General features: G+C 49.6%; 1 protein-coding gene across 6 annotated transcripts; it reads right to left on the bottom strand.

Moving 5' to 3' along the window:
• Positions 1-26508: 26508 nt before the first annotated feature.
• On the bottom strand, positions 26509-51700 carry SLC38A7 (solute carrier family 38 member 7). Of its 6 annotated transcripts, none has more exons than XM_009196569.3 (12): positions 50967-51700; positions 50224-50351; positions 46134-46518; positions 44979-45177; positions 44625-44766; positions 43612-43710; positions 42274-42331; positions 41925-42039; positions 37483-37630; positions 36440-36639; positions 35404-35458; positions 26509-28844 (listed from the first exon to the last, which is right to left on the bottom strand). In XM_009196569.3, the coding sequence occupies exons 3-12, from the start codon at positions 46401-46403 to the stop codon at positions 28742-28744; spliced, it is 1389 nt and encodes a 462-aa protein (XP_009194833.2). In that variant the 5' UTR covers positions 46404-46518; positions 50224-50351; positions 50967-51700; the 3' UTR covers positions 26509-28741. The 6 variants fall into 6 exon arrangements, with proteins under 6 accessions (XP_009194833.2, XP_009194832.2, XP_017808900.2 ...); XM_009196568.3 differs by having other exon boundaries at positions 50224-50614; positions 50967-51041; XM_017953411.3 differs by lacking the exon at positions 50967-51700 and adding an exon at positions 50432-50954.
• Positions 51701-56541: the final 4841 nt, after the last annotated feature.

The following is a 56541-nucleotide window of genomic DNA, read 5'->3' as shown; positions in this document are numbered from 1 at the left end:
TTTTTTTTTTTTTTTTTTTTTTTTTTTGAGACGGAGTCTCGCGCTGTGTCACCCAGGCTGGAGTGCAGTGGCGCGATCTCGGCTCACTGCAAGCTCCGCCTCCCAGGTTCAGGCCATTCTCCTGCCTCAGCCTCCGAGTAGCTGGGACTACAGGCGCCCGCCACCACGCCCGGCTAGTTTTTTGTATTTTTTTTAGTAGAGACGGGGTTTCACCATGTTAGCCAGGATGGTCTCGATCTCCTGACCTCGTGATCCGCCCGCCTCGGCCTCCCAAAGTGCTGGGATTACAGGCTTGAGCCACCGCGCCCGGCCGGTCTCACTATGTTGACTAGGCTGGTCTCGAACTCTTGGCCTCAAGCGATCTTCCCATCTTGGCCTGGCAAAATGTTAGGATTACAGGCGTGAGCCACCATGCCCTGATATTAATGGTTTAATTTGAAAGCAAGGATGATAATAGTCCTCCTTTAAAACTAACCCCCTCTAGGCTGGGCATGGTGGCTCACACCTGTAATCCCAGCACTTTGGGAGGCTGAGGCAGGTGGATCGCCTGAGATCAGGAGTTCGAGACCAGCTTGGCCAACATGGTGAAACCCCGTCTCTACTAAAAATACAAAAATGAGCTGGGCATGACGGTAGATGCCTGTAATCTAAGCTACTTGGGAGCCAGGGGTTGCAGTGAGCAGAGATCACGCAACTGCACTCCAACCTGGGTGACAGAGTGAAACTCCATCTCAAAAAAAAAAGAAAGAAAAGAAAGAAACTTTTTAAATAAAAAATTAGCAATATGTGGTGGTGCACACCTCTAGTCCCAGCTACTTGGGAGGCTGAGGTAGGAAGATGGTTTGAGGCAGTGAGCTGTGATTATGCCATTGCACTTCAGCCTAGACAGAGCAGAACTTTGTCTCAAAAAAAACAAAAAACAAAAAACACACACAAAAAAACACAAAAAGCAAAAAAGGACTAATGAAAGTCCACAAGATTAGGAGTATGGGACGGGCCCGAGTTCTGCTAAATGTAAGCATAGTTTCTATAATCCCTTATGCTCAGCAGTCATGTGGCCAGAGGGCACAGGATTTGTGACTTCCTCTTGCTCCTATAGATAACATTACTTGTGAAATTTAAGATTTGTCTTTTGAGATTTCTTTTTTCTTGAGACGGAGTCTCCCTCTGTCGCCCAGGCTAGAGTGCAGTGGTGCGATCTTGGCTCACTGCAACCTCCACCTCCCAGGTTCAAGAGATTCTCCTGCCTTAGCCTCCTGAGTAGCTGGGATTACAAGAGTGTGCCACCATGCCCAGCTAGTTTTTGTATTTTTAGTAGAGACAGGGTTTCACCATGTTGGTCAGGCTGGTCTCAAACTCCTGACCTCGTGATCCGACCACCTCGGCCTCCCAAAGTGCTGGGATTACAGGCATGAGACATCGTTCTTGGCCCAGATTTTTTTTTTCCCCAGATTTTTTGGCAACTGGCTATCCTGCCCCAACCTGTGACTCATGCCTCAACCAGTCCTGTGGCCCCACCTGGAGGCAGACTCAGTACAGAAGGCCCATTTTCTACACTTCTGTGCTATCTCCAACTGATTCCCTGCCCCCTGCCCACCAACTTGTTCATAAAAAGCCCAGCCTCTGACTTCTCAGAGACACTGATTTGAGTAATAACTCCAACTACTGCACGACCAGCCTTGAGTTAATAAAACTCTCTCCTGCAATATCACAGTCTCAGTGAACTGATTTTGTTTGTGCAACAGGCAGGAAGAACCCATGATGAAGCAATTACACCTTTGCTCATGCCATTCCCATATAGACCAAGTCTTTCTTCCTCTCTAAGTCTCAGAATCTTTCTGTAAAACAGAAGAATTGGCTAGGATGATCTCTAAGTCATTTCCACTTGGAACTGTTCTGAGTCACAGTAGCCCCTCGTCCACACTGTACTCCAAATGAGGGTTCTCAGGGAGAGTAACCCAGGAAAAGTGAGGTGGAAAGAGGAGAGGCAGTAAGGCCCTTCTGCATGCCTTCCTTTCTGCCTCCATTGCCATCCAATGTTCCTAAGAAGTAGGGCCCAGGGTGTACCTGCCCTGGATAGAGGACCCTGGGGAAGTGCTGCCTGTCCCTAATTTCCACCACCTGAGCATCCCACCACCTTGATCCCTTTCAGGTTCAAGACTGTGCTGTCCCCAGTCCAAGATTGCCTCAGCACGGAAAACTGGCCCCAAGGATGCTTCCAGGGAGGCCAGAATGAGGTACCTTGAGTACTACAGTCTGGGCTCAGGAGTCAGACTTCTAATTAGCTGAGCATAGTAGTGTATGCCTCTAGTCCCAGCTACTCGGGAGGCTGGGGCAGAAGGATCCCTTGAGCCCACGAGTTTTGAGGCTGCAGTGAACTGTGATGGCACTACTGCAGTCCAACCTGGGCAACAGAGTGAGATCCTGTCTCTAAAAAAAGTAAAAATAAAAAAAAAGAGGCTGGGTGCAGCATGCAGTAGGTCATGCCTGTGATCCCAGCACCCAGCATTTTTGGAGGCTGAGGCAGGAAGATTGCTTGAGCTCAGGAATTCCAGACCAGCCTGGGCACCAGAGCGAGACTTTGTCTCAAAACGACAACAACAAAATCTTCCTCTACACTAGACATTGGGTATTTTACATACTTTATCTCATTTAACCCTCATGAAGATCCTCTACCCTATGTACTGCTGTCATCCCATTTCACAGATGAAGGCACTGAAGCTCAGAGAGGCGGTGTCGTAGTGCATGGTTACCTAGGGTAAAGCTGGAATATGAACCTCAGGAGTCTGACTCCTTTATTATTTATTAATTTATTTTGAATTTTGCTTTTTTAAAGTTGGGGACTTGCTATGGACCAGGCTGGTCTGGAATTCCTGAGCTTAAGCAATCTTCCTGCCTCAGCCTCCAAAAATGCTGGGTGCTGGGCCAAGATCGTGCCACTGCACTCCAGCCTGGGAGACACAGTGAGACTATGTCTGAAAAAAAAAAATAAATAAAATAATAAATAAATAAATAAATAAAGGCTGCTGCAAGAGGAAAAAGACTATAGGAGAACAAGGATGGAATCAGGAATCTCCAAATTAGAGGTAGATTGTAATGGTCCAGGCAAGAGACGATGGTGGACCGGACTAGTTGTAAAGGTAGAGAGAAGCATTATCTATAATATTTATCTCCAGATTATAGGATACAGGCTCCACCATCCCACATCCCACCTCACCAACCACTTACCCAGGTGACCACATTGAACTGGTATCTTCGGAACAGGTTGCTCGTGACAGTAGTGTAATGCCCCTGGTGCCTTCTACCAGGGTGAGTAGAGGTGGTAAATGTTGAGGCCAATACCCTGAATCATGCCATAAGCTTCTAGGACCTGCAGAGAAGAATCAGTCCAAAGTCTTTCTGGGGTTGAGGGTGAAATACAACTTGCTATACTTCCTGGCCAACACCAATTGACATCAAGGTCCTAATCCCTCTGACATCCCACATGATAGAAGCTACCAGCAGAGCATATGGGACCTGAGCTTGTGCCCTGTGGCTTCCTAGAGGGACGGGCAGTCTTGGAGCTGACTCCAAGAGACACACCCATGCCATACCACAGGGAGCTGGGAGAAGCTGCAGCCCTTTCCCACCCAGGAGAGAGCTACTAAGTATCAACTAGCATCACCAAGGCAGTGGGCTGGATTATGCTGTAGGGGCCAGGGCTCACAATTTTTCTTTTTCTTTTTTTTTTAGAGACAGGGTCTCACTCTGTTGCCCAGGCTGCAGTACAGTTGCACAGTCATAGCTTACTGCTACCTCAAACTCCTGGGCTCAATCGATCCTCCTGCCTCAGCCTCCCAAGCAGCTAGGACTACAGACATGGGCCAACTTGCCCAGCCAATTAAAAAAAATTTTTTTAGAGATAGGATCTTGCTATGTTGCCCAGGCTGGTCTCAAATCCTGGGTTCAAGCGATCTTCCTGCCTCAGCCACCCAAAGTGCTGGGATTATAGGAACAGGCCAATGTGCCTGGCCCCATGATTTTATTTAATTGGCCTATTTAGGTAGAGCCAAAGACTCTATGGTCCTATCATCTCCCCCATTGTCAGTCTTAATAGGGGTAAAACTATCTCCACTTGGGCATACACAGCAGAAAGTCTGCAAGGCTGCATGGCAACCAAACTTCTTGGCAGAAATCTGACTGTGCCCAGTAAACACTCCTCAAATGCTAATTCTATTTGAAAACCAAATTTTGGTGGCCTGTAATAACTCCCCATGCACAATAATCCTTTGTCAAGGGTCAAATGGAAATTGAAGGCACTTGGAATATTCAGATTCCAGCAATGGATAATCAGAACTTGAGGGCCCAGCAGCAGGCAGGGAGCACAGATGAAATCACTGCTCTAGGGCAGTCTTCTCAAAATTGTCACCATTCCTTGTGAGACCTCCTGCTGCTTTATATTTTTTAATTTTTGTTTTTGTTTTTGTTTTTGAGACAGTCTTGCTCTGTTGCCCAGGCTGGAGTGCAATGGCACAATCTTGGCTCACTGCAACCTCTGCCTCTGGGGTTCAAGCAATTTTCTTGCCTTAGCCTTCTAAGTAGCTGGGATTACAGGCGCATGCCACCAAGTCCAGCTAATTTTTGTATTTTCAGTAGAGACGGAGTTTCGCCATGTTGACCAGGCTGGTCTTGAATTGCTGGCCTCAGGTGATCCACCTGCCTCAGCCTCCCAAAGTGCTGGAATTACAGGCATGAGCCACTGTGCCAGCCTATTTATTTTTAAATTTACTATTATTATTTTTTTGAGACAGAGTCTGGCTCTGTTGCCCAGTCTGGAGTGCAGTGGCATGATCTCTGCTCACTGCAACCTCTGCCTCCCAGGTCCCGGTTCAAGCAATTCTCCTGTAGCCTCCAGAGTAGCTGGGATTACAGGCACGTGCCACCACGCCCAGCTAATTTTTTTTTTTTTTTTTTTTTTGTATTTTTAGTAGAGACAGGGTTTCACCATGTTGGCCAGGCTGGTCTTGAACTCCTGACCTCATGATCTGCCCGCCTTGGCCGCCCACAGTGCTGGGATTACAGGTGTGAGCCACTGCGTCCGGCCTATATTTAATTTTTTCGTAGAGACAGAGCCTCACTATGTTGACCAGGTAGTCTGGTGCCACCTCGGCTTCCCAAAGTGTTGGGATTACAGGCATGAGCCACCATGCCTGCCCAGTAAAACAATATTTTATTTTATTTTATTTTATTTTATTTACAGATTTTTGCTCTTGTCGCCCAGGCTGGAGTGCAATAGCATGATCTCGGCTCACTGTAACCTCTGCCTCCTTGGTTCAAGCAATTATTCTGCCTTAGCCTCCTGAGTAGCTGGGATTACAGGCACATGCCACCACGCCCAACTAATTTCTGTATTATTAGTAGAGACGGGGTTGCAACATGTTGACCAGGCTGGTCTTGAACTCCTGACCTCAGGTGATCCACCCGCCTTGGCCTCTCAAAGTGCTGGTATTACAGGCATGAGCCACCATGCCCAGCCCAGGAATATATATATATATTTTTTTCTTTTGAGATGGAGTTTCACTCTTGTTGTCCAGGCTGGAGTGCAATGGTGCGATCTTGGCTCACCACAACCTCCGCCTCCTGGGTTCAAGCAATTCTCCTGCCTCAGCCTCCCGAGTAGCTGGGATTACAGGTGTGTGCCACCACACACGGCTAATTTTGTATTTTTATTTTTATTTATTTTTTTTTATTTTATTTTTTTTTTTTTTTTGAGACGGAGTCTCGCTCTGTCACCCAGGCTGGAGTGCAGTGGCCGGATCTCAGCTCACTGCAAGCTCCGCCTCCCGGGTTCACGCCATTCTCCTGCCTCAGCCTCCCGAGTAGCTGGGACTACAGGCGCCTGCCACCTCGCCCGGCTAAGTTTTTGTATTTTTAGTAGAGACGGGGTTTCACTGTGTTAGCCAGGATGGTCTCGATCTCCTGACCTCGTGATCCGCCCGTCTCGGCCTCCCAAAGTGCTGGGATTACAGGCTTGAGCCACCGCGCCCGGCCTTAATTTTGTATTTTTAGTAGAGACAGGGTTTTACCATGTTGTCCAGGCTGGTTTTGAACTCCTGACCTCAGGTGATCCGCCTGCCTTGGCCTTACAAAGTGCTGGGATTACAGGTGTGAGTCACTGGGCCTGGCCTAGGAGCACAATTTTTTTTTGTTGTTCTTGTTTTTTTTTTTTTTTTTCGAGACAGAGTCTCGCTCTGTCACCCAGGCTGGAGTGCAGGGGTACAATCTCGGCTCACTGCAAGCTCCACCTCCCGGGTTCCCGCTATTCTCCTGCCTCAGCCTCCCGAGTAGCTGGGACTACAGGCATCCGCCACCATGCCCGGCTAATTTTTTTGTATTTTTAGTAGAGACGAGATTTCACCATGTTAGCCAGGATGGTCTCGATCTCCTGACCTTGTGATCTGCCTGCCTCTGTCTCCCAAAGTGCTGGGATTACAGGCGTGAGCCACGGCACCTGGCCGGAACACGATTTTTTAAAACAACACTGTGGGCCCAACCAATCTGCCTGCTTCACAGGGTTGCTGTATGGTGCAAAGGAGGAAATGTCATGCTTTGTAAACTGTGAATTGGAAGAGTGTGTGTGTATTTGTGTGTGTGTGTTTGTGCATGCGTGTGCGCGTGTGTGTGTGTGTACAGCACTATGCACTGGGGTTCTAAGCTCCTCTTTTTGCTCTTCTGACACCTGAGCAGGAAAGAGACATTCTGGCCAGGTGTAATAGCTCATGCGTGTAGTCCCAGCAATTTGGGAGGCCAAAGTGGGAGGATTGCTTGAGCCCAGCAGTTCCAGACCAGCCTGCACAACATAGCAGAGAATCTGTCTCAGTTTAATTTTTTTTTTTTTTTTGAGATGGAGTTTTGCTCTTGTTGCCCAGGCTAGAGTGCAATGGCGCGATCTTGGCTCACAGCAACCTCCGCCTCACGGGTTCAAGCGATTCTCCCGCCTCAGCCTCCTGAGAAGCTGGGATTACAGGCATGTGCCTCCATACCCGGCTAATTTTTTATTTTTAGTAGAGATGGGGTTTCTCCATGTTGGCTATGCTGGTCTTGAACTCCCGACCTCAGGTGACCCGCCCACCTCAGTCCCCCAAAGTGCTGAGATTACAGGCATGAGCCACTGCTCCCGGCCGAGACACCCTCATTCTAACCTTCCTCTAATTCTGAGGAGAAGAGGTGACTCACCACTTTCAGGCAGTGGTTCTCTGTGTTGCTGAAGTTGCAGGTGCCCTCAGAGCAGCAGTAGATGTGAGGAATGGCCACAGGCTATGGACAGAGGTCTGGAAAGTCGGACAGTGACAGCATGGGGCCACTGGACCCACCTCCATTTTCATGGAAGTCACCCCATTTCCTGCCATTTCTAAATTGGTCTGCATGGTGGCATCACCTGTCTCTGACTTAAGGATGGCAGAGAGCCACCTGCCTCACAGGTAGGTGTACCACAAGGTGCCAAAGATAAGGACTGGAAGGAGACAAAACTTACTCTTTGCCAATGAGGCCATTGTAACCAAATTCCGTCAGTGTAATTGGCCTAAAACCAGGAGGGACAAGTAAATGCCTCTACTTGATCATGACAGTGATAATGACACACCTTGACTGAGTACTCGCTGTCTGCCAGACCCTGCCTTGAGTCCTTCATTTTAATTGTCTTTTTTTTTTTTTTTTTTTTTTTTTTGAGACGGAGTCTCGCTCTGTCGCCCAGGCTGGAGTGCAGTGGCCCAATCTCGGCTCACTGCAAGCTCCACCTCCCGGGCTCACGCCATTCTCCCGCCTCAGCCTCCGAGTAGCTGGGACTACAGGCGCCCGCCACCACGCCCGGCTAGGTTTTTGTATTTTTAGTAGAGACGGGGTTTCACCATGTTAGCCAGGTTGGTCTCGATCTCCTGACCTCGTGATCCACCCGCCTCGGCCTCCCAAAGTGCTGGGATTACAGGCTTGAGCCACCGCGCCTGGCCTAATTGTCTTTTTTATTTACCATAACCCTGTGAAGCAGGTACTACTCTGTACATTCCCATTTTTTTTTTTTTTTTGAGACAGAGTCTCACTCCATTGCCTAAGCTGGAGTGCAGTGGCACGATCTCGGTTCACTGCAACCTCAGCCTCCCAGGTTTAAGCGATTCTCCTGTCTCAGCGTCCCAAGTAGCTGGGATTACAGACATGGGTCACCACGACTGGCTAATTTTTGTATTTTTACTAGAGACAGGGTTTCACCGTGTTGGCAGGCTGGTCTCGAGCTCCCGGCCTCAGGTGATCCACTCGCCTTGGCCTCCCAAAGTGCTGGGATTACATGCATGAACCACCGTGCCCGGCCTGTGCATTCCCATTTTGCAGACAAGGAAATTGAGGCAAAGGGATGGTAAAGAGCTTGCTCAAGGCCACAGTCAGTCAGAGGCAGTGCCAGGATTCAAACCCAGATTGGTGTGATGTCCAGATCTACACTTGTAGCCACTTGGCTACATTGCCTCCTGCAGGGTTAACACAGAGCCATACTCAGAACCTCAGAGCAGCTGTCACCTTTCAGATTGCAGTAGAGGGGGACGAGGATCAAGGTCAGAGATCAGTCACTATCCTCTGAATATATCCCAACTCTTCCCATTGATCTCTGTCTCCCATGTTCTCATTCTAGTCCATGTGTCACTGTCATCTCTGCCTGGACCACAGCACGCCCTGATTGGACTCCATCTTTGTACTCTGCCCTGCTCCTCCATAAACTATCCTTCTGCTAAAATCCTTCTAATAGCTCCCTATATAATCTTTACATGGCTTACAAGGCCCCCACCTACCACAAGAGCCTCTTTCTTACTGTCTATCCCTAACACTGAGGTGGGTCTCATTCGGTCACCCAGGCTGGAGGGCAATGGTGCGATCACTCAGCCTCGACCTCCTCAGGCTCAGGTAATCCTCCCCTTCAGCCTCCCGAGTAGCTTGGACTACAAGTGTGCACCACCACACCCGGCTAATTTGTAAAATTTTTTTTATTTTTTGAGATGGAGTCTCACTCTATCACCAAACTGGAGTGCAGTGGCGGGATCTTGGTTCAGTGCAACCTCCGACTCCCTGGTTCAAGCAATTCTGCTGCCTCATCCTCCCGAGTAGCTGATATTACAGCCACGTGCCACCACGCCCAGCTAATTTTTGTATTTTTAGTAGAGATGGGCTTTCACCATGTTGGCCAGGATGATCTCCATCTCCCGACCTCATGATCCACCTCGACCTCCCAAAGTGCTGGGATTACAGGCGTGAGCCACCGCGCTCAGCCAATTTGTTTGTTTGTTTGTTTGTTTTTGTTTTTTGTTTTTCTTGACAGAGTTTTGCTCTGTCGCCCAGGCTGGAGTGCAGTGTTGTGTTCTTGGCTCACTGCAACCTCCATCCGCCCCGGGTTCAAGTGATTCTCCTGCCTCACCCTGTTTAGTAACTGGGATTATAGGTGCCCGCCACCACGCCTGGCTAATTTTTAGTAAAGATGGGATTTCACCATGTTGGTGAGGCTGGTCTCAAACTCCTGACCTCAGGTGATTCACCTGCCTTGGCCTTCCAAAGTGGTAGGATTACAGGCATGAGCCACCACGCCTGGCTAACTTTTTGTATTTTTAGTAGAGACGGACTCTCACTTTGTTGCCCAGTCTGGTCTCTAACTCCTGGGCTCAAGCAATCTGCCCGCCGTGGCCTCCCAAAGTACTGGGATTACAGGCATGAGCCACCGTGCCCAGACACACTCCTTTTCTCTCCTCCTGGACCAATCTTCTCTAGCTGTTCCTCATCCTTCAACTCACCTGTTTCCTTCTCAGGAAGGCTTCCAAGGATGCTAAGGAGGCCCTTCACTGCAGTTAGTGTTCTAAACGACCTTTTTGTATGTGTGTGTTTGTGTTCACTGCCTATTTCCTCCCACCTAGAAGGCAGAGATTGTGTCTGTCTTGGTCACTGCCATATTCCCAGTGCCACATCAGTTCCTGGCACAGATGGGGTGCTCAATACATATTTATAGGATCGAGGAAGCCTTGAAGCAAAGGATAAGGAACTCAAGGTTTTGCTGGTGTTAATTCCTGCTCAGCTGAGGCTTGAGACTTACTTTGAAATTGATGGAAAACAGACCCTTGACAATTTGCACACTCAGGGAGGGCACATAGACACCCCTGTCACATTTTCCAAAAACAGCAGTCACGGCTGGCAAAAGTGGAGAACTTTCCAAAGAAGCTCGCCAGTGCCTGGTAGTTGTCAGCAGCCACCTGAACAGAAAGGAAGCAGAGTCCCAGCAGCTGGTCACGATGGGAAAGACTCTCAAACAGGCTTCCCTGCTCCAGGCAAGGGATGAGACAGGTCATCTACTCATCTGCGTATTTCACTGGTCTCAGTAGAGTTGATCATGACAGCCTGGGCTTCATACCCTTCAAAAGCTTCCTATTATCTTTAACCCTGCTGGGGCTTGAACGACCCTCCATAATTGGACCCTACAGAGCTCCTCAGTTCCTGCCTCTTAAACATCATGCCCCAGCCTTTGCTGTATCGACTTCTTTTTTTTTTTTTTTTTTTTTTTTTGAGACAGAGTCTCGCTCTGTCACCCAGGCTGGAGTGCAGTGGCACAATCTCGGCTCACTGCAACCTCTGCCTCCCAGGTTTAAGCAATTCTCCTGCCTTAGCTTCCCGAGTAGCTGGGACTACAGGTGCCTGCCACCAGCCTGGGCAACAAGAGCGAAACTCCGTCTCAAAAAAAAAAAAAAAAAAATCAACAACCCAAACCTGACTACCCAGCAGAGCACCCTGGCAGGATGCATTTGATAGAGTGGTGTATTCCGTGTTCTGGTGGCCACACCTGCAGTGCACACGCCCTGGGCCAGCCCAGATGCTGAGGACGTTCCAGCACTGAGCTCACTTAATTCACCCGAGAAACCTGTCCGATGTTTATTTTTGTTTTCACCATGTAGATGTAGAAATTCGGACTCAGAGAGGTAAAGTGTCTTTCCTGAGGTTTCTTTTTTTTTTTTTTTTTTTGTTGAGGCGGGGTCCCGCGCTTCCCCCCAGGCGGGAGTGCAGTGGCCGGATCTCAGCTCACTACAAGCTCCGCCTCCCGGGTTCACGCCATTCTCCTGCCTCAGCCTCCCGAGTAGTTGGGACTACAGGCGCCCGCCACCGCGCCCGGCTATTTTTTTGTATTTTTTAGTAGAGACGGGGTTTCACCGTGTTAGCCAGGATGGTCTCGATCTCCTGACCTCGTGATCCGCCCGTCTCGGCCTCCCAAAGTGCTGGGATTACAGGCTTGAGCCACCGCGCCCGGCCTCCTGAGGTTTCTTATGCAATGCTTTTAGAGCTCACTGATCAAATGATAATGCATGGGAAGTGTTATACACAGTGCTAAGTGCATACATAGTAAATGCTTGAGAAAGGTAAGTTATGTAAGATCCTACTGACTGGAAATGGTAAAACCAGGATTCATATTCATATGTATCCAATTCCAACGCTGCTCTATTTCAATTATCAAGACTGTCCCAGTGCCCAAGCCCTGTTCAGTTAAACCTCAGTTAATTTGAACTCAGCTATCCAGAGCTCACAATTAGTTTGATTTTTTCCCCCCCTGGGGTTTCAATCCTTAGGACAAAAAAAAGCAAATCCTCAAGACACAAACTAGGATTCAGTACAAGCTCTGGCTTGTACTGAAGTGAAGGTCCCTAAGGAGCTCTAATCAACCTAGAACCGGGAAGTAAGGGCTGGAAGCAAGGCATTCAAACTAGAATTAGTCTATAGGCTGGGCGTGGTAGCTCAAGCCTGTAATCCCAGCACTTTGGGAGGCTCAGATCACTTGAGGGCAGGAGTTCGAGACCAGCCTGGCCAACATGGTGAAACCCCGTCTTTACTAAAAATACAAAAATTAGCCAGACATGGTGATGTGTGCCTGTAATCCCAGCTACTTGGGAGGCTGAGGCACAAGAATTGCTTGGACCCATGAGGCGGAGGTTGCAGTGAGTCAAGATCACACACTGCATTCCCCAGCCTGGGAGACAAAGCAAGACTTTGTCTCAAAATAAAAACAAACACAAACTAGAATTAGTCTATGAAGGCAACTTCTCAGGAACATTCTGTGGTTAGTACTCACTCTGGCCCGTTGCCTGCACCCTCTCGGTTCTCAGGGCTAGACAGGGGTGACACGTCATAGGTGCTTAAAAACAACTTTGCAGGAAAGGAAGCTCTTTACCAGACCTTAAATCAGACAAAAAAGATTCGGTTTTATTTATGAGGTTTGCTCAAGAAGAAAGGATTTATTTCTTTTTGTAGAGATGGGTCTCACTGTGTTGTCCAGATAGGCCTCAAACTCCTGGGCTCAAGGGATCCTCCCACCTCAGCTTCCTAAGTAGCTAGGACTACAGGTGCATGCCACCACACTTGGCTAGAAGAAAGGATTTCTTTTTTTTTTTTGAGACGGAGTCTCGATCTGTCACCCAGGCTGGAGTGCAGTGGCCAGATCTCAGCTCACTGCAAGCTCCGCCTCCCGGGTTTATGCCATTCTCCTGCCTCAGCCTCCCGAGTAGCTGGGACTACAGGCGCCCGCCACCTCGCCCGGCTAGTTTTTTGTATTTTTTAGTAGAGACGGGGTTTCACCGGGTTAGCCAGGATGGTCTCGATCTCCTGACCTTGTGATCCGCCCGTCTCGGCCTCCCAAAGTGCTGGGATTACAGGCTTGAGCCACCACGCCCGGCCAGAAGAAAGGATTTCTAACACATGTTAAGATTATTTATTTGAAACATCAAGGAATATACAGGTTAGAAGACTAAACCCATATCAATCAGGAATTCAGTTACATACAATGGTTATTAGGTTCTGGTTGTTTGAGGTCCAGCTGTATTAGCGCAGAACTCGGAAGCCTCCTTTATACTAATACTCATGGTGCCAGCTTCCCTTATACCAATATCTTGGGTGTGGTTGAAGAGAAGGTAGAGTCAGCTTCTCCCTGGGCTTCTGTTAATCATGAGCAGCCAGACAAGTAAGGAAGATGCTGGGATTTGTGAACTGCTAAAATTTATGGTGAAGCTGAGAGGCTGCATCTGTCTCACCTCACTCCCTGCACAGCCCTTGGCTAGTGTTCCTGGTCAGTCCCATTCCCTTTGTCAGCCTGAGCTTCTGAGCAGAGGCTGATCGGACAGCTGGCTCCGATGCAGACCTCTGCTCTGTTACTGGCATTTCAGTGCCCCAGGGTGAACGCTAGGTTGCAGGGAAGCAAAGGGGTGGGCTGGAATTGGCTGATTTGGTTCAAGGTCAATTGTAGCTCTTTAAAATCCAGATGTTCCCTGGGGGCAGGCAGGACACATACAGGAGAAAAGCTGCCAGGTTGGAACCGTAGTGAACTTGAGGGCAGGGGTCCATCCAACTCTAGCTCATGGTTTCCAAGCAGGAATGAGGACCAGGGTTGCCGGAAATTCCAATTTCTCAGAGAAGCCAGACATTAAGATACTTTATTTTTATTTCTGTGTTTTTTTTTTTTTTTTTTGAGACGGAGTCTCGCTCTGTCGCCCAGCCTGGAGTGCAGTGGCCGGATCTCGGCTCACTGCAAGCTCCGCCTCCCGGGTTTACGCCATTCTCCTGCCTCAGCCTCCCGAGTAGCTGGGACTACAGACGCTCGCCACCTCGCCCGGCTATTTTTTTGTATTTTTTTAGTAGAGACGGGGTTTCACCGTGTTAGCCAGGATGGTCTCGATCTCCTGACCTCGTGATCCGCCCGTCTCGGCCTCCCAAAGTGCTGGGATTACAGGCTTGAGCCACCGCGCCCGGCTTATTTCTGTTTTTTTTGAAACAGTCTTGCTCTGTTGCCCAGGCTGGAGCACAGTGGCGTGATCTCGGCTCACTGCAACCTCTGCCTCCCAGGCTCAAGAAATGCTTGTGCCTCAGCCTCTGGAGTAGCTGGAATTACAGGCACACGTCACTATGCCTGGCTAATTTTTGTATTTTTAGTAGAGATGGGGTTTCACCACGTTGGCCAGGCTGGTCTTGAACTCCTAGCCTCAAATGATCCACCTGCCTTGGCCTCCCAAAGTGCTGGGATTACAGGCATGAGCCATTGCACCCGGCCCAGCTTTGTTTTTTTTTTTGGGGGGGGAGGGGGTTATGGAGTTTCACTCTTGTGCCCAGGCTGGAGTGCAGTGGCACGATCTTGGCTCACTGCAACTTCCACTCCCATGTTCAAGTGATTCTCCTGCTTCAGCCTCCCAAGTAACTGGGATTACAGGCACATGCCACTGTGCCTGGCTAATTTTGTATTTTTAGTAGAGATGGGGTTTCACCATGTTGGCCAGGCTAGTCTTGAACTCCTGACCTCAGGTGATCCACCCGCCTTGGCCTCCCAAAGTGCTGGGATTACAGTCATGAGCCACCCCATCCAGCCCCAGCTCTTAGTTTTTAAATGTTTCTTCTTCTTCTCCCCTTTCCCTACCTTCCTCTTCCTCCTCTTCTTTCTTTCTCCCTTCTTTCTTTTTTCTTAGTCTTTCTTCTCTTCCAGTTTATTTTTTCCCCCCGAAACATCAGCACACAACGGCTTCTATTTACAACCTCTGGGGAGGAGAAGGCTGAGGACAGTTTAATCAGCCAGAGCTGGAAGGAACCACAGAATCTCACCATCTCACAAATGAGGGACCAGTGCAGAGGGGCCTGCCCAAGGTCAGGCAGTGGTCAGTGCTGGAGCCAGCACTGGAAGCCAGGGCCCAGGCTCCATCCAAAATGAGGATTTCAGTCCCTGAGGCTGCATTAGAGGGGAGAGGTTTGCAGCAGAAAGATTGGAATTAGTTGTAAAGAACTTCCCGGCAGCGAAGATGAGGGAACTGGGAGGCAGCGGGAAAAGCCGTGCTCTCCCTCAGGCCGGGCTGGTGCTTTATTTCATGGAGATTGCACCAGCCCCGCAGACTTGGTCACTTGTCTGGTCTGCTGTCTGTCTTCCCATCTGCTGTGTGAAGCATCTACCTCAGTTCTGAGGGTGTGCCTTGTACACACTGAGCGTTTGCTTTGGGGGATCTTGCCCTTTTACTATTTTTACAGTTTGCCCCCGTTTGGCCCTGTTCCCAGTGCAAGGAGCCCTGATGGTAGCTACAGAAAGCGAGTGCCTTTGTTCTGTGGTGAATGGCTGTGTCTCAACTGAGAAGATGAAAGGAAATAATCATTTGTCTACAAATGCTGGGAGCTGGGGTCCTCACAGAATGCAATGTCTTCCTCTCACCTTATCTTCTTTGGCTGCAGAGGGCCTCTAAGCTAGGATTCCATTCCAGGTAGGTCCCTCCACTGTCTGTCCTGGCAACTCCTGCTTGAGTCCTTTTCCCATGACCACAGCCCTACCTGTGGGGAGAGAGCTGGGGGAACAGAGGAGGAGTAGATTCTGCAGACTCTACCCATGGGCAGCCAGCTGCTGTTTTGCGCTTTTTCTGAAATAGGTCACTGCTGAGTCTGTTGTTTTGAGGAAAAAGGACAGAGAAGGATCTCAGGGCTTCCTCCTCATATCCACATCTTTCCATTCCCTGGAATGAGCATCAAGAACATAGGCGGAGACAGAGACTCAGCCAGCTAAACATTAACCATTAGACTAGGAGGCTGGAGGCCTGGCTTCCAGGCTGCCATTAACTGCTGGTGACCTTGATAAGTCACCTTCCCTCACGGGGCCTCAGTTTTCTTCTCATTTTAATAAGAATGTTGGATTAGGGGCCGGGCGCAGTGGCTCACGCCTGTAATCCTAGCACTTTGGAAGCTGAGGTGGGTGGATCACCTGAGGTCAGGAGTTTGAGACCAGCCTGGCCATCGTGATAAAACCCCATCTCCACTAATAATATAAAAATTGGCTGGCCATGGTGGCAGGTGCCTGTAATCCCAGCTACTAGGGAGGTTGAGGCAGGAGAATCGCTTGAACCTGGGAGACGGAGGTTACAGTGAGCCAAGATCATATCATTGCACTCCAGCCTGGGCAACAAGAGTGAAACTCCGTCTCCAAAGAAAAAAAAAATAAAAAATAAAAAATAAATAAAGAACGTTGGATTAGATCAGGTTCCCAGATTTGAGGCTTTCATGGATAAATAAAATTTCTATCTCCATCAAAAAAAGAAAAGATTGAGATTTATTTATTTATTTTTCCTGAGAGGGAGTCTCGCTCTGTCACCCAGACTGGAGTGCAATGGTGCGATCTCGGTTCACTGCAACCTCCTCCTCCCAGGTTCAAGCCATTCTCCTGCCTCAGTCTCCTGAATAGCTAGAATTACAGGCATGTACCACCACACCTGGATAATTTTTTATATTTCTCTTAGAGACGGGGTTTCACCATGTTGGCCAGGCTGGTCTCCAACTCCTGACCTCAAGTCATCCGCCTGCCTCAGTCTCCCAAAGTGTTGAAATTACAGGCGTGAGTCATGGCGCCTGGCCATAATCAAAACCCTTGAATCAAAACTAGGACTAGGTCGGGTGTGATGGCTCATGCCTGTAATCCCAGCACTTTGGGAGGCTGAGGCGGGTGGATCACTTGAGATCAGGAGCTCGAGACCAGCTTGGCTAACATGGTGAAACCCCATCTCTAATAAAAATACAAAAAATAGATATAGCGGTGCATGCCTGTAATCCCAGCTGCTTGGGAGGCTAAGGCAGGAGACTCCCTTGAACCAGGGAGGCAGTGGTTGCAGTGAGCCAAGAAGGTGCCACCCGCACTCCAGCCTGGGCAACAGAGCAAGACTCTCTCAAAAAAAAAAAAAAAAAAGGCCTGGCACGGTGGCTCACGCCTGTAATCCTAGCACTTTGGGAGGCTGAGACGGGTGAATCACGAATTCAGGAGTTCAAAACCAGTCTGGCCAACATGGTCAAACCCTGTCTCTAGTAAAAATACAAAAATTAGCCGGGCGTGGTGGCGCACCTATTAATCCCAGCTACTTGGGAGGTTGAGACAGAACAGCTTGAGACAGGAGAACAGCTTGAACCAGGGAGGCAGAGGTTTCAGTGAGCCAAGATTGCGCCACTGCACTCCAGCCTGGGGGACAGAGCAAGACTCTGTCTTGGGGCAGGGTGGGGGGAGTGGGGCGGGGGCGGTAAAGAAAGAAAGATACATGGATGAATGGATGAAGGACAGATGGATACATGGATGGATGCATGGATACATATGTGCATGAACTGGCTGAATGGAATCCAGGGTGACCTGGGAAGAGAAAAGTCGAGAGCTGGCCGTAGGATCACTAACCCAAAGCACAGCCCATGGAGTCTAAAAACGGGAATGCTGAAAGGCTGGAGAAGCTCCCGGCTTTCAGAGGAGGAGACTGTAGGACTTCCTCCTGGCTCAGAGGTCATTCATGAGGGAGCTAGGAAGGAGTTCAGAGTCCTCTGGCGCTCCTTATCTGTTTATTGACAGAGTGTAATTCCATGCTCCTTCTTCGCCCTTATATCACCTTGTTTTTTTTTTTTTTTTAAAGACTGGTCTCACTTTGGTCACCCAGGCTGAAGTGCAATGGTGCAATCTCGACCTGCTGCAGCCTTGACTTCCCAAGATCAGGTGATCTTCCCACCTCAGACTCCCAAGTAGCTGGGACTACAGGCATGTGCCACCATACCCAGCTAATTGTTTGTATTTTTTTTTTTTTTTATTGACGGTTTCTTTTTTTTTTGAGACGGAGTCTCGCTCTGTCGCCCAGGCTGGAGTGCAGTGGCCGGATCTCAGCTCACTGCAAGCTCCGCCTCCCGGGTTCCCGCCATTCTCCTGCCTCAGCCTCCCGAGTAGCTGGGACTACAGGCGCCCACAACCGCGCCCGGCTAATTTTTTGTATTTTTAGTAGAGACGAGGTTTCACCGTGGTCTCGATCTCCTGACCTTGTGATCCGCCCGCCTCGGCCTCCCAAAGTGCTGGGATTACAGGCGTGAGCCACCGCGCCCGGCAATTGTTTGTATTTTTAGTAGAGATGAGGTTTCGCCATGTTTCCCAGATTGGTCTTGAACTCTTGGGCTCAAGTGACTCACCTACCTTGGCTTCCCAAAATGCTGGGATTACAGGTGTGAGCCACTGTGCCTGGCCCTCTTGTATTATCTTAATCATTTTATTTTAAACAAATGAATCCCGTTCCCTGTCTCCCATAATAAAATGTGGTTTATTGAGGATGAGGCTATGACTTGAAAACTTTATTTTTTTTTTTGAGATGGAGTCTTGCTCTGTCACCCAGGCTGGAGTGCAATGGTGCAATCTCAGGTCACTGCAACCTCCACTTCCTGGGTTCAAACGACTCTCATGCCTTGGCTTCCCGAGTAGCTGGGATTACAGACGTGTGCCACCATGCCCAGCTAATTTTTGTATTTTTAGTAGAAACGGGGTTTCACCATGTTGCCCGGACTGGTCTTGAACTCCTGGCCTCAAGTGATCCACCCACCTAGGCCTCCCAAAGTGCTAGGATTACAGGCGTGAGCCACTGCACCCTACCCCATTCTCATTTTTGACCAACAACCAAAGCCCAAGGGATGTCATTCGGTTTTAGCTGGTGGCTGGGAATCAGGTTCCTGGTCCAACCACTGACCCTCCAGGAGATGGAACTAGTCACATTCCCAGCAAGACCCTCTTTCTCCACGTTGGGCCTTCAGAAGAGACCCCATTGAGTGTGAAGGGTGTAGCTATAGTTAGTGGGATGTCAGTGAAATGACACACGACCCAGGTCCTCTTTTCCAGGAACTAGGGAAGCTGGCTATTTATTTATTTATTTATTTTTATTTTTTATTTTTTATTTTTTTGAGACGGAGTCTTACTCTGTCGCCCAGGCTGGAGTGCAGTGGCCGGATCTCAGCTCACTGCAAGCTCCGCCTCCCGGGTTTACGCCATTCTCCTGCCTCAGCCTCCCGAGTAGCTGGGACTACAGGCGCCCACCACCTCGCCCGGCTAGTTTTTTGTATTTTTTAGTAGAGACGGGGTTTCACTGTGTTAGCCAGGATGGTCTCGATCTCCTGACCTCGTGATCCGCCCGTCTCGGCCTCCCAAAGTGCTGGGATTACAGGCTTGAGCCACCGCGCCCGGCCCGAAGCTGGCTATTTAGACTGATGTGAGGTGAATCCTCTTATGTGAAGAATTCCATCCTGATTTACTTAAGGTACTCTTTGACGCCAAATGTAACCTTTTAAAAGAATAACGACAGTCAATGGTTATTTATTTTTTCATTTATTTCTTCAATATCCCTCATTACGGGCAAGGTACTTTTTACAAATTCCATATAATTCTTGCAAAAACCCTTTGATCCCAGTATTTGTATATATTTTCCAGATTATGTGCTAGATAAAATGGCCACAAGTTCTTTGTCACTTCTCTCTTGAAGAGATGGGGTCTAGCTCCTCTCCACTTGAATCTCGTTGGGCCCTGTGACTCACTTGCCTGAGAGAATGCTACAAAAGTGGCATTCTGGGACTCCTGTAGCTGAAGATGCTTCTCTCTGGGTCTCTTGAAATGCTCACTGTTGGGCCGGGTGTGGTGGTTCACACCTATTATTCCAGCACTTTGGGAGACTGAGGTGGGCAGATCACTTTGCACTCAGGAATTCAAGATCAGCCTGGGCAACATGGCGAGACCCCATCAAGAAAATACAAAAGACCCCTACAAAAAAATACAAACAATTAGCTGGGTGTGGTGGCATGCCCCTGTAGTCCCAGCTACTCGGGAGGCTGAGGTGGGAGGATCAGGGAAGCAGAGGTTGCAGTGAGCCGAGATCACAGCACTGTTGGGACTCTCCCAAGAATGCAGCCACCACATTATGAGAAGTTGAAGTCGCATGGAGAGATCATGTGCAGATGCTCCAGATAACAGCTCAGGCGAGTTCCCAGCCAGCAGCCAGCGAGTGAGTACGACATCTTGGACACCGTGCCCCAAGCAAGCCTCCACATGGCTGCAGCTCTAGCTCTAACTAACACTACACAGAAGAGAAGAACCACCCAGCTGATCCTGGTCAACCCACAGAATTGTTACAGAAAGTAAACTTTTGTTTAAAGCCTCTGAGTTTTGGGGTGGCTTATTATGCAACAATAGAGAACTGGAGAGATGAGAAAGCTAAACATCAGATGATATTATTCCCGTTTTTGCAGCTGATGAAATTATGATCCAGGGAAGTTAAACAACTTCCTTGAGGTCACATAGCTAAGGAGCCAATGGAGAAATTAGTTGGGAGTCAGACTTTGAGTTTTTGGTCTCCAAAGCCCAAGCTTTTATGCATTCTGCTCAGCGGGCTTTTCTCCATATCTAACTCCCACACCAAGTGCTTACAAGTATGTGGGACATTGGGATGGGGATGTCTGGTTTTTTTTTCTTTGAAATGGAGTCTCACTCTGTCGCCAGGCTGGAGTGCAGTGGTGTGATCTCAGCTCACTGCAACCTCTGCCTCCCAGTTTCGAGCAATTCTCCTGCCTCAGCCTCCCGAGTAGCTGAGACAGGCATGCACCACCACGCCCAGCTAATTTTTGTATTTTTAGCAGAGATGGGGTTTTACCATGTTGGCCAGGATGGTCTCGATCTCTTGATCTCGTGATCTGCCCGCCTCGGCCTCCCAAAGTGCTGGAATTACAGGCATGAGACACTGCGCCCGGCAATTTGTATTATTTTCTTTTTTTTTTTTTTTTTTTTGAGACGGAGTCTCGCTCTGTCTCCCCGGCTGGAGTGCAGTGGCCGGATCTCAGCTCACTGCAAGCTCCGCCTCCCGGGTTCACGCCATTCTCCTGCCTCAGCCTCCCGAGTAGCTGGGACTACAGGCGCCGCCACCTCGCCCGGCTAGTTTTCTGTATTTTTTAGTAGAGACGGGGTTTCACCATGTTTGCCAGGATGGTCTCGATCTCCTGACCTCGTGATTCACCCGTCTCAGCCTCCCAAAGTGCTGGGATTACAGGCTTGAGCCACCGCGCCCGGCCAATTTGTATTATTTTCAACCACCCACCTGCTAGCCCCAAGCCTCACCCTAGCCTTCCATGTGCCTGAGCAGGGCCACCTGCATTGGATTGTGACGTCAGTGAGATATAAACGTTTATGGTGTGGAGCGACTGAGATTTTAGGTTTTATCTGTAGCATCTCTTAACTGATGCATCTTTTTTTTTTTTTTTTCTTTGAGACAGAGTCTTGCTCTCTCACTGGAGAGCAGACTGGAGTGCAGTGGGGCGATCTTGACTCACTGCAACCTCTGCCTCCCAGGTTCAAGCGATTCTCGTGCCTCAGTCTCTGGAGTAGCTGGGACTACAGGTGTGTACCACCATGCTGGGCTAATTTTTTTTTTTTGGATGGAATCTTACATTTAACCAGGCTGGAGTGCAGTGGCACCATCTTGACTCACTGCAACCTCTGCCTCCCAGGTTCAAGTTATTCTCCTGCCTCAGCCTCCCGAGTAGCTGGGACTACAGGTGCATACCACCAGGCCCAGCTAATTTATTTTGTATTTTTAGTAGAGATGGTGTTTTGCCATGTTGGCCAGGCACTCCTGACCTCAGGATCCACCCACCTTGGCCTCCCAAAGTGCTGGGATTACAGGCGTAAGCCACCATTACTGGCCTAATTTTTGTATTTTTAGTAGAGACAGGTTTCGCCATGCTGGCCAGGCTGGTCTTGATCTTCTGGCCTCAAGTGATCTGTCCACCTCTGCCTCTCAAATTGCTGGGGTTAAAGGTGTGAGCCACTGCACCCAGCCCAATTTCTTTTTCTTTTTTTTTTGAGACGGAGTCTCACTCTATCGCCCAGGCTGGAGTGCAGTGGCGCGACCTCAGCTCACTGCAACCTCTGCCTTCCGGGTTCAAGCGATTCTCCTGCCTCAGCCTCCTGAGTAGCTGGGACTATAGGCCTGTGCCACCATGCCCAGCTAAGTTTTTGTAGTTTTAGTAGAGATGGGGTTTCAGCATGATGGCCAGGATGGTCTTGATCTATTGACCTTGTGATCCAGCCGCCTCAGCCTCCCAAAGTGCTGGGATTACAGGCATGAGCCACTGTGTCGGGCCCCCAATTTTGTTTTTAATGGGGTAAGGATCAAATGGATGAATATTGTGTTTGTTTCCCCCAGGAAACTTGACAAGTTTGGAGGACAGGGCATCTACCTTCTTCCTGTCTGCAAAGTCTCTGGCCTTCCTCCACATCTACTGATATTTTCTTTCTTTTTTTTTTTTTTTTTGTCTTGAGATGGAGTTTCGCTCTCGTTGCCCAGGCTGGAGTGCAATGGCGTGATCTCGGCTCACAGCAACCTCCGCCTCCCAGGTTCAAGCAACTCTCTCACCTCAGCCTCCCAAGTAGCTGGGACTGCAGATGTGTGCCACCACACTGGGCTAATATTGTATTATTATTATTTTTTTTAGTAGAGACGGGGTTTCTCCATGTCGGTCAGGCTGGTCTCGAACTCCCAACCTTAGGTGATCTGCCCATCTCCACCTCCCAAAGTGCTGGGATTACAGTCATGAGTCACCGTGCCCGGCTGACATTTTCTTTATTGTATCACACCTAACATTATTACCAAATTATTTCAGTACCAAATCTAGGTTTGTAATATCCATATCTGTATCTAGTATACATACCTGTAACATTAGCATCTGTGATTATTCAGTTGGTCTGATTCCCCCACCAGGCTGTGGGCCATGACTGAGAGTGGCCTTGCCTTAGTATACAGGTGTCACTCAGATGTACCAAGCAGCAGCCAAGTCTCCAGGAGCCCCAGTGACTCAGAGGCCTGTAGTCTCTTCTGTGGCCACAGGGTTCCCACTTTCATGAGCAGAGATTATGCAAAGGTGACCTCTACTGACCAAAGGAAGAAATGGCTGTTACACACTCCCTGTTCCTTCTAGTTCAGCAAAAAGACTAAGTCACTGCTGTCGGCCAGGCACTTGATATGTACTATTATGCCATCATCCTTGCATTTGTAATGTCTGCATCTACAAAGTAGGCATCATTACGCCGCTTTATAGATGAGGAAATGGAAGTTCAGGGAAGTGAAGTAACTCCCTGAGTTCTCACAGTGTTAAGAGGCATCACTAGGATTCAAGTCAGGTCTGTCTGATGCCAATGACTTTGCACTGTCCTCGAGGCACCTGCCACTCAAAAGTGTGGCCCAGGGATTACCAGAGCATTGGCATCTTTGGGAGTGTTAGCGATGCATACCTCAGGCCCTACTCCAGACCTCGTGAATCAGAATTTGTAGCCCAAGGAGAGCCACCAGGGGATTTGTGATAATTGTGTGCACTGGTATGCATGTTAAAGTCTTAGAAACAGGCCAGGCACAGTGGCTCATGCCTGTAATCCCAGCACTTTGGGAGGCCAAGGTGGGCGGATCACGAGGTCAAGAGATCGAGACTATTCTGGTCAATATGGTGAAACCCTGTCTCTACTAAAAATATAAAAATTAGCTGGGCGTGGTGGTGTGTGCCTGTAGTTCCAGCTGCTCAGGAGGCTGAGGCAGAAGAATTGCTTGAACCCAGGAGACGGAGGTTGCAGTGAGCCGAGATTGGGCCCCTGCACTCCAGCCAGGGTGTCAGAGTGAGACTCCATTTCAAAAAAAAAAAAAAAAAAAAAAGTCTTAGAAACACCCTGACTCCCAGGAGGTGGCAGGGAGACCCCAACATGGGTCCTCTTGGGAAGAAGTTAAATTTGTACATTGCTTTTCTTTTTTTTTGAGAGACAGGATCTTGCTCTGTCATCCAGGCTGGAGAGCAGTGACACAATCACAGCTCACTGTAACCTTAAACTCCTAGGCTCAAGTGATCCTCCTGCCTCAGCCTCCTGAGTAGCTAGGACTACAGATATGCACTATATATATATGTTTTTTTTTTTTTTTCTTTTTCTTGAGACAGAGTCTCGCTGTTGCTGAAGCTGGAGTGCAGTGGCACGATCTTGGCTCACTGCAACCTTTGCCTCCTGGGTTCAAGTGATTCTCCTGCCTCAGCCTCCTGAATAGCTGGGATTATAGGCGCCCGCCACCATGCCTGACTAATTTTTGTATTTTTAGTAGAGATGGGGTTTCACCATGTTGGCCAGGCTGGTCTCGAACTTCTGACCTCAAGTGATCCGCCCGTCTCAGCCTCCCAAAGTGCTGGGATTATAGGTGTGAGCCACTGTGCCCGGCTTTTTCATATTTTTTTTTGTAGAGATTGGTCTTATTATGTTGCCCAGGCTAGCCTTGAACTCCTGGTCTTATGCAATCCACCTCCCAAAGTGCTGCAATTACAGACCTGAGCCACTGCACCTGGCCTGCTCACTTGTCTATTAATGCAAGTTAAAAGTGCCGTCTACCTCCAGTCTTACAACCTGTGTGACCGTGGGCAAAATATTTAACTTCTCTTAGCTTTTGCTTCTTCACAGAAATTTGAAGACCAGATGATTGTGCAAGTAAAGTGTCAGCACAATATAAGAACTCAACAAACGCTGCTATTCATTCATTCATTCATTCATTCATTCATTCATTCATTCATTCATTCTTTCAGTAACTACTGAGTGCTCATGCCAGGCATGAGCGCTGGTGGGTAAAGAAGACATAGGCCTGCTCTAATAGAGCTTATAGTCTAATGGGAGAGACAGACATTAACCAAGTGCTTACGAGTATTTGGGACATTAGGATGGGGATGTCTTTTTAAAAAAATCTGTAGGCTGGGCACAGTGGCTCACGCCTGTAATCCCAACACTTTGGGAGGCCGAGGTGGGTGGATCACCTGAGGTCAGGAGTTTGAGACCAGCCTGACCAGCATGCTGAAACCCCATCTCTACTAAAAATACAAAAATTTGCCGGGTGTGGTGGTGGGTGCCTGTAATCCCAGCTATTAGGGAGGCTGAGGTAGGAGAATCGCTTGAACCCAGCAGGCAGAGGTTGCAGTGAGCCAAGATCGCACCATTGCACTTCAGCCTGGGCAACAAGAGTGCTACAGCATGGGAAACAAGAGTGAAACTCTGTCTCAAAAAAAAAGAATTTTGTATACATTTTAGGAGTACAAATACCATTTTGTTACATGGCTATATTGCGTAAGTGGTGAAGTCTGGGATTTTAGTGTTTCCATCACCCAAATAATGGACATTGTATCCATTAAGTAATTTCTCATTATCCACCCGTCACACCAGGATGAGGATGTCCAGTGAAGTGTATGAATGGATGAATTTGGCTGTTCGCACTGGAGTATGCCTTTAGCATAGATGTTTCCTTTCCTTCCTTCTGTTCAGAGAAGGTGAAACTCAACCTCCAGTTATTCGCCCCCTAGTTAGGCCTAATGCCCAAAGCCCAAAGCCAACCTACCCTTCAAGCCCTTCTGAAGTATTTCTTCCTTGCAAGGTCAGTCCCCCACTTTTACTAGGAGTTGGAGCCTGACCTTCACTTGAGTGTGGCTGGAGCAGAGAGGGGAAGTGTGGTGAGAGATGAGCTGGTTAGACTTGACCCTAAAGGCAAGGAGGAGTCATTTAAGACCCTCCCAACACACAGTCAATGTCTGCCTACCTTGGCCACTTTTCAGTTCCTGAAGTCATATTCCTCCCAGCTCAAGGCCTTTGCACATGCAGTTTCCATTGCTTGGCAGTTTCCACACCTCTCTTCACTAATTCCTACTCATCAGTCACAGGCCAGCTCAAACATCACTTCCTCCAGGGAGTCTTCCTCGACTCCCCAGACAACTTCGAGACCCCAGACTAACACACTGTATTTTCGCTCCTTGGCACTTATCATGGTTTGGAAGTGTATATTTGTGTCACTGTGGGAAGCATCAGTCTTCCCACAACTAGGCTGAGAGCAGTGCTGGAATCTGTTTTGCTGGGTTTTTTTTTTTTTTTTTTTTTTTTTTTTTTTTTTTTGAGACAGTTTCACTCTTGTCCAGGCTGGAGTGCAATGGCACAATCTTGGCTCACCGCAACCGCTACCTCCCGGGTTCAAGCAATTCTCCTGTCTCAGTCTTCCAAGTAGCTGGGATTACAGGCATGCACCACCACACCCGGCTATTTTTTGTATTTTTAGTAGAGACACGGTTTCACCATGTTGGCCAGACTGGTCTTGAACTTCTGACCTCAGGTGATCTCCCCACCCTGTTCTCCCAAAGTGCTAGGATTACAGGCATGAGCCACCACACCCAGACCACCTTTGCTGGTTTTCTTGCCAGCACTGAGCATGGTGACTGGTGGCTCCAAAATCAAGACAGCTGGGACCTGCTCAACACAGGCCTCTGAAAAGATGGGGGTGGATACTCAGGAGTTTGAAGCTCTTGCCAAGATCTGAAGTCAGGGAGAGAGTCTGAGACCACAAAGGCACAGGAAAGACACAGTGAGGGCTTGAGTGAAGGCAGAGGTCGCAGGACTGGAGACTGCGATACATTCCTAAGTCATTGGAGAAGGACAGGTAGAATGTGGAAGAAAGCAGGGGTGGCAAGAGCCACTTGCAGGTCCCTGCTTGGTAGAGGGAGCATGGTGGTGCCATTCCGGAGACAGGGGTCAGAGACAGTGACGTGCCATCTACACCTCCTACCCCAGCCCTTCCTCCTCCTGGCAGTGGCACAGACTCTGTCCCCTGAACCAGACACAGGGGACACAGCTCAGCAGCACAAATCCCTTTTATTAACCATCTTCCCTTTCCTGATTATACACAAATAGAAAATAAACAGTGAAGTACCCCGACAGGGAGAGTGGGGAGAGGATGGGAGGGGGCTCCTGAGGTTAGGCCAAGAGGCCAGATTCCAGCTCCTTCTCCTGACTAGTCTGTCTCTGTGCAATGACTCCACTTACATCCCTCAACCCCTGAAACACGGCACTGGGGGACTGCAGCCCTGCTGACCAGGCTGTCCTCCTAACCCTGTCAGGGACTGGTGCTGGCAGAGCTTGGTGCTGTGCCGGAGACTGACAGAAAACAGTACCGTGGGTCTGGCCCCGTGGGCAGAGATCAGGCACCAAGAAGGGATGTGAGAAAAGGCAGTTTATCCATCTGGAGACTGGACAGAAGCCCGGCCAGCCTCCAACCAGCTTCTGCTTCTTAGATCGGACTGCCCTGAGTGGTGGGTGGTTGGGCAGGAGGTCCCTCTCATACCCTGTACAGAGGTTTTGGGGAAGAGGGGCCAAGGAAACGCTAGGGGCTCCAGGTGGAGGAGGAAGCCTGATTGGTGCCTGGGATTGGCCAAAGTGAGAGGGGGTAGCTGAGGGGCTGAGGTGGTCAAAACAAGAATATAGTGGGGAGGGGGGTGGGAGACAGCCTATCTCTTCACCCTGCCTGGGGTAACAATTCCAATGTGACATCAATGTGGCTGGCCACTGAGGCCAGGCCTGATGGACATGTGTTGCTGAAGAGGCTGATAAGAGAGCCCCCCTCTGCCCCCAATTATGTGCGTGGGAGAGACTGAGCTATACAGTGAAATGGGATGGGAGGTGAAGAGGTGATGGGGTGAGTGGGAAGGAGCAGACAAAATCCAGACTGGAAGGGAAACTTCCAGGCCAGTGTGGCAGGCTCAAATGCTGCCCATCAGTGACAACCCAGCTGCCTTTTTGTTTTTGTTTTTTTGAGACGAAGTTTCACTCTTGTTGCCCAAGCTGGAGTGCAATGGCACGATCTCAGCTCACTGCAATCTCTGCCTCCTGGGTTTGAGTGTAGTAGTAGCTGGGATTACAGGTGCCCGCCACCATGCCCGGCTAATTTTTTGTATTTTTAGTAGGGAAGGGGTTTCGCCATGTTGGCCAGGCTGGTCTCGAACTCCTGACCTCAAGTCATCTGCCCGCCTTGGCCTCCCAAAGTGCTGGGATTACAGGCGTGAGCCACCGCACCCGGCCCTGCCTATTTTTTTTTGTCTCTGGGTAGTCCGGCTAGGGCTGGCGGGGGAGGAGGCAGAGGAGAGGCAGGGAGAAGAGAAAACATCACTGAAAAAGGTGTCGGGGAGGTACACCCTGATTCTGATCAGCCCAGCCCACACAGAGGGTCTGAAATGTTCCCAGCCTTCTCCATCACCCACCCTGGGGCCTCTGAAAAGAGAGGCCCACCTCAGACAGAAAAGCAGATATCCCCCAACCTTATGGGGAAAGCTAACAGAGGAATACTCACAGCACCATGGCACGGGGCGGCCCTTGGCTTCAGAGCCGGGCTGGCACCGTTTGTAAACAATAGACCTGGTGATGTCTGGGGATGGAGGAGGAGAGATGCCCAGCCTGGACCATCAGGTTTGGTGAAAGAGACACGGTGAGGCCCCTCAAGGCCTGGGAAATGTCCATTAGCTATGGGAAAGAGGCTGACAGGTTCATGGTGGGGGTTGCCCAGGAAGATGTGGGCAAGGCCTGAATCTACCTGACTATGCATTTGTATGACTTCAGTGCTACCTTTGGAAATGACCAGGCTCCTGAGGAAGCTACCACTGGCCTGGGGTAATGAGCACAGCCCCTACTCAGGATAGAGTGCTCTGTGGAGGATGGTGGCCTTCTGTCCATAGTCATTCTCCAGAGGGAAGTCAGGAAGTCAGACTGGATTCTTTCTTATGAGATCTACCGACTCTCTTCACCCATGGATTCCAGGCATGGAGAAGTTGAGAACTGGGAGAGGAGGAAGGTTCCTCTATGATGTGAGACTTCCTGCCAACATCCACAGCACTGCCAGCACCGGGGAGCAGGAAGAGGACTGGGTTTGAGCTGTCCAGAGGTGTGGGGCCTGAGTTTGCCCCAGTCCCTGGAAGAGGATGTCCGGATGTCATCCCACCAGTTGGAATGATCATGGACTAACAATGGCCCCATAGCTCTAAGAGATGGGTTCCTGCGACCAATGGCAAAGGCCTTGTGTTCCCTGGGAGGCAGTGGTTATGCCAAGAGATCCACAAAGATGGCATTGGCTGTGGTCTGGCCGAAGATGAAGGCTCCCAGGGTGACCAAGAGGACTCCGTAGCTGACCAGCACCCACCAGCTATAGAACAGAGGGTGAGAGAGGTCTGATCAGTCATCCCATCCCGTGGCTGCAGACTTCAATATATATAACTGTTAATTACTGTAATTATCCCACTTCTCGTGTTGGTAGAACACTTCCTATTTCCCAAAGACTTCAATATGAAGGTAGTGTGGGGCCAGGTGTATTGTCCCTAGTCCATAGGTAAGAAGACCAAGATCTAATGGGAGTAACTGATTGGTCACATCATGCCAGGATTCGAATGTAGGCATCCTGATGGAAAGATGTTCAGAAAAAAGCAGGTCACATGGAATGTGGTCTATTTCATTAAAAAAGGAAACAAAAAGTAGACATCTGCAAATGTATGTACCAATAACAGCAACAGGGATAAAACGGAATTGAAATAAAGGGTGATTTCCGGTCAGGTGCGGTGGCTCATGCCTGTAATCCCAGCACTTTGGGAGGCCAAGGTGGGTGGATCACCCTTCTCCAATGAGGTCAGGAGTTCGAGACCAGCCCGGGCAAGATGGCAAAACCCCATCTCTACTAAAAATAGAAAAATTAGGCCGGCTGCCGTGGCTCATGTCTGCAATCCCAGCACTTTGGGAGGCCGAGGCAGGTGGATCGATCACCTGAGGTCAGGAGTTTGAGACTAGCCTGACCAACGTGGTGAAACCCTGTTTCTACTCAAAAAAAAAAAAAAAAAAAAAATGGCTGGCTGTGGTGGCTCACGCCTGTAATCACAGAACTTTGGGAGGCCAAGGTGGGTGGATCACCTGAGATCAGGAGTTTGAGACCAGCCTAGCCAATATGGTGAAACCCTGTCTCTACCAAAAATACAAAAATTAGCCAGCTGTGGTGGCGCACACCTGTAGTCCCAGGTACCCTGGATGCTGAGGCACAAGAATCGCTTGATCCCAGGAGGTGGAGGTTGCGGTGAGCCGATCGTGCCACTGCACTCCAGCCTGGGTGACAGAGCGAGATTCCATCTCAAAACAACAACAACAAACCCAAAAAATTAGCTGGGTGTGGTGGCACATGCCTGTAATCCCAGCTACTTGGGAGGCTAAGGCAGGAGAATTGCTTGAACCTGGGAGGTGGAGGTTATAGTGAGCTGAGATCTTGCCATTGCACTCCAGGCTGGGCGACAGAGTGAGACGCCATCTCAAAAAAAAAAAAGAAGAAAAATTAGCTGGGTGTGGTGGTGAGCGCCTGTAATCCCAGCTGCTTAGGAGGCTGAGGCAGGAGAATCACTTGAACCTGGGAGGCGGAGGTTGTTGCAGTGAGCAGAGATTGCACCACTGCACTTCAGCCTGGGCAACAAGTGAAACCCCACCTCAAAAAAAAAAAAGAGTGATTTTTTTTCTTCTTCTTTTTTTTTTTTGAGATGGAGTTTTGCTCTGTTGCCCAGGCTGGAGTGCAGTGGCGCGATCTCCACTTACTGCAATCTCCGCCTCTGAGGTTCAAGCAATTCTCCTGCCTCAGCCTTCCGAGCTGGGACTACAGGAATCCGCCACCACACCCAGGTAATTTTTGTATTTTTAGTAGAGACAGGGTTTTGCCATGTTGGCCAGGCTGGTCTCGAACTCCTGACCTCAGGTGATTTGCCTGTCTTGGCCTCCCAAAGTGCTGGGATTACAGGCGTGAGCCACTGTTCCCGGCTGATTTTTTTTTTTCTTTAGACATGTTTGTATTTTTTTGGGGGGGATGGAGTTTCCCTCTTGTTGCCCAGGCTGGAGTGCAATGGCGTGATCTTGGCTCACTGCAACCTCCACCTCCTGGGTTCAAGCAATTCTTCTGCCTCAGTCTCCCAAGTCACTGGGATTACAGGCATGTGCTACCATGTCCGGCTAATTTTGTATTTTTAGTAGAGATGGGGTTTCACCATGTTGGTTAGGCTGGTCTCGAACTCCTGACCTCAGGTGATTGGCCCATCTTGGCCTCCCGAAGTGCTGGGATTACAGGCGTGAGCTACTGCGCCCAGCCGACATGTTTGTATTTTTACAATGAACAAACAAAGTTTTTTACAATGAACAAGTATTGTTATGTAATACATTTTTTTTGTTGTTGTTGTTGAGACGGAGTCTCGCTCTGTCACCCAGGCTGGAGTGTAGTGGTGCAAGCTCGGCTCACTGCAACATCCAACTCCTGGGTTCAAGCAATTCTCCTGCCTCAGCCTCCCGAGTAGCTGGGATTACAGGCATGTGCCACCATGCCTGGCTAATTTTTGTATTTTTAGTAGAGACGGGGTTTCTACATGTTGGCCAGGCTGGTCTCGAACTCCTGACCTCATGCGACCTGCCTGCTGAGATTACAGGCGTGAGCCACCACGCCTGGCCCTTTTATGTAACAAGTTTTTTAAAAGCATGCACCTGTTCTCAAGCTTTCTACTATTCAGGGAAATGTGTACATGAAAACAATGTGTTTTTTGTCCCTCTGTCTAGCAAAACTTAGAAAGGTTGTACTATCCAGTGCCGGCAGGGGTGTGAGGAAACGGGGACTCCCATTCACTGCTGCTGGGACTCTAACTAGCACTGCTTTTTTGGAGGATAATATGAACCCATGTGCCAAAGTAAAATGAACGTGGTTTATGACCTCACAGTTTCCATCTAAGAACTGATCTACCCAAATCCTTGAACATATGTACCAAGAAGTATAAGAGTATCACATTCAGGACAGTTTCATACAAGAGTATATTCTACAGCCATTTAAAAAAGGAAAAAGCATGGCCAGGAGTGGTGGCTCACACCTGTAATTTCAGAACTTTGGGAGGCCGATGCAGGTGATCTCATGAAGCCACGGAGTTCAAGACCGGCCTGGGCAACAAAGTAACACACTGTCTTGGCTGGGCTCGGTGGCTCATGCCTGTAATCCCAGCACTTTGGGAGGCCACTTTGGGAGGATCACCTGAGGTCAGAAGTTCGAGACTAGCCTGGCCAACATGGTGAAACCCCGTCTCTACTAAAAATATAAAAAATTAGCCGGGCGTGGTGGTGGGTGCCTGTAATCCCAGCTACCCAGGAGGCTGAGGCAGGAGAATTGCTTGAGCCCAGGAGACAGATGTTGTAGTGAACCAAGATCATGCCACTACACTCTAGCACTCCAGCCTGAGCAACAAAGCAAGACTCTATCTCAAAAACAAAACAAAACAAACGCTGCCTCTACAAAAAATAAAATAAGTAGCTGGGTGTAGTGATGCATGCCTGTAGTCGCAGCTACTTGGAAGGCTGAGGTGGAAGGATCACTGGAACCCAGGGGTTGAGGCTGCAGTGAGCTATGACTGCACCACTGCACTCTAGCCTGGGTGACAGAGCAAGACCCTGTCTCTAAAAAATTTTTTTTTTTGAGATGGAGTTTCACTCTTGTTGCCTAGGCTGGAGTGCAATGGCATGATCTCAGCTCACTGCAACCTCCGCCTTCCGGCTTCAAGCGATTCTCCTGCTTCAGCCTCCCAAGTAGCAGGGATTGTAGGCATGCACCACCACGCATGGCTAATTTTGTAATTTTAGCAGACACGTGGTTTCCCCATGTTGGTCAGACTGGTTTTGAACTCCTGTCTTCAAGTGATCCACCCGCCTCGGCCTCCCAAAATGCTGGGATTACAGGTGTGAGCCACAGGGTTGGGACAAAATTTTTTTGTGATTTTTAATTTTTTTGTCTTCCAAGACTTCATCATTCAATCTTTCTTAAAATAAATAAATAAATAAAAATTTTAAGCAGCAGATCTTCTTATGCTGATGCAGTTGAGTGAAAAAAAGCAAGTGGCAGACCAGATGCTGCGGCTCAGGCTTGTAATCCCAGCACTTTAGGAGGCTGAGGCAGGAGGAACACTTGAATTCAGGAGTGCAAGGTCAGCCTATGCAACATAGTAAGAGCCTGTGTCATAAAGAAAAACAGTGTTGAGGGGGAGCTCAGTCCTTGTTTTTGCATATGGCCTTTGAAGATCAAAACATCTTTTTTTTTTTTTTTTTTTTCTGGCCTTCGAGCTGTCCAGAGGTTTTAAACAAACTACCTGAACAAAATAAACAAATGGGACCTGAGATCTGTCTTCAAATGATTTCGGGGGGCAATACTCCTCCTAAGGCCTTTAAATATTTTTTATGGTAAAAACGAACGTCAGTGGCCAGGCGTGGTGGCTCAAGCCTGTAATCCCAGCACTTTGGGAGGCTGAGGCAGGCGGATCACCTGAGGTCAGGAGTTCAAGACTAGCCTGGCCAACATGGTGAAACCGCATCACTACTAAAAATACAAAATTAAGCTGGGCACAGTGGCTCACACCTGTAATCCCAGCACTTTGGGAGGCCAAGGCAGGCAGATCATGAGGTCAGGCATTCAAGACCGGCTGACCAATATGGTGAAATCCCGTGTCTACTAAAAATACAAAAAAAATTAGTTGGGCGTGGTGGCGTGTGCCTGTAGTTCCAGGTACTCGGGAGGCTGAGGAAGGAGAATCACTTGAACCCAGGAGGTGGAGGTTGCAGTGAGCCAAGATCACACCACTGCATTCCAGCCTGGACGACAGAACGAGACTCTGTCTCAAAAATAAAAATAAAAATAAAAATAAAGGCCGGGCGCGGTGGCTCAAGCCTGTAATCCCAGCACTTTGGGAGGCCGAGACGGGTGGATCACAAGGTCAGGAGATCGAGACCATCCTGGCTAACCCGGTGAAACCCCGTCTCTACTAAAAAATACAAAAAACTAGCCGGGTGAGGTGGCAGGCACCTGTAATCCCAGCTACTCGGGAGGCTGAGGCAGGAGAATGGCGTAAACCCGGGAGGCGGAGCTTGCAGTGAGCTGAGATCCGGCCACTGCACTCTAGCCTGGGCGACAGAGCGAGACTCCGTCTCAACAAAAAAAAAAAAAAATAAATAAATAAAAAAATAAAAATAAAAATAAAAATACAAAATTAGCCGGGTGTGGTGGTGCGTGCCTGTAATCTCAGCTACTCGGGAGGCCGAGGCAGGAAAATCACTTGAACCTAGGAGGAGGAGGTTGGTGACCTGAGATCGCACCATTGCACTCCAGCCTGGGCAAAAAGAGCAAAACTCCAACTTAAAAACAAACAAACAAAACAACAACAACAACAAAAATAAACATGTCAGTTACTTCAATCAGTAACTACTGTTCCACTACTAGATTGGGGCTGGGGGGGGTCCCTGAGCTCACCCCCTACACAAGAGGGAAAAAAAGAAAGCATTGGGAAGGTAAGAGAATTAACTGCTGTCTATACAATACTAATTTTAAGTCCAGAAAATGCAGATTGGTGTGGACTGGCATTGGTTAGTGCAGTGATATGGAAGAGGAGGCTGGAAAAAGCTGATAGCCAGAAAGGGCTGAGAGAAGCCCAGGCGCCAGGTCCTGCTGAAGAGCAGGGGATCATTAGAGAGGCTGTGGGACAAATTATAGGAGCTGGGGAGGCGGGGTCTGGGTCTGAGGCAGTGGGGGTATAGGCTGAGAAAGGTGGGATAAGAGCTTTAACAAAACCTGTTTGAACGTGGTATGGGACTGTAAGGGGTGGAGATCTGACTAGAAACTGGAACAAAGGGACTAGAACAGGAAAGCGAAACCTGAACCTGAAATCATTTTTTTTTTTTTTGAGATAGAGGTTCACTTTGTCACCAGGCTAGAGTGCAATGGTGCGATCTTGGTTCACCGCAACCTCCTCCTCCCAGGTTCAAGCGATTCTCCTGCCTCAGCCTCCCGAGTAGCTGGGACTACAGGTGGCCACCACTATGCGCAGGTAATTTTTTTTGTATTTTTAGTAGAGACGTGGTTTCACCACATTGGCCAGCCTGGTCTCGAACTCCTGACCTCAGGTGATCCACCTGCCTTGGCCTCCCAGAGTGTTGGGATTACAGGTGTGAGCCACTGCACCAGGCTGAAATCATTTTTCATAAAACAAAACAAATGCCCTGCAACTGTGTATACATCTGCATAGCTATGTGTACACAGACATGCACACATGTACACAAGTGGTTGAGAAGGACATAGACCGTACTGGTAACATGGAGCTATCTCAGGAGAAGGGATGTGGGGGCGAGTGGGTTGTGGGGGAAGAGGGACTTCCATCTTTTTCTATTAAGCCCTTTATTAATGTTCAAATTGTTAACAACTAGCACACTACCCAATTTTTAAAAGTATTAAAAAAAAAAACCAAAAACCCCAGCTGGGTGTGGTGGCTCACACCTGTAATGCCAGCACTTTGGGAGGCCAAGGAAAGAGGATCACCTAAGGTCAGGAGTTCGAGACCAGCCTGGCCAACATGGTGAAATCTTATCTCTACTAAAAATACAAAAATTAGCTCGGTGTGGTGGCGGGCATCTGTAGTCCCAGCTACTCGGGAGGCTGAGGCAGGAGAATGGCATGAACCTGGGAGGCGGAGCTTGCAGTGAGCCGAGACTGTGCCACTGCACTCCAGCCTGGGCGACAGGGCGAGACTCCGTCTCAAAAACAAAACAAAACCAAACCCATGATTTCTAAGTACACAAGCCTCTGACTCCTATCTGTTTTAAGGCCCCCACAAAGCCATGTTCCAATCCAGTGCCTCCCTGAGAGGATCAAGGACTGGGCCCTGCTTTACCTGGCTGGTTTGACCTCTTCCATCTCGGAGAGTTTGGCTTGAATGAGGCACAGCCCTAGAAGAGAAGAAGTGGCCCTGAGCATTCGTGAGGGGAGAGGGCTCCCTCCCTCCTAACCTTCCCCTTTCCCAAGAAGCAGTGCTGGATGGAGAAAGGCCCATGTTTACTCTTCTAGAAATTCCATCTCTGCCCCCATGCCACATCCACCTGGGGACGTCTGGCATCTGCTGTCCCACGACAGGCCAGCATCTGATAAGATCCCTTGGGCAGCATGCTAGACTCAGAGCTAAAGGGACAGCACTCAATGGTGACTCAGTGGTGGCCCAAACCCAGGGGTCTTCCCAGTACATTTCCGAGCAGATCTGGCTCCCCTGCTCCAAGCACAGTAGCTGGGGCTTTGAGGGTGGCTTCCTGGATAAAGACAAGTTGGGTAAGGGTAGAACTCATGGCTGGGCCAACAGGACACTTCTCCAGGGATCTGGTGGTAGATCTGTGTCTGGAACCCAGGTCCTCTGATGTCTGTGTCAGGGTGCCACCCCCAGACCCTGCTGCCCTCTGGGCTGTAATGGGCTGAACCAGCCAGATAGATCCCTCAGTCAGGGAGCAGCAGACACCTAAATGAATGGCTAAGAGAACAGACTCTGAACCCAGACAGTGTGGGATGGAAAAGGTTTGTTACTAGTCGAGTTTGTTAAGCTCTAGGCAAGTCTGTGACCCTTTCTGAGCCCCACGTGCCATCAGTAAACTGGAGATCACAACTACACCTTCTTTCCAGGTAAACTGGAGATCACAACTACACCTTCTTTCCAGGTAAACTGGAGATCACAACTACACCTTCTTTCCAGGTAAACTGGAGATCACAACTACACCTTCTTTCCAGGAGATAATGCTTGGACAGGGGCTATCACAGAGGGCGGGTGATTAGTCAGTGACGGTGGTTACTCTCTCCTGCATGTTTGGATTAAGTAGGGAGCAGAGGCTAGGGAGGCCCTGGGAGTCTGTGCTGTGGGGCTGTGATGGGGTGCCAGGGGTCCGCACCTGGGAAGACGAAGATGAAGCAGGCGGCCAGGCCTCCAATGACTGAGATCACCTTGCCGATGTCAGGGATGAAGAACGCCAGCAGCAGGGTGAGCAGGAACCAGACCAGCGTCTGCAGCACTCGCCGCCGCCGCTCCCGTCCCACGTCCTCCTCCACTGGCACCCCCTGGTAGCGCAGCCACAGGCCTTCCACCACCGCCCTGCCCACATGGAGAGGGGCTTAGAGGTGCTCCTGCTGCTAGCAGCCTCCCACCTCTAGCTCACAGGAGCCAGACTCCTAATTGGGTAGACGGCAGGGAAAGCCCCATTCCTGAGCCTCACTTTCCTCTTCTGTAAAATGGGCCACCAGCACTCTGTTTACTACGGGGACTAGAGATGGTGAATGTGGAGAGTTTAGCACTTTGCTTTACATCACATGGAAACTGATATAGTTTTTTCCTTAAAAGGAACTGTCTGGGATATGCAAAGGGCAGGGTGTCCACGTGAAAGCTCGGGAAAGGATCTGCATAGAGATTCTTTTGTTTTTTTCTGAGACAGGGTCTGGCTCTCTCGCCCAGGCTGGAGTGTGGTGGTGCAATCTTGGCTCACTGCAGCCTTGAACTCCTGGGCTCCAGCCATCCTTCTGCCTCAGCCTCCCAAGTGGCTGAGTAGCTGGGACCACAGGTGCATGCCACCACACCTGGCTATTTATTTTATTTTGTGTAGAGATGGGGGTCTCACTAGGTTGCCCAGGTGGTCTTGAACTCCTGGGCTCAAGTGATCCTTCTGCCTCAGCCTCCAAAAGTGCTGGGATTAGAGACATGAGCCACCGTGCCATGCCCTGGATATTCTTACAGGACTCACGGAATGTTCTGGTGACCCCAGGACAAAGGGCGCTTCTGAGACCTGTCTTGGGATACGTAGGGACCCATCCTAGGCACTGACCCTTTCCTACAGGCTTCAGTTTCTCCTTCTACAGGATGGGGTCCACACAAGGCCAAAGGACCATGCTGGAAGGGCTCACAGGGTCTCGGAGGGGCCCTGGGGAGTGGAAGGGGGCTCACCGCCCACAGAAGTGCAGGATAGGGTAGGAGGTGAGCACGCTCAGGATGATGAAGGCTCGGGCAACGGCCACAGCCATGTCCTCCGAGGGGTAGGACAGGAGCACGTCAGGATCCACAGCAGCTCCAAAGGTCAGGAAGCCACAGATGCCTGGGGGCCGGAACAGCTGGGTCAGGGCAACCGTGGGAGGGTAGTGGGGTGGACTGTGCACTCCGCCTAGGGACAACATCAGCTGGGAGGCTGCTGTAGCAGCTCTGGACACTTAGACGGAGGCTCAGAGTGGGAGATGGGGCTCTGATCAGATGCCTCCCTCCCTGACTTCTCATATCCCCCATCACTGGAAGCCCTCTAGCCCCCAGCTTTGTGAGCTTAAACTTGCCCAGCACATTCCCACCTCAGCGCCTCGGCACTGACCGTTCTGTCTGGCAGAGCTTCAGATGCCATCTCCTCATCATGCGGGTTTCAGTTTAGATGTCCTTCCTCAGAGAATGCTTCCTGCCAGTCCAGCTACCATGATACAATGACCCCCACCCCAGGTACTCTCTCACATCACCCTGTCCTATTTTTCTTTTCTTGTTTGAGACAGTCTTGCTCTGTTACCCAGACTAGAGTGCAGTAGTGTGATCATGGCTCACCGCAGCCTTGACCTCCTCAGCTCAAGTGATTCTCCCACCTGAGCCTCCCAAGTAGCTAGGACTACAGGCAGATGCCACCACATCCAGTTAATTTTTTTGTAGAGATGGGGTTGTGCTATGTTGCCCAGTCTGGTCTCAAACTCCTGGGCTCAAGCAATCCTCCTACCTCACCCTCCCAAAGTGTGAGCCACCACGCCCAGCCTTTTTTTTTTTTTTTTTTTTGAAACAGTCTTCCTTTGTGGCCCAGGCTGGAGTGCAGTGGTGCAATCTCGGCTCACTGCAACCTCGGCCTCCCAGGTTCAAACAATTCTCCTGCTTCAGCCTCCCAAGTAGCTGGGACTACAGGCACTCGCCACCACGCCTGGCTAATTTTTGTATTTTTAGTAGAGATGGGGTTTCACCATATAAACCAGGCTGGTCTTGAACTCCTGACCTTGTGATTCACCTGCCTCAGCCTCCCAAAGTGCTGAGATTACAGGCATGAGCCACCACACCTGGCCTTTTTTCTTTTTTCTTTCTTTTTTTTTTTTTGAGATGGAGTTTCGCTCTTGTTGCCCAGGCTGGAGCGCAGTGGCATGATCTCGGCTCACTGCAACCTCCACTTTCTAGGTTCAAGTGATTCTCCCGCCTCAGCCTCCTGAGCAGCTGGGATTACAGCATGTGCACGCCACCATGCCTGGCTCTTTTTTTTTTTTTTTTTGAGACAGAGTCTTGCTCTGTCGTGCCCAGTCTGGCCTCCTGGGTTCTCATGCCTCAGCCTCCTGAGCAGCTGGGGTTACAGGCACTTGCCGCCAACGCCTGGCTAGTTTTTTTTTTTTTTTTGAGATGGAGTTTCGCTCTTTCGCCCAGGCTGGAGTGCAGTGGTGTGATTTCGGCTCACTGCAACCTCTGCCTTCCGGTTTCAAGTGATTCTCCTGCCTCAGCCTCCCAAGTAGCTGGGATTACAGGCGCCCGCCACCACGCCTGGCTAATTTTTGTATTTTTAGTAGAGATGGGGTTTCGCCATGTTGGCTAGGCTGGTCTCGAACTCCTGACCTTGTGATCTGCCCGCCTCAGCCTCCCAAAGTGCTGGGATTACAGGCGTGAGCCACTGTGCCTGGCCCTAATTTTTGTAATTTTAGTAGAGATGGGGTTTCCCCATGTTGGCTAGGCTGGTCTTGAACTCCTGACCTAATGTGATCTGCCTACCTTGGCTTCCCAAAGTGCTGGGATTACAGGTGTGAGCCACGGTGCCTGGCCGTTTTTTTTTTTTTAAAGACAGGACCTTGCTCTGTCACTCAGGCTGGAGTGAAGTGGTACAATCATAGTTCCATAGTAGCCTTGAATTCTTAGGCTCAAGTGCCTCCCGACTTGGCCTCCCAAGTCGCTGGGACTACAGGCACAGACACATGCCACCACGCCCGGCTAAATTTTTTTTTTTTTTTTGAAGACAGAGTCTCACTCTATCCCCCAGGCTAGAGTACAGTGGCGTGAACTTGGCTTACTGCAACCTCTGCCTCCCACGTTCAAGCGATTCTCATGCCTTAGCCTCCTGAGTAGCTGGGCTTACAGGCACCTGCCACCACGCCTAGTTTATTTTTGTAATTTTAGTAGAGACAGGGTTTTGCCATGTTGGGACAGGCTGGTCTTGAACTCCTGGTCTCAAGTGATTCGCCCACCTTGGCCTCTCAAAGTGCTGGGATTACAGGAGTGAGCCACCGTGCCTGGCCAATGCCTGGCTAATTCTTTAATTTTTGTAGAGATGAGTCTCACTATGTTGCCGAGGCTGGTCTTGAACTCCTGGCCTCAAGCGGTTCTCTCATCTCAGCTTTTCCAAGTGTTGGGATTATAGGTATGAATCACTGTGCCTGTCCCCTAACACTCATTTCTCTCTATCTCTTTTTTAGAGACAGGGTCTCGCTCTGTTGCCCAGGTTGGAGTGTAGCGGCATGATCATGGGTCTCTACAGCCTTTATCTCATAGGCTCAAGCGATCCTCCCACCTCAGCCTCCAAGTAGCTGGGTCCACAGGTGCATGTCACCACACCTGGCTAATTTTTTAATTTTTTTGTAGAGATGGAGTTTCACCATGTTGTCTGGCCTGTCTTGACCTCCTGGGCTCAAGAGAACCTCCCATCTTGGCCTCCCATAGCTGATATTATAGGTGTGAACCACAGTGATCAGCCTCATCTCTTCCTAATTTTTTTTTTTTTAAACTGTATTATTACACTGGTCTTTAAGTAAACAATAAAAAAAAATTAATTTTTTTCACAGGCTTATTTTCTGTCTCCCCAGTCAGAATATGAGCCCCAGGAGAACAGGGATTTGGCTATTTGCCTCTCTTATTCCTGGCTGTGTATTCAGAGGCTAGAACAGTACTGGCCCAGGCAGCTCCTATTGTCCATCCATGGAAAGAACTCAGGGGATCCTTCTTCCGGGGTTTCCTAGACTTGCTCCCTCATCCCAACCACTCTCCACACTGCAGCCAGAGCCGTCTTTCCCCGAACCACCCCCCTGCTTAAAACGCTTCCTCTCTGACTCCCAGAAGCCCTCAAGGCCCAACAGGATCTGGCTGCCAGTGCCTGTCTGGCCTCACTGCCTGTCACCTGCCCCCATCACACACCACCCCAGCCACGCAGACCTTCTTCCTGGCCCTGCCTCAGTGATTTGGTGTTTTGTGGTTCCTCTGTCTAGAACCGTTCTCCCCCAGCCCCTCCTCTTCTGGCTCTTTCTTTTTTTTTTTTTTTTTTTTTGAGACGGAGTCTGGCTCTGTCGCCCGGGCTGGAGTGCAGTGGCCGGATCTCAGCTCACTGCAAGCTCCGCCCCCCCGAGTTTACGCCATTCTCCTGCCTCAGCCTCCCGAGTAGCTGGGACTACAGGCGCCCGCCGCCTCGCCCGGCTAGTTTTTTGTATTTTTTAGTAGAGACGGGGTTTCACCGTGTTCGCCAGGATGGTCTCGATCTCCTGACCTCGTGATCCGCCCGTCTCGGCCTCCCAAAGTGCTGGGATTACAGGCTTGAGCCACCGCGCCCGGCCACTCTTCTGGCTCTTTCTCATCATTTGGGCCTCCTCTGAGAAGAACTTTCTATGAACCACTCCCAAAGCCACCCATCCAGTCCCATTCATACCTTCCCCATTTTAGGCTGGGTTGGTGGCTCACGCCCGTAACCCCAGTACTTTGGGAGGCCGAGGCAGAAGAATTGCTTGAGCCCAGGAATTCAAGACTAGTCTGGGGAACAGAGTGAGACCTTGTCTCTGCTAAAACAAAACAAAACAAAACAAAACAAAAAATTAGCTGGGCATGGTGGCACATGGCTGTAGTCCCAGCTACTCTGGAGGCTGAGACAGGAGGATCACTTGAACTCGGCAGGTTGAGGTTACAGTGAGCTATGATCATGCCACTGCACTCCAGCCTGGGTGACAGTTTCTGAGACCCTTTCTCAAAACACAACAAAATAGAACAAAACAAAATACACCTCCCCGATTTCACTGTCATCAGGATGCTCGCCACCATCCGGAATTCTTACTGATTCCCTAGTTACTCCTGCATGACTGTCTCTCCAACAAGAATGTCAACTCCATGAGGGCAAGACCAGCTCTATCTCTCTCCATGGCATCCCCCACACTGAGAACAGTTCCTGGCACTTCCTAGGCACCAACTTAGAACTGGTGAATGAATGGATGAATACGCCACTCTCATCTTGGCAGGAGGAGGCCCCAGGCAGGCCAAGTTCAAGCCAGTGCCTGTACAAGTCATGCTAGGCCCCAGGACCTGCAGACACCTGTGGAAGTGAGAGCACTCCAGTCCCAGGTCTAGGGGGGAGCACTTACCTGTCCCCATGTAGACAGCGAGGGCTATGACCATGGCAGCTGTCACCACTCCACCCCAGGTCTTCACTTCAGGCCGCTGCATGCTGTTGAAGACGGGCACACTGCTGACGTGGCACTGTCCAGGCGAAGGGCACGGTCATGGTGGGGAAATGACCTCACCCCCAGTTTCCAGAGGAAGGTACCTTGGGAACAAAGACCCCAGGGACAAGGGGCAAGTCCTGAGGCCCCTGCTCCGTCCTTCCCCCCAGGATTTCCTCCATCCTGCCTGGGTTCCTCCTTCTTCCTGGGTTCCAACCTGGGGTGGGGTGACCTAAGGGGACAGCAGGGACCTTGCAACTGGCACTGGCACCTGAAATCCGAAGCAGATGGTGGGCATGGCATTGAACACAGCCATCCAGGAAGCCGGCCTGTGAACAAACACACAAGGTGCTGCCACCTGGGAACTCCTCGGAGCCACCAACCCACCCCACACCCTCACTCTTCATTCAGCCTACCATGGTCTCCAGCAACTGGCATTCTATAGGTTCAACCCACGGAAGTCTGGGACCAGGGAGAAGAGGCATCCCTCTGTCCCAGGCCCTGCTGGGAGGGGGCCTGGAGGCTCCGAAAAGACCCCTAGGACCAAAATCCAGAATTCCTGGCTCCTGGACTGGGGATTTTGCTTCACTGGTTTGTTTCTCTCAAAAAAAGGAAATTTTTGTTTTGTTTTTTGTTTTGTTTTGTTTTGTTTTTGAGACGGAGTCTCACTCGGTCACCCAGGCTGTAGTGCAGTGGCACGATCTCAGCTCACTGCAAGCACCACCTCCCGGGTTCACGCCATTCTCCTGCCTCAGCCTCCCGAGTAGCTGGGACTACAGGCGCCCGCCACCACGCCCGGTTAATTTTTTGTATTTTTAGTAGAGACGGGGTTTCACCGTGTTAGCCAGGATGGTCTCGATCTCCTGACCGCCTGATCCGCCCGCCTCGGCCTTCCAAAGTGCTGGGATTACAGCCGTGAGCCACCATGCCCGGCCTAATTTTTTTTTTTTTTTTTGAGACGGAGTCTCGCTCTGTCGCTCAGGCTGGAGTGCAGTGGCACGATCTCGGCTCACTGCAATTTCTGCCTCCTAGGTTCGAGCCATTCTCCTGCCTCAGCCTCCTGAGTAGCTGGGACTACAGGCGCCCGCCACCACACCCGGCTAATATTTTGTATTTTTTTAGTAGAGACGGAGTTTCACCATGTTAGGCAGGATGGTCTCAATCTCCTGACCTCATGATCCACCTGCCTTGGCCTCCCAAAGTGCTGGGATTACAGGCGTGAGCCACCGCGCCTGGCCCTGTTTTTTGTTTTTTTGGTTTTTTTTAAATAATAAATTCACCCTCAAAGATATATAAATTACAGATAAGCACATGCTGGAAACATGGGCAATTCCACCCTCAGGTTCCTCCACAACCCAAGGCCTAGCCTCACACTGTTCATCTGTTGGATGTGGGTGGCAAGGTGTCTCCTGTCTCTGATTCTTGCTCTTCTCTCCAGTAACATGAGATCAGGGGCTCTTTTCTCCTTCCTACAATGACCAAGTCAGCCCTGATGAGCTCACGAGCCTTGAGAAAAAGCACCTGTGTGGCCTTCTGGTTCCTGACCCAGCACCTGCTGGGGCCCAAGTGGTGGCTTCTTCCCCATGTCTCCTAGGGCCCTCACCCTCACCTGGTCAGGATGTCCCCTGGGGTCATCTCTTTATCTGGCCAGATGTACTTGATGATAACGATGGCTGTGACGTACCAGGTACCCACGACGCTCAGGAAGCTGCCGGGAAGGAGAGACTAAGTGTCCTCATCCCCAGCTGCCTCTTATCTGATTCCACCCCTAGGGACATCCACCTTCAGCTCTAGTGACCACAAGTGTCCACTGAATGAACCAGGAACTATGCCAAGCAAAGACTCAGGAAATGCCTGAGAAGTAGTTTCAGAGAAACCTGCCACAGCTAGGAGGGAGCTGGACAGCCAAGAGGGGACCCGATCATCATCTCTGGCCATTGGGAAGTGCTGGTTCAGCTCCATGGCTCAGAGACAATGCAGAGAGCAGGGCTCCAAAGCACACCTGGGACTTGAATCAGAGCAGCCCAGCCTGGGCAGGGGTTGTGGGCAGCCCATCCTCTGAGCCTGGCCTTTGAGAACTACGAGATGCCAGAGGTAAGGGGGTTGAGAGTACAAACACTTTTGTGTCAACATTTATGGGAGCCTTGGAGAGAGTGGAGCATGGCCCCTGCACTTACGGACGGGGAAGCCTAGAATCCCACAGCCTTTCAGATGCTGAGACAGGAAACCAGTTTCCTTCCTTCATGCCAAGCTGCAGGTAAGATGCTGCCAGGCTGACAATCTCAAAGACCCAAATCCCTTCCTCCCAGGGAAAGCCAGGAGGCCGCCTTCACCATCCAGATACCACCTGTTCTTTCTTTGACAAGGACACTTAGAACTGAATTTCTCATGGATGCAAAAGGACACTTAGAACTGAATCTCTCACGGATGCATCCTTTTCTGTGATGGAGACAGAAAAGGATAGTCTTATCTGAAACCCTGCAAGCCCCAGTCTGCCCTGCTTTGCCTACTCTTGCTCCCTAAGGTAAGGTGGCATGGAGGAGCAGGGTTCCCCAGGAGCCCTTGGGTCTACAGCTGCCCAGGATCACAGCTTCTGTCTGACCGGGGCTGGGGCCTCCATACCTGGCATATTTCTGGAAGCCGATCTCCCTGGGAATGGAGAGGGGCAGGATGAAGAGGAAGGCAGTGAGGCTGATGGTGAACTTGCGGTCTGTGTACCAAGGGCCGCTGGCCCCCTCCGGCTCTTTTGCCATCACAGCTATAACTGCACAGGGAGGAAGGAGGGAATGTCAAGCCAGGCCATCACGGGGTGTGGCCCTCCTGCTCCGCTGGGTCCCAGGACTTCCCTCTGCCTGGAGGGAGGATTCCCAGATGAATGCTGGGCCCAGGTAAGTCCTGGAAAGGTGTTGAGCACCTTTTCCCTCCCCCGCAGGGCTGATAAGAAGAGATGGGGTAGGGACTGAGGGGGAAGCTCACTCTTGTCCTGCTGGTCACCAATGATGATTAGGAAGGCGATGCAGGTGCCAAAGGTGTAGACAGCGATGGCCACTTCACACAGCACACCTGTCAGCTTGCCACACACAGCCCACACCACCTCCTGGTAGGTCCTCTCATTGCTGGCCTGGGAGCAGTAGGCCAGGATGACAAGGCCGCTGATGATGAAAACCAGCATACCCTGCAGGCAGAGGCAGAACAAGAGCTTGTGGGACAGGCCTGGCAGCAGAGGGCGCCCTGGGCTCGCCTCGCATTTACTGGGCCAGTGCCCAAAGCAAGCTTGCCAAATCTCCCAAGGGCAATTTTAAGAGACTGCTAGACGATGCTGAGTTGAGATTTTCTTTAAAAACAAAGTTTTGTGAAAAATTGCAAACATACAAAAGTAAAGAGAATAGGCCAGATGTGATGACTCATGCCTGTAATCCCAGCACTTTGGGAGGCTGAGGCAGGAGGATCACTTGAAGTCAGGAGTTTGAGACCAGCCTGGCCAACATGGTGAAACCCTGTCTCTACTAAAAATACAAAAATTAGCTGGGCATGGTGGTGGGTGCCTGTAATGCCAGCGACTTGGGAGGCTGAGGCAGGAGAATCACTTGAAATTGGAAGGCGGAGGCTACAGTAAGCTGAGATCAGGCCACTGCACTCCAGTCTGGGTGAAAAAGCAAGACACCATCTCAAAAAAAAAAAAAAGGTAAAGAGAATAGTAAAAAGAACTGGCATGTATCCATCACTCAGCTTCAAAAATGATCAATGCATGGCCAACCTGTTTCATCATTCCCTTTCCCTCCCACTCTGCATTTATTGTGAAGCCAATATAAAGCTATCATATCATTTCATCCATAAATATTTCAGTGTGTAGTTCTAAAAGATAAGGGCCCTCTTTGTAAACATACCACAAAATCAATGTTTTGCCTAAAAAATTAGAGATGTAATTGATGTTCAAATTTCTCTGATTGTTGGAAGGCTTTTGAAGCCTCAGAAGAAAGAATACTAGAATAGATTAGTCATGTCTGCCACATGTGAGGGAGGGGAGAGCAGTGCTGTATCACTTACTGGCCATTCCTGACTCAAAGCCTCCCTTTTGAGGCAAAGTGCCCGCCTGAACTGCACCTCTGCCCTCCCGGCCAGTGCACTCACCATCTGCAGTGCGATGCCTGCTGCCACGCCCCCCGCAGTGCTGAAGGCTGCTGGGAAGTTGAGTAGTCCTGCGCCCAGGCACGCGTTGACGACGATGAAGACGGCCCCAAGTGTGGAAGTGGTGCCTCTGTCTGGACCCCCAGGAGAGGCTTCCCACTCACTCTTGGGGGCTGTGTCCACACAGGGACTCTGAAGCAGCCGGGCCCGCTCCCCGGCATCCGTGCTCAAGCCCCACTCACTGTAGTCACTGTTGATGCTGGCCTGGGCCATGGCCCCAAGAGCCTTCTTCCTGCAAGGTCTGTGGGTTCTGCCTTACAACCACATGCCCCAGGCAGCTGAGCAACACCCACCTGTTTGGGGCTGTTAGCCTAGGACTCTTCTCAACCTAGATGGGACAAAGGCAAGCACTACTGTTATCCTAAGATGGGGGAACTGGGGAACAAAAAGGTGAAATAACTTGCCCAAGATCACATGGGTAGGATCCAAACCCAGGTATGCCTCTGTGCAGACAGTGCACTGGGTGCCAGAGTATGGGGAGACAGACACAGAAACAGATCAGGTGTAAATCATGCTTGTTTCAGGCATACAGACTCATTGGGCCAGTTAGATGTCAACATAAAGTGGGTACTAACACATCAGCACTAGAGAGAGGCCCCATGTCGGGCAGGTGTGTCATGGATATACTTTATCTCATTCAATCCTTAGGACAGTCTTGTCAAAAGGTTTGGAGAGATCCCATCACTGACCCAGGGTCATATATTAGCAAGTTGCACAGCAGGATTTGCATCCAGATCTGCCTGGCTTCCAGCCTGTTTTCACACCACAGGGTCCCAAAAGGACCCCTCGCCAAGAACTGAAATTCAACATATTACAGTCCAGCATGCCTCCCGGTGGCCCAGAGTCTAAATTCTGTGACTTTAGAGGACCTTTGAAATTCAGGCCAATTCTCAACTCCTCTCATGTGACAATCCCCCATGCCTGTCATGTCTGCATCTTCAGGAAAACAATGATTCATCCCATGCTTGGAATGCTCCCAACTCCTTTGCCAGCCACCCTTTTAGGTCCTATTTCTTCCCCATTTCCTGGGTCACTCACTGAGCTCTTCTTGGTGCCATGTAGGGGCCCAGCACCACTCAAGTTGGTTTCTTCTCAGTACTCTCTCATGTGCTAGCATCTCACTGGCCATTAGGCTTGCTCTCCTGGGCTAGATTACAATGATCGGTGCTCAACATGCAGTGCTGTTTATTACTATAAACCACTATTGCTGCAGCTATGGAATGCTTTCTCATTCAATCCTCAATGCAGCCCTAAAAGGTAGACATGACAGTCACCATTTTACCAAAGAGGAAGCTGAATCCCAGAAGGGACAACCACTCTCCCCTGAGTCATACAGTGGTCAGTGGTGGAGCTGAGATTCAAACCCAGGTCTGTCTGACCACAGGGCATCCATCCGTTTGTATCTGCCCCACTCCTGAGTCCAAGACGGTACCCTGGGTGTGGCGGAACTCAGATAACAGGCTTATCACCTGACTGATTCTCTTTGCTCTCTGGCTAAACACTGTTGAGATGCAGTTTTTTTTTCTTCCAAGAATCTTCTGAGGCTCTGAGAAGCCCAGCCCTGAAAAAAGACCTTCAGTGTTCTCAAGGGTCAGCTCATAGCCTGAGACTCACAGAGAAATGATGGTCCTAAAGAATCAAGTCCACCCCCAGATCAAGAGCAGCCCTGGACAGGGCTGTGATCTGGGTCTCCGAGTAGGCTCTGCCTTCAGAATGCTGACTCCTCCGCTGCCTATCTGTGTGACCCTGGGCAAGTCACCTCGCCCCTCTAAGCCTTTACATCATATGTTCCTGTGGGGCGTGTGTTAATATCAGTAAGGGTTTAACACTCAATAAATGGTCACTGCTGCTGTTATTTCTGCAGATGCCCCTTCCCATGTTGCCCACTACCAACCATGCCTGAGACTCTCCAGCCCTAAGCAAGCTAAGAGCAGAACACCGATCAAAACCAGAGCCTGGGCCGGGTGTGGTGGCTCACGTCTGGAATCCCAGCACTTTGGGAGGCCAAGGTGGGCAGATCACCTGAGGTCAGGAGTTTGAGACCAGCCTGGCCAACATGGTGAAACTCCATCTCTGCTAAAAATACAAAAATTAGCCAGGTGCGGTGGTTTGCCCCTGTAGTCCCAGCTACACAGGAGGCTAAGGCAGGAGAATGGCCTGAAATCGGGAGACGGAGGTTGTAGTGAGCCCAGATCATGCCACTGCACTCCAGTCTGGGCGACAGAGTAAGACTCTGTCTCCAAACAAACAAACAACAAAAAAACCCAAACCAGAGCCTGGTGCTATTGGCCAGGTAACAATGGGCACAGAGGCCCTGGGATAGCTAATGGGAGAAAGAGCAGGAAGAAGCCCAGATTACAAGGGCAGGGACTAAGGGGGCAGGGAGGAGCCAGGGCAGTCTTCCCCAGAGGCTACTCTTAGCTGGTTACCACCCAGGCTGGCAAAATCTGCCAAAGACCCCTCCTACAGTCTCCTCATTCCTGAGTCCCGATTTCAGGGTACTCATACAAAACTCCATTTCAGTCTCTACTCCCTCTCTGGTTTAGTCTTTATTTATTTAGAGACAGGGTCTCAATCTGTTGCTCAGGCTGGAGTGCAGTGGCACAATCAGAGCTCACTGCAACCTCAATCTCCCAGGCTTAAGCAATCCTCCCACCTCGACTTCCTGAGTACCAGGGACTACAGGTGTGTGCCACCACAGCCAGCTAACTTTTTAATTTTTTTTTTTTTTTTTGAGATGGAGTCTTGCTCTTGCTGCCCAGGCTGGAGTGCAATGACACGATCTCAGCTCACTGCAACCCCTACCTCCCGGGTTCAAGAGATTTTCCTGCCTCAGCCTCCTGAGTAGCTGGGATTACCAGTGCCTGCCACCATGCCTGGCTAATTTTTGTATTTTTAGTAGAGATGGGGTTTTGCCATGTTGGCCAGGCTGGTCTCGAACTCCTGACCTTGTGATCCCCCTGCCTCGGCCTCCCAAAGTGCTAGGATTACAGGAGTGAGCCACCGTGCCTGGCCAACCTTTCACATTTTTTGTTCCTGTGGGGAACAAAATTGGCCCTTCAAAATTCAGGCCAATTCTCAACTCTTCTCCCATGTGACTTCTCCCATGTGACAAGCCCCCCATGCCGGTTGTGTTTAAATTTTCTGTAGACATGAGGAGGTCTCACTATGTTGCCCAGGCTGGTCTTGAACTCCTGTGCTCAAGCAATCCTGCTGCCTTGGCCTCCCAAAGTGCTGGGATTATAGGCTTGAGCCACAGCCCCTGGCCTGGTTTAGTCTTTACAGCCCAGAGGGAAGAAAAGGGAACTGAGCAGATTCAGCCATAATGACTGCCCTAACCATTGGACCATCCTCTCTGATGCCTTCAGCCCACTGGGGGTTTAAAATGGTTAACAAAACCACTTGGGCTACCTCCCATCGCTCCTCCTGATGATGGACAAACAAAGCTGGGGACCATCCACTCATGAGAGGGAAAGGGGGAAAATTCATGTGCTCCCAGCCATCTGTCATCAAGCATGGAACCATGGCACCAGAGGAAACATCCCTCTGCTGGCTCTAAACCCAGAAAGATCTGTCAGATGTCACAGGGCTTCTTCCTCTTACACATCCTGTCACCCAGCCAGCAACTCAGCAAAATCAAAGCAGTGAGCAGTAGAGGCAGAGTCTTGGGACTCCCAGGCTTCCCGTGCAGTTAGAGAAGGAACCCTGCAAAGTGAGTGCTGCCAGAGCTGTGACCACCTCCTCCCTGCTGCTCATGTCAGACACAGAGGTCTACAGAGTGACTCGTCCAAGGTCACAAGGCTTGGTGCGGCTTCCTGACTCTCCAACCAAAATGTTTCCCTTTGGCAGCCCTGCCCAAGTCCTGCACCATCTGCCAGCCTCTCCTGCCACCCACATGAGAGCACAGGCTGGGGTCCTCATGGAACTCAGAAGCTGGGGGTCTCATATCTTGCGGATTCTCTGCCTTGGTTCAAGATCTCTGGGCACCCCCAATGCTCACTGGCAAATTACTCAGTCCACCTTTGCACCTTACCTGCTTTCTCCCTGATGGGCTGTGCCAGAGGGGGTTTGCTCCTTCTCTCCAAAGGTCTGGGATCTGGTTCTCCTCACTTCCCTTTCTGGCCCCAATTTCTTCTTTCTCAAGACTTTGCCTACAATTTGCTGTCAGCAGAGAAGAGTTTGGGCTACTTCTGCGCTGGCTTTAGCAGAGCTGGAGGAGACTGAGCGGCTCTCACTCTTACCCATGGACTGGAGCCTCAGGTCAGACAGGAAAACAGGCCCAGGAGGGAGAGGTTAGACTAAGGTCACAGTGGGTAGGTGGCAGAGCCAGAATAGAAGCCTGATGCCCACATGCTCAGGCCAGAGATGTAGGCCCCTCAGATCCCAACTGGAGTGTGCTCCCAGTCCAGCCTGGGGTTGGAGCCCTGAAATAGAAAGGGTGGGCTGCTTTGTGAGGTGAGCCAGGGCGCACCCGGGCCAGGAGGCCGGGGCGGGGCGATTCCCAGGCCTGGAGTGAGGCGGGTGGGCTACTGTGGGGTAAACTGGGGAGGAGCTCCGGGACTCGATTCCGGCCTAGGACTGGGTGGAGACCCGCTGGCTGGGCTAAGGCGCGGCAGAGCCGGCCAACCGAGGGACGGGCGTGGGGCGAGGACGCCGGGATCCGGACCTCTGCAGGGAAAGGGCCTGAGCACTGCCGCGGTGGCGGGGGCTGAGGGGCTCCAGAGACCTCGGGGATCTAACACTTCCACCCTCCAGAGCCTGTCTCCGGCCACTTACCTTTGGGGATTCTTTCCCGAGCCGGCTGCGGAGACACGTGAGCATGGATCACATGACGCCCGCTTGGGCGGCCGCGGGACACGCTGGGAGTTGTAGTTTCCGCAAGTGTGACTCTTGGACCACACCAGCTCCCTGAATCCTCAGCCCAACAGCATTGCCCTGAGCCAGCCTCGCGTCCAGCCAGCTCGTGTTTATCCTCTTACTGTTAGTGTTGGCCTCTTGACCAAATCAAGCACTGCTCCTTCTTCCAAGGAAGAGCGTTAGGAGGTCTGGCGTCTTTGCCAGTCCCGGGGCGGTGGGCCAAAGCTATTTGGCCTCATTATCCTCCCGGTCTCTGTCCGCAAGGACACGGCCAGAGCACTGGAGTGTTTTTTAACCAGTAATGTGGGCGACCTTGAGCCATGGTCTTTCCCGCAAGAGAGTGGGCTGGGGGCATGACTATGACCCCAGGATTTAGGTCCTAGAACAGTTTTTGAGGGTTTGTAGGTGCTCAGTAAATACTTGTTGAATGAAGAAACGGGCATCCAGTCCCGGTTCTGTTCTTGGTTGTGTGTCACTCATAAGTTGTCATGTAATCTCCGGCATCCCAATAGCCTCATTTCTGTTTTGTGGATATGCTCTCCACTGCACCTACCTCTTCATGCATCAGAGGTCCAACCGATGAGGACACGCTGGGAATCCTTAGAAACCCAAGTCATATCTTATTTATTTATTTATTTATTTTTTGAGACAGAGTCTCACTCTGTCTCCCAGGCTAGAGTGCAGCGGCACAATCTCTGGTCACTGTAACCTCCGCCTCCTGGGTTCAAGTGATTCTCCTGCCTCAGCCTCCCGAGTAGCTGGGACTTACTGGTGCACACCACGACGCCCAGCTAATTTTTGTATTTTTAGTAGAGATGGGGTTTCGCCATGTTGGCCAGGTTGGTCTCGAACTCCTGACCTCGAGTGATCCACTCGTCTCGGCCTCCCAAAGTGCTGGGATAACAGGCATGAGCCACCGCGCCTGGCCTCCAAAAAATTTATATAAATTGAATCATACTGGTTGGGTGTGGTGGCTCACACCTGTAATCCCAGCACTTTGGGAGGCCAAGGCAGGATGATCACTTGATATCAGGAGTTCAAGACCAGCCTCAAACTGTGTTGAGGCTGTGAGAATCGCTTGAACCCAGGAGGTGGAGACTGCAGTGAGCCAAGATCATGCCACTGCACTCCAACCTGGGCAACAGAATGAAACTCTGTCTCGGAAAAAAAAAAATTAAAAAAATAAAAAAGTTTTGTTGACATATTCGTATGCCATAAAATCCACCCTTTAAATGTGTCCAATAAGGTGCATTTCTTCAGAATTGTGCAATGATGACCACTATCTAATTTCAGAATATTGTGATCACCGTCCCCTACTAAAACTGAAATCCTGAACCTGTTAGCAGTCACTCCCCATCTCCCCCTCCACCAAGTCCCTGGCAACTCTGAATCTACTTTTTGCTTCTGTGGGTTTACCTATTCTTGACCTTTCATATAAATTGAGTCACACAATATGTGACCTGTTCTGTCTGCTTCTTTCACTGAGCATCGTGTTTTCAGGGCTCATCCTAGTTGGAACATGAATCAGTATTTCATTCACTTTTATTGCTGAATAATGTTCTGTTGTGTGGCTATACCACATGTAGTGTGGCAGGTCCCCCATCAGGTTACTTGGGAGTGTATGTCCATTGCTTGAATACTGAACGCTGGGTGGTGAGCCAAGGCCATGGTGCCCAGCCTAGGAGCAGATATTCCTGAGGACTCAAACATCCTGGAGAGGATCTGAGAACCTACCAAGGAAAACAGTCCCACTGCATACACTCAGTAGGCAAAGAGCTAGAAAATTAGCTTAAAAACAGCTTAGAGATGGGAGGTGGCGCGGATCTGTAGCACTGTCCTGCTGCTGTCCAGGAGTGTCCCATATGTAAGTCCTCAAACTCATCTACTCGCCAAGCTGGACTTGCCTGAGTCATTCTCTGGTCTCTCGACTGCCTCCAAGTTTGGGGGAAAGCTTTTCATACAATTCAGTGTTTTTCTCATTACACCACATTTTGTTGATCTGTTCAGTAGTTTATATTTGTGTTATATTTTCTTTTTAGCTACTGTGAATAATGGTGCTGTGAACATTCATGTACAAGTTTTTTTTTGTTTTTTGTTTTTTTTGAAATGGACTTTTGCTCTTTTTGCCCAGGTTGGAGTGCAATGGCATGATCTTGGCTCACTGCAACCTCCGCCTCCTGGGTTCAAGCTATTCTCCTGCCTCAGCCTCCCGAGTAGGTAGGATTACAGGCGCCTACCACCATGCCCGACTAATTTTGTATTTTAAGTAGAAATGGGGTTTCACCACATTGGCCAGGCTGGTCTCGATCTCCTGACTTCGGGTGATCCGCCCACCTTGGCCTCCCTCATGGACTAGTTTTTGTGTGGACATATGTTTTCATTTCTCTTGGGTATACATGTAGAAGTGGAATTGATAGATCAGATGGTAACCCTATGTTTAACCTTTTAAAAATTATTTTATTGGCAGGGCGCGGTGGCTCACACCTGTAATCCCAGCACTTTGGGAGGCTGAGGCGGGTGGATCATGATGTTAAGAGATCGAGACCATCCTGGCTAACATGGTGAAACCCCGTCTCTACTAAAAATACAAAAACATTAGCCGGGCGTGGTGGCATGTGCCTGTGGTCCCTGCTACTCAGGAGGCTGAGGCAGGAGAATTGCTTGAACCGGGGAGGTGGAGGCTGCAGTAAGCTGAGATTGCACCACTGCGCTCTAGCCGAGTAGCTGGGACTGCAGATGTGTGCCACCATGTCCAGCTAATTTTTAAATTTTTTGCAAAGACAGGGTCTTGCTGTGTTGTCCAGGCTAGTCTTGAATTCCTGGGCTCAGGCAATCCTTCCACCTCAGCCTTCCAAAGTGCTAGGATTACAGGTGTGAGCCACTGGGCCAGTCCTACAACTGTTTTGTATATTGATCTTATACCCTACAATTCTGCTGAACTTATTTACTAGCTCTAGTAGTTTTATTAGTGGAATCTTCAACATAAGATTATAAATCTGTAAATAGAGATAATTTTTAATCTTCCTTTCTACTCTGGATTCCTTTTATTTTCTAGCCTTGACTGTACTAGAACCTCCAGTACAATGTTGAATGAAGAGAGTGGACATCCTTGTTTTGTTCCTTGTTTCAGAAGACAATCATTCAGCGATTCATTATTAAGTATGATGTTGCCTGTGGATTATTTGTAGATGCCTTTTATCAGGGTAGGAATTTCCTGCTTATTCCTAGTGTGTTGAGTGTTTTTATCGTGAATGGGTGTTGGATCTTGTCAAATGGTGTTTTTTTTCCTCTGCTTCTATTGAGATAATTATGTAATGTTTCTACTTTATTTTATTGATACGGTATGTACGTTGATTTTCCTATGTTGAATCAATTTTGCATTCCTGGGATTAATACTTCTTGGTGATGGTGTAGTCTATGTGAAGCTGTCAAATCCTCAGCTTTTCTTGGTGGGAAGTCTTTGGATTATTCATTCAATCTCTTAATTGTAAGTCTATTCAAATTTTGTATTTCTCTTTGAGTCAGTTTTAGTAGTGTTTTGCTTTGAGATGGGGTCTCAAGCTGTCACCCAGACTGGAGTCCTCTTGAGCTCAAGTGATCCTGCCATCTCCCAAGTAGCTGGGACCACAGGCATGCGCCACCATGCCTGGCTAATTTTTTGTATTTCTGGTAAAGATGGAATTTTGCCATGTTGGCCAGGCTGGTGTCGAACTCCTGACCTCAAGTGATCTGCCCACCTCGGCCTCCCAAAGTGCTGGGATTACAGGTGTGAGCCACCAGGCCTAGCCAGTTTGGGTAGTGTTTTTCTAGGAATTTGTCCATTTAATGTAGGTTATTTGGCTTGTTGACATATAATTTTCATAATATTCTCTTATAATCTTTTTTATTTCTGTAAGGGCAGTATTAATGGCTTTTATCTCATTCCTGATTTTGGCAATATGAGTCTTCTCTTTCTTGGTCAGTGTAGTTAAAGCTTTGTCAATTTTGTTGATTCTTACAAAGAAACTTTTGATTTTGTTGATTTTCTCTACTTTTCTATTCTGTTTAATTTATTTTAGCTCTAGTTTTTATTATTTTCTTCTGCTTGCTTTGGGTTTAATTTGATCTTTTATTTACTAGTTTCTTAAGATGGAACATTAGGTTATTGAATTAAGATCTTTCTTCTTCTTTTTTTTTTTTGAGACAGAGTCTTGCTCTGTCGCACAGGCTGGAGTGCGGTGGCGCAATCTCAGCTCACTGCAACCTCTGCCTCCTGGGTTCAAGTGATTCTCCTGCCTCAGCCTCCCAAATAGCTGGGATTACAGGCACACACCACCATGCCTGGGTAATTTTTTGTATTTTTACTAGAGACGGGGTTTTACCACATTGGCCAGACTGGTCTCAAATTCCTGACCTCAGGTGATCCACCTGCCTTGGCCTCCCAAAGTGCTTGGGTTACAGGCATGAGCCAACGTGTCTGGCCAACATCTTTCTTCTTTTTTTAACATAGGCATTTATAGCTACGCACTGCTTTAACTACATCCCGGAAGATTTGATATGTGTTTTCATGAAAAAATTTTCTAATTTCCCTTTTGATTTCTGCTTTAACTGATGTTGTTTAGTAGTGTACTGTTCAACATCCACATATTTATAAATTTCCCAAATTTCCTTTTGTGATTGATTCCTAGTTTCATTCCACTGTGGTCGGAGAACATACTTTGTGTGATCTCAGTCCTTTTATGTTTATGGAGACGTGTTTTATGGCCTAATGTATGGGCTGTCCTGGAGAATGTTCCATGTGCACTTGAGAAGATTGCATATTCTGCTCCTGTTGGGTCAAGTGTTCTATAGATTGTCTCCTAGGTGTAGTTGGTTGATTTATGGTATTGTTGAAGCCTTCTCTTTTGTTGACGTTCTGCCTAGTTGTTATATCCATTCTTGAAAGTATGAGGCTGGGAGCCATGGCTCATGCCCATAATCCAATCAGTTTCAGAGGCTGAGGCAGGAGGATTGTTGAGCTCAGTGGTTCGAGACCAGCCTGGGCAACATAGCGACATCTCATTTCTACTAAAAATTAAAAAAATTAGCCAGGTGTAATGGCACATGCCTGTGGTCCCGGCTACTCAGGAAGATGAGATGGGAGGATTGCTTGAGCCCAGGAAGTTCGAGACTGGAATTGTGCTCATGTCACTGCACTCCAGCCTGGGTGACAGAGCAAGACCCCGTCTCAAAGAAAAGAAAAAAAAAGATTGTCTTTTGTCAACAGCATATAGTTCGATCTTTTAAATAAAAAAATCCCTTCTGCTAACATCTGTCTTTTAATTGTAGTGTTTGATTCCTTTACATTTAATGTAATTACTAGTAAGTTAGGCTTTACATCTGCCATTGTGCTGTTTGTTCTCTCTATATGTCTTTTTGTTGTTGTTATTCCTCTGTTCCTCCATTACTGTCTTATTTTGTATTAAGTACATATTTTCTAGTCTATCATTTTATTCTCTTGTGATTTCTTTTACTG

Source organism: Papio anubis, chromosome 18, assembly GCF_008728515.1.
Source record: "Papio anubis isolate 15944 chromosome 18, Panubis1.0, whole genome shotgun sequence".
Lineage (NCBI taxonomy): Eukaryota > Metazoa > Chordata > Mammalia > Primates > Cercopithecidae > Papio > Papio anubis.
The sequence above is the reverse complement of the archived record's forward strand: the minus strand, read 5'-3'. Positions and strand labels throughout refer to the sequence as shown.

Bases quoted from the DNA above. Each gene is read 5' to 3' on its own strand.
- SLC38A7 (XM_009196569.3), bottom strand. From the start codon at position 46,403: ATGGCCCAGGCCAGCATCAACAGTGACTACAGTGAGTGGGGCTTGAGC. The intron at 42,040-42,273 runs GTGCCAGTGCCA...TCGCCTGGACAG, and splicing joins CCATCTGCTTCGGATTTCAG to TGCCACGTCAGCAGTGTGCC. The intron at 37,631-41,924 runs GTAAGTGCTCCC...TCCGGCCCCCAG, and splicing joins CGCTGTCTACATGGGGACAG to GCATCTGTGGCTTCCTGACC.